This window comes from Podarcis vaucheri (genome assembly GCF_965113315.1).
Source record: "Podarcis vaucheri genome assembly, chromosome: 16".
Classification (NCBI taxonomy): Eukaryota; Metazoa; Chordata; class Lepidosauria; order Squamata; family Lacertidae; genus Podarcis; species Podarcis vaucheri.
The window spans coordinates 3,390,496-3,461,227 of record NC_138754.1 but is presented as its reverse complement, the minus strand read 5'-3'; the positions used below and the strand labels follow the sequence as shown (position 1 = coordinate 3,461,227).

General features: G+C 47.3%; 2 protein-coding genes and 1 long non-coding RNA gene across 3 annotated transcripts; 2 read left to right on the top strand and 1 right to left on the bottom strand.

The window, feature by feature from the left end:
• The first annotated feature begins 22,944 nt into the window (after nucleotides 1-22,944).
• ENSA (endosulfine alpha) lies at nucleotides 22,945-39,209 on the top strand. Its single transcript, XM_082202593.1, has 3 exons — nucleotides 22,945-23,196; nucleotides 32,661-32,789; nucleotides 34,217-39,209. The coding sequence occupies exons 1-3, from the start codon at nucleotides 22,960-22,962 to the stop codon at nucleotides 34,385-34,387; spliced, it is 537 nt and encodes a 178-aa protein (XP_082058719.1). The 5' UTR covers nucleotides 22,945-22,959; the 3' UTR covers nucleotides 34,388-39,209.
• On the bottom strand, nucleotides 39,008-44,483 carry LOC309520748. The gene is made up of 2 exons (XR_014214371.1): nucleotides 42,637-44,483; nucleotides 39,008-42,367 (listed from the first exon to the last, which is right to left on the bottom strand). It is a non-coding gene; the product is annotated as an uncharacterized lncRNA (long non-coding RNA).
• Nucleotides 44,484-55,283: 10,800 nt separating this feature from the next.
• On the top strand, nucleotides 55,284-62,202 carry MCL1 (MCL1 apoptosis regulator, BCL2 family member). The gene is made up of 3 exons (XM_082202425.1): nucleotides 55,284-56,097; nucleotides 59,960-60,207; nucleotides 60,643-62,202. The coding sequence occupies exons 1-3, from the start codon at nucleotides 55,353-55,355 to the stop codon at nucleotides 60,757-60,759; spliced, it is 1,110 nt and encodes a 369-aa protein (XP_082058551.1). The 5' UTR covers nucleotides 55,284-55,352; the 3' UTR covers nucleotides 60,760-62,202.
• The last annotated feature ends 8,530 nt before the right edge of the window (nucleotides 62,203-70,732 follow it).

The window sequence follows — 70,732 nt, the reverse complement described above, 5'->3', positions numbered from 1 at the left end:
TCTCGTCCGCTTCCTGAAGGCATCTGGTTGGGCACTTTTGGGGGGTGGCGTGTGGGCTGTAGGGAAGGCTCCAGGATGCGATAGACCTTGCTCCTGAACCAACAGGGCTCTTTTTAGAGTAGGAGAATGAGTCACTGCTAGGAGCAATCTGAGATGGTCAGTATTTAGAGAACTGTTTTGGTCACAGTGGTTCTTTAAAAGCTTAATGGATATTAATGGGAAGGGATCTGCATCACCAGCAAAATTTGGGCTTTTTTTAAGTTAGTGGGAGGTGAGGGGGATGACTCCCCACCTAAGATCCTCATAACGCCCCCCCCTGCCCATTCTGTGATTAATCTCAGGGAGAAAGCTGTGGGTTACAATGGGAATTTTCAAAAAGGTAATTGCCAGATTTTGGGGGTGGGATTTTCATGGGGGTCACAGTCAAGGGGGGTGGAGTTTAAACTCCCCACCCCCATTGCACTTAAGGGGACGGGACTTGCACATATTTATGTCTTTATTTTAACACTGTCAGCCTTGCACACATTCCTCATAATGCGCACTTAGGCCCTGAGCATCTCCCGTTATTAGGAATCAACAGTAATCCGTGACAACTGTACTCATACTTAAAAATGCCACAACTTGAGATTGCAGCCAGTTAAAGAAATCTCAGCCTATCAACCGCATGTGGCTCAGTCTGCAGAACTGCACAGGGGGGTGAAAGGCGAGGCTTTGAAGGAAAGAGATTGGTTTTGTTGCTCTTTTATCATGCATGCATCTGTTGCAAAAAAAAAAAAAAAGGAGAATCAACCCACCATCATTGTGGAAGAGGCATTGTCCTCTGTGTGAGAGAGGAGGCAGGGAAGGAAATACCTCTTGTTTTAAAACAAAAGGTATTCTACCTGTGTGGCAGAGTAGAGGCGTATACCTTTTCTCAAATGGTATTGGAAGAGGCATTCTCATGTCTGCGGGAAGAGGGGATCTTTTCTCTTTTTTTTGTTTTGTTTCTGTTTACCGCTTCCTTTTTTAAAACAATATCGATTCGTTGACCACATAAAAAATTGCAAACATAGCAAAAGGAAAGAAAACAAAGAATAAAAAATGTAAAGCGTCACGGCCAGGAAGGACAAAAGTACAAAGACATGGGATGCAACTCTACAGGGATAATCAAGTATTAACTTGTGGAAATATTCCCTTTACAAATAATAAGGAGATATATAGATAGATAGATAGATAGATAGATAGATAGATAGATAGATAGATAGATAGATAGATAGATGATAGATAGATAGATAGATAGTATTCATCACCTGTGAGTTCCACCGTGATTGAGAACAAAGGTTCTATAAAGTCTTAAGAGAGCCAGACGTTTGCATATCCTTCCATAAATATAAGATGGCATCAGAAGAGGCCTTCCTACTGGTCACGGGGGAAGGTGCGATGCCTCTTCCAAGGTGGTGTTATAAAAGGCATACCTGGGTCGCAGGGAGTACCTGTTCCCATACATTGCTTAAAAAAATACAGTTTAAAAAGAAAAATGTGTACTTTGTTTTTTAAGACCCACCACCTACTTAATCTCAAGCAGCTTTCAAGTTTGTTGAAAGAGTTTTAACTTTTTGCTATTTATTCGCGAATCACCTCTGTATCACACTTCACACCCTGAAGCAGGTGTGTGTGTGTGTGTACACACACATATTTATTTTCCTACATTTATATTCCACCTTTTTTCTCAACTCAAGGCGACGGACAAAGTCCTCCCCCTCCCTATTTTATCCTTACAGCAACCCTGCGAGGCAACATACACACATACCTAATATATCGTTTACTCTGACCGATTAAGAGCCGTAGCCTCGCATTGCAATAGGCCTTGAGCCTCTGTGATAATAATGCCATCGAAATTTCAAAATCAGACAACGTACTAGCGATCAACCCCAGTTGCTGGGTGCAGATACCCACCCGGACTACTCAGCACCCCTGAAAGTATGTATTCGAGGTGCTGTATCACATATAGGTTTCCCAATGTGTGTGCTGAGGAAATAAGTAGCTTTGCTCCCCAATAATATGTCCCCGCAAATATGTAGGAAAGACAGAGAGACGTATAAGTAAATATACCAGATACCATAGAAACTCCAGTCCTTTGCCTCAAGTTGCTACCATTTCCCCCCTCACCCTGCGCTTCAAATCTTTAAAATGGCCTGAAATTTCACATTTCCTTTCCCCATAGGCACAATGTCAAGGAAATAAGCAACTTTTTGACTTTTAGAAGACATCTGAAGGTAGCCTTGTTTAGGGAAGTTTTTAATGTTTGATGTTTTATTGTATTTTTAATATTTTGTTGGAAGCCGCCCAGCCAGAGGGGTGGGGTATAAATTTATTATTATTATTATTATTATTATTATTATTATTATTATTATTGGATTTCTGCAGATTGGGTGTCTCCCTCAGTCAACAACTTTCTATCCCAACCAGGCCTCGCAGGACAATTGTTTCTGGGCAACCTGGCTTGACGCAACCCCTGCAAAGTTTTTTGGGGGCTCTCGCTTGCAAATAAATCAGCGGCTCTTGCAGCAGGAAGAAGGATGCCCCCTGCTGACGCCCACAGGCAAAACCTCTCTCACCACAAGGCCTACCACAGCAGCACTTGTGAATGCGATCCAGGAGCCGTGAAGCCACACATACCAAGAGAAAATAAGAAGAAACGAGGGCGTGCACCATCTGAACCATGCAAGGATGCCGACAGGGCGCAGTTTAATTCACGTGGCTCAGCCAGCCCCCCTTCCCCTCCTGTCACCCCGTCAAAACCACACACCTACCTGGGCCTGGGATGAACCTGGAAGGAGACTCAGCAGTGTGGGACTGGCTGGCGGAAGACAATGCGCAGAGGATCCGGGTGGAGGAGAAGGCTACAAGGCCGAGGACCGACAGAATCCCTCTTATATACGGCAACGAAGCTAGGCTGCCGGTTCATCTCCACTCATAAAAAAACAAAAAAACCAACCCTCATGTTTAAACACACGCAGACACATGAACACACACTCACACACTTGGTCCTCCCGGCAAATTAAAACAGCTCCGGCGTGGGGCGTGCGTGCGAGCGAGTGAATCTTCGAGACCCAGAAACATATTGCAGGGTTGGTTATTGATTTTCATTCTGCCCCCCCTCCACCCCATCCCCTTCTAGCAGATCAATGCGGCCCCAATCAATAAGCCGAGCAGGAGATTCACCCATGTGGTACACACTGGAACATGCTCGCTCTCGTTCTTTCTCTCTCTCTCTCTCTCACACACACACTCCATATGCACGCCTAGAGAGAGAGAGAGAGAGAGAGCTCTGGAGCTCCAGAGGACAAGGGCACACTTTGGTTTTTGGAGACGTGCCGGTCCCACGCTGGGAAGAAATAATAATAATCCACGCTTCCACAATTCCCAGACAAACAGGAGTCTGCTTAATTGACAAATGTGAGCAGTGCAGGCCCTTCCATCCCAGCGAGGGCTGCATCCTCACACTGTACAGTGGATCTGGGGCACCATTAAAACAGCATATTATTTTATACCCTGGCTGTCCTCCCTACAGAGACCATCAAGGTGGCATTGTTCTCTCTGTGCCCGTCCCATTTTATTCCTAACAGCAACCCTGCAAAGTAGGTGAAACAGAGAGAAAGTAACTGAACTCACCCAGTAAGCTTCTTCTTTTTTTATTTTTATTTAAAGTTTTTTATTCATACAACAAGAAAAACAAACAAACAAAAAACACAAATACCAAATTATACACAAATTACAAAAATAACCATAAACACATAATATTCTTAGCAAACAATAAAACATCTATGGGTCTTAACACTAAAGACCCGACCTCCCGTCTATTCCATACTTCAAATTCATATTACTTATTGCCAATACACATTTTTTTTCATAATTAAACTTATTCTCATTCAATCTAATTTCTTATTTCTACCTTGCAACTATTACTGAAGTTCCTCGAATGCTGCAACAGAATTTAAACTACTATATTTATTTTTCAGATATTCTTTAAAAACCTCCCATTTAGAAACAAATTCCTGTTTTGATTTATTCTTTATTTTTTCTGATAAACCATCTAATTCAGCATATTCTGTCAGCTTTTGGATCCAATCTTGAATAGAGGGGATTTCATTACTCTTCCATTTTGCTGCGATCAAAACTCTTGCTGCCGCCGTCGCATATAAAAAGATACCCTTCCTCTTTTCACCCAGTAAGCTTCATTGGGGTTTGAACTTCGGTCTCCCCAGACTTTGCCCGATACTCGAGTGTCCAGCTTCGTGGCCCCCAGATATTGTTTGACACCAGTTTTTTCCTTCTTCAAGGCATACAGTGGCTGAATACATGATTTTTGAAGGTTTTAGGGAAATGGAATGGGGGGACAGTGTACAACCCACAGACCACCTTGCAAGTTGTTTTTAAATGTTGGTAATGTGTGCTTCTAGACAGACTTTTAAAAGGGGGGGTTCCCCTTTAAACACCCACTGGGAAAACAAAACGGACTTAGTTCCATCTCTTCTGAAAACTGAGATGGGTCAGACTATGGTGGCTCTGTCTGTTCCTACCAGAGAATTAGCCAATGTCCTCTGACCCGTCCATTGTGAAGTCAAGGTTTCTTTGAAGGCCTGTTTGAGGTTGCAGCATCACAGATGGCTCTAAGGACACTGCTTCCTCCCGTTTGCCCTGGAAAGTCAGTTGAGGCCTCCAGCACCTCTTCTGTAAGCACCACGGAGAGCTCCGAGAGAGAGACACTTTCTCCCTGGAGGGTCTGCCAGCCTGCCCTTTCCCAAGCTCCACCCTCATGGCCCCAAGACTGTGGACCTTAAGGAACCAAGCCCTTCTTTATAATAATAATAATCATCATCATCATTATTATTTATTATTTATACCCCGCCTATCTGGCTGGGCTTCCCCAGCCACTCTGGGCAGCTTCCAACAAAATATTAAAATATAAAAATGCATCAAACATTAAAAGCTTCCCTACAGGGCTGCCTTCAGATGTCTTCTAAAAGTCTGGTAGTTGTTGTTCTCTTTGACATCTGGTGCGAGGGCATTCCACATGGCGGGCGCCACCACCAAGAAGGCCCTCTGCCTGGTTCCCTGTAACCTCACTTCTCACAATGAGGGAACCGCCAGAAGGCCCTCAGAGCTGGACCTCAGTGTCCGGGCAGAACGATGGAGGTGGAGACGCTCCTTCAGGTCTACTGGACCGAGGCAGTTTAAGGCTTTCAAGGTCAGCACCAACACTTTGAATTGTGCTTGGAAACGTACCAGGAGCCAGTGTAGGTCTTTCAAGACCGGTGTTATGTGGTCTCAGCAGCTGCTCCCAGTCACTAGTCTAGCTGCCGCATTCTGGATTAGCTGTAATTTTTCAGTTTTGTCTTTCAGTTGGAGGAGAATGAGGAGCAGGGTAAGTATCACTCAGCTGGGAAGGAGTCTGAGACAGGAACCCTGAAAGATCCCACCTCCCCCAGCTTAAGCTTCTTGGATTCAAATACTGCCTGTGTTATGGCCACTTCTGCCCAACAGCGCAGGGAGCATGTTCAGCAGGAGACCCCGTAGAAATCTCTGGGATCCCCAAGTGGGAGAATAATGTGATCCAGTGCACATTTTCCCGCCACACTTAACCTAATTCACACTTTCGAAAACAAGAGTGTTTCTATGGACTTAACGGTGCTTAGTTTATCTTTTGGTTGCTATTTTGTTGATGCCACTAATATTGTTTTATATATTATAAATGCTGTCTTGATTTGTTAATCATATTATGTGACTTTTCCTTTAATTGTGATGTACAGCTTATGCTTTATTTATTGCTTTGTTTATAGTATTTTATAGGTTGCAATTGTTTTACTGGTGATTTGTTCATTATTCTGTATGATTTGTATTGTATTTGGGATGTTCTATGTATGTTCTACCATGTTATTTTTATTTGTTGTTTGTAAGCCGCTTTGGGATTCATTTGAGTGAAAAGCAACATGTAATAAACCAAATCAATACAGGAGCCAAAATACAGCCGTCCTTTGAAATTCACGCTTCTCCGAATTTTGCAATGCAAGTGCTCCAGAGAAGCAACGTGTACAAAAAGTACAAATACAGGGATGTGCATATAAATGTGTAGATTAAAAAAAATAAAATTACAGAAATGCATTGCATTGGGGAAACATCTTTCCAAAGGTATGTCTCTCAGGCTATATTGACAAGGGAGGAGGGAATGTACATCATGATAAATCTTCACTGAAATGCTGGTTTTGAGAATTAAAAAACAAATAAATTCCAAACTGATGTGGAAATGTGGAGAGCTGAACTTTAAAAGAGTGAAAAAGTGAGAGAAGCTAAAATTGACAGAAATTGACAGAAATTTGTCAGATATTGGAATCTCCCACAAAAAAATCAGAATGAATTATTATGCAATGGTTGGCATTGTCCGATCTCCCAGCAAACAAGCACTCAATAAAACAGGTCGTTTATTGTTCTTTGTGAAATGGGGCCCTTTGCCGTCCTGACCAACACAGCGATACATTTGGCTCACACATCTCACCTGCCTTGTGGGGTGTTGGGCGGAGGATTTCAGCAGAAACTCCTCCGAGGTGATAGATAGATTTCCCACCCACCTGAATTGAATTGATTTAAAGAGCCATTCCAAGCAAGTCTTCCAAACCATCTCACCCCCAAGGATCTTAAAACGCCTGCCAGTTTTTATTTGGGCCCTCAATCTCTTTTAAAATTTGTAGTCGTCCGCAGCGCTTGCGTGTTTGCAAAGCAGAGAAACAAACGACCGGATTAGATTCAGCCGAAGGTCTCCTGGTGAGTCTATCTCTCGGTCTCACTTTTCATCTGTTTCAAAACTCATGCTACGATTTCCGACATGGAAGGAAACACACTCCCATGTCGGAAACAACACACAAACTCCCACATATACAAGTAAGGATAGATAAATCGGTCATGTTCTGTTTACTAAGTTTTTCATTTCTCCAGTCTTAAATTCGGTTCTCCACATTCCTGCAGCAATTCTCAGTGGAAAAGAATTCTTCTGAAAATTTGCCACTGTTTTGGTGCAAATTTCTCCTAACAAACAAATTTTTGTATGCAGTTTTGACTGAGATACACATTATTGCAATTTCCCCAGTAGACTGGAGCCTTGTACATTATTACCATTAGCATATTCTTTTTCGTTCATGTTTCCCACTAATATATACATTTTGCACATAGTGTTTTGTTGGCTAAGTGCATTACAAAATTCAGAAAAGTTTGGATTTCAAAGGATAACTGTTCTGGGTTGAGAAGTGCAAATGAGGTAGTTTCTCATGATGCAAACAAATCAGATTTCACCTCCGTCACTATGTACAAACCTCATGCAAAACATTCTGTATGTGAGGGGGTACATCTTGGAACAGAGAACTTACTCTTTGCTCATAACACTAGAATTAGTGTTATGAACGCTGGAAGCTTCACGACAGATAAAAGAAAATCTTTTGTTTTGTTTTTCCAAGCTAGATTTTTATTAACATATAAAATACATACATATACATTTGCACAATACACATACACAACACACTACTTTATTTTCATAACATAAAACATACCTACATTACTCTATATAATACCTACCTATACTATACATATCAACATACCTACACACCTCCCATCACACAGACACCCACCAAGTGACTTGGCTTCCAGCCGTTCTTGTTACGCTACTTTATTTTTCCAACTAGCTTAAACACATTTCATTACTTCTTTAATCTCTTATTTTATCTTAACTTTACTCTCCTTTAATCATTTTCTGGATTCACTCAATATCTGTCAGAAATTCTACTTTTTCCACATAAGTTTTGATGTATTCCTTAAAGATAGCCCACTCCTTATTCACTTTTTGTACCATATTTCCTCTTATCCTCCCTCTTAGTTCAGCAATATGGAAGTAAAGTAAAGGTAAAGGGACCCCTGACCATTAGGTCCAGTTGCAGATGACTCTGGGGTTGCGGCGCTCATCTTGCTTTACTGGCCAAGGGAGCCGGTGTGCAGCTTCCGGGTCATGTGGCCAGCAGGACTAAGCCACTTCTGGCGAACCAGAGCAGTGCACGGAAACGCTGTTTACCTTCCCGCCGGAGCGGGACCTATTTATCTACTTGCACTTCGTGCTTTCGAACTGCTAGGTTGGCAGGAGCAGGGACCGAGCAACGGGAGCTCACCCCGTCGCGGGGATTCGAACCACCGACCTTCTGATCGGCAAGTCCTAGGCTCTGTGGTTTAACCCACAGCACCACCTGCGTCCCAATATGGAAGTATTCCATCATTTTAGATAACCATTCTGGTTTAGTTGGAACGCTGCTGCTTTTCCCATTACACACAGTAGGCAGTTAAACTATGGCACCCACTCCCATTGGAGACAGTGATGGCTACCAACCTAGACAGCTTTAAAAGAGGGTTGGACAAATTCATGGAGGAGGCGGACAAATTCATGGAGGGACGGCTAAGGGAGCTGGGCATGTTTAGCCTGGAGAAGAGGAGGTTAAGGGGTGATATGATAGCCATGTTCAAATATATAAAAGGATGTCACATAGAGGAGGGAGAAAGGTTGTTTTCTGCTGCTCCAGAGAAGCGGACACGGAGCAATGGATCCAAACTACAAGAAAGAAGATTCCACCTAAACATGAGGAAGAACTTCCTGACAGTAAGAGCTGTTTGACAGTGGGATTTGCTGCCAAGGAGTGTGGTGGAGTCTCCTACTTTGGAGGTCTTTAAGCAGAGGCTTGACAACCATATGTCAGGAGTGCTCTGATGGTGTTTCCTGCTTGGCAGGGGGTTGGACTCGATGGCCCTGGTGGTCTCTTCCAACTCTATCATTCTATGATTCTATTCTATGAGGCGGCTATTGATGGCTACAAGCCACGAAGGCAAGGCTCTGCTTCCATGTTCAGAGGCAGCAATGGTTCTGAGCCCTAGTTGCTGGGAAGAGTGTGCAGAAGGGGAGAGTGCTCTTCTGTTTGGGTCCTCCTTGCTCCTTTCGCACAGGCATCTGGTTGGCTATTGTGAAAACAAGATGCTGGACTGGATGAGACATTGGCTTGATCCAGCAGGGCTCTGTTCTTATGGAACCTCCAGGTCCAGAGTCAGTCTATCTAGATTCCTAGGCTCTATGGGGCACATGAGTGCTAGAACACTTGGGCAAAAAAAATGAGAGGCACAAATACAAGATGGGGGACACCTGGCTTGAGAGCAGTACATGTGAAAAGGATCTAGGAGTCTTGGTTGACCACAAACTTGACATGAGCCAACAGTGTGACGCGGCAGCTAAAAAAGCCAATGCAATTCTGGGCTGCATCAATAGGAGTATAGCATCTAGATCAAGGGAAGTAATAGTGCCACTGTATTCTGCTCTGGTCAGACCTCACCTGGAGTACTGTGTCCAGTTCTGGGCACCACAGTTCAAGAAGGACACTGACAAACTGGAACGTGTCCAGAGGAGGGCAACCAAAATGGTCAAAGGCCTGGAAACGATGCCTTATGAGGAACGGCTAAGGGAGCTGGGCATGTTTAGCCTGGAGAAGAGGAGGTTAAGGGGTGATATGATAGCCATGTTCAAATATATAAAAGGATGTCACATAGAGGAGGGAGAAAGGTTGTTTTCTGCTGCTCCAGAGAAGCGGACTCGGAGCAATAGATCCAAACTACAAGAAAGAAGATTCCACCTAAACATTAGGAAGAACTTCCTGACAGTAAGAGCTGTTCGACAGTGGAATTTGCTGCCAAGGAGTGTGGTGGAGTCTCCTACTTTGGAGGTCTTTAAGCAGAGGCTTGACAACCATATGTCAGGAGTGCTCTGATGGTGTTTCCTGCTTGGCAGGGGGTTGGACTCGATGGCCCTTGTGGTCTCTTCCAACTCTATGATTCTATGATTCTATGATTCTATGATTCTAACAACAGGGAGCTGGAATAGATGGACTCCCATTGCCCTGATCCAGCAGACTTATGTTGTTGTTGTTTAGTCGTGTCCGCCTCTTCGTGACCCCATGGACCAGAGCAGACCAGGCACTCCTGTCTTCCACTGCCTCCTGCAGTTTGGTCAAACTCATGCTGGTAGCTTCAAGAACACTGTCCCACCATCTCGTCCTCCGTCGTCCCCTTCTCCTTGAGCCCTCCATCTTTCCCAACATCAGGGTCTTTCTCAGGGAGTCTTCTCTTCTCATGAAGTGGCCAAAGTCTTGGAGCCTCAGCTTCAGGATCTGTCCTTCCAGTGAGTACTCAGGGCTGATTTCCTTCAGAATGGAGAGGTTGGATCTTCTTGCAGTCCATGGGACTCCCAAGAGTCTCCTCCAGCGCCAGAATTCAAAAGCATCCATTCTTCGGCGATCAGCCTTCTTCATGGTCCAGCTCTCACTTCCATACATCACTACTGGGAAAACCAGAGCTTTAACTATATGGACCTTTGTTGGCAAGGTGATGTCTCTGCTTTTTAAGATGCTGTCTAGGTTTGTCATTGCTTTTCTCCCAAGAAGCAGGCGTCTTTGAATTTCGTGACTGCTGTCACCAAAGATTTATGCCATTTCTGATGTTAGAAATGGCATAAATCTTAGCGGTGGTATAGAATGGTTCTATTAAGTCAGGGGTGGGGGAGCCTTTCTCAGACTGGGGGGCCCCCACATTCCTTTCTGGGCAAGCTTTTCGGGGCCACATACCTATGGGGACAGAGCCAGAGGCAAAAGTGGGCGGAGCAATGAAGATATATTTTACCTTTGCACAGGAGACCACACCTGCACACCGCAGTCTCTGCCCTCCACCCAGGCAAGCAAGAGGCATTCAGAGAGTTCAAGGACACATCTCTGCCCTGCAAAAACAAGGAAGGGGCGGAGCAGGATCCATAAGGGGTGTGGCCTGAGAAGAGGCGGGGCTTGGTCCAGTATACCTGAAGGAGCATCTCCACCCCCATCGTTCTGCCCGGACACTGAGGTCCAGCTCTGAGGGCCTTCTGGCAGTTCCCTCCCTGCGAGAAGCCAACTTACAGGGAACCAGGCAGAGGGCCTTCTCGGTGGTGGCACCCGCCCTGTGGAACGCCCTCCCACCAGACGTCAAAGAGAACAACAACTACCAAACTTTTAGAAGACATCTGAAGGCAGCCCTGTTTAGGGAAGCTTTTAATGTTTGATGTATCATAGTATTTTAATATTCTTTTGGAAGCCGCCCAGAGTGGCTGGGCAAACCCAGCCAGATGGGCAGGGTATAAATAATAAATTATTATTATTATTATTATTGGGGACAATTTCAAAGGCCGAACAGAGAGACTTGGAGGGTCGTATTGTGGGGCTGATCTGCGTGGGGTTGTTGCCATCGGACTCACTCTTTACTCCTATGTGGGGTGGGGAGCTGCTCATTGGTGTGGAAAAAATACTCTGGACATGCTCAGAGGGCTTGTAAGTGAGTAGAACCACAGATGAGAGAGGGTGGTTCTACACCTGCAAGATGAATTTTCTACAATGCGGAAACATCAGGCAGCGGCGGCGGACACTTCTGTGGCGGACACACAACTGTGCAGAGAAATTTCGCCCCTTATGACCACCCCATCTTAACAGCGTCCTTAATTTTGGCTTAGAAGCGCTGAAACTCCCTGCAGGAAAAGGAATGGGTTCTCTTTGAGACATAGGAAGGTTAGAAAAACAAAAGGCACCCTATTAAATCTGGGGAGATCTCTCTTGTCTTTTTCTGTGTCTTCTACCTTGCTGGATTTTTTTCTTCCAAAGGAAAAAAATTACACACACACATTTATATATATATTGAGCGCTCCCCAGCAGCCAAGAACTTTGGAGCCATCTAGCAAAGAGCCCTAATTCTTGTCTTTCCCGTTGCCATAGCTGCAGAGCAATTCCGGGTGTATTGATGTCCCCCCATTGATCTGTGCGATGGTGCGGTGTCTGGACGTGCAGCACAGCCATTGTGCCCGGCAAGCTGACAGACACCAATCAATACCGCCCGATCTCTCTCCTGCCCCCCCTCCCCGCCATTACCATCCCACCCCCAGAATCCTCTCTTGTGTTGCTAGCACCTTAGGTAACGAAGTGAGGCAGATCCCACACCTGTGATTTGAGCCTGGCGGTAGAGAAACTTTGGATTTGGGGAGCCGGGTGTGTGTGTGTGTCATTTTAGAAACGTTCCGTGGAAGGGGTGTGTGGTTCTGTAGTGGGACGCCTGCTGTGCCTGCAGAACGCCCTGGGTTCAAGTGCAGGAAGAGCTGGGAGAGACCCACGTGTCAGAATCGTGTTTTCAGGGTCATGAGGACTGGAATCTTGCTTTGTTTTCTAGGGGTGGGTTGCACTGGTGGAGCACAGGCTCTGCATGCAGAATAATAATAATAATAATAACAATAATAATAATAATTTATTATTTATACCCCGCCCATCTAACTGGGCTTCCCCAGCCACTCTGGGAGGCTTCCAAAAAAATATTAAAATACTGTATTACATCAAACATTAAAAGCTTCCCTAAAGAGGGCTGCCGTCAGATGTCTTCTAAAAGTCTGGTCGTTGTTTTTCTCTTTGACATCTGGTGGGGGGGGGGGCGTTCCACAGGGCGGGCGCCACCACTGAAAAGGCCCTCTGCCTGGTTCCCTGTAACTTGGCTTCTCGCAGGGAGGGAACCTCCAGAAGGCCCTCAGAGCTGGACCTCCGTGTCCGGGCAGAACGATGGGGCCAGGTTTGATTCTCAGCATCTCCAGGAGAAACCCTGGAGAGCCACTGCCAATCAGTGAAGACAATCTGACTCCTCTGTGGGAGGAGATTCCTCTGTTTCTGTTTAAATCAGTCCTTTCTTCAGAACCTCATGAGGACTGGAACCTTAAGGGAAGGGCCACAGCTCTATGGTGGAGCCCCAGCTTAGGTAGGGGGCTTAAAAGAAGTAGCACCTTAAATCAGAGGTGGTTAAGCACTCCACCTAGGGGACGCCTCAAAATACGTCGGGCCTTTCCCTGTCCTTTGCCTGCTGATTTCCCTGCAAAGGTTTTCTCTTTTCTGTCGCTGCCTCTGCCAAAAACCCTGCACTTTGCCTCCACCGCCTTCACCTACGCAGCTGCTAACGATGTTGCTAATAATAACGAGCTGCACATTAAAAGCCCATCCTCGGCTTTGGAGTGGCTGGAAGCAGCAGCCAGAGAAAGCCTCCTCCCCCGCCGCACTTTCCCAAGAGCCATCCAGAGAGGGGCCTTCAACGTCAGCCGGGATGCGAGGCGGCGGAGAAGCTGGAGGTGTTCAAAGGATGAGCTTAGGCCAATTATGCAAGGCTTTCGCCCACACAGAGAGATCAGATTCTGCGCCGATTAATCCCGAATAAATGCCTCTCCCCGTTCCCGTTGCTTAGAGCAGCTGCTTTGAATGCAGAAGGTCCCGGGTTCAATCCCCGGAAACTCCAGGTGAGCCTGGAAGGACCCGTGCCTGAAACCCTGGAGAGCTTCTGCCAGTCATGGAATCGTAGCGTTGGAAGGAGCCTTGAGGGTCATCCAGTCCAACCCCAAATCTCTTGCCCAACATTGGGCTCGAACCCACAACCCTGTGACTTATTATGCTCTAAGTTAGATTATCCTCCACCAGGGCCAGGGCCTTTTCAGTGGTGGCTCCGACCTGGTGGAATGCTCTGTCCCAGGAGACCAGGGCCCTGCAGGATTTAACCTCCTTCCGCAGGGCCTGTAAGACAGAGCTATTCCGCCTGGCTTTTAATTTGAGCTTAGCCTGATCTTTTATTCCCCTTCCTTCCCTCCACCTCCCCTTTTTATGAAGATTACCCGCTCTGGGATCCCACAGCTAGTTCTCCCCTGGTCTCCTCGCTGGCCCAAATAGGACTCATTTAGCCAGCTAGCCCTGGTGATCATCTAATGTTTATTGGATGGATTTCCCCCCTAAATTGATTTTTGATTTGTTATTCATGTTTTATACCACATTTTATGCTGTTTTTTTTTTTTTGTAGCATCAATTAAGTGTTTTAAATTTGTTGTTAGCCGTCCTGAGCCCAGTTTTCTGAACCGGGAAGGGCGGGGTATAAATAAAAAAATATTCTTATTATTATTATTAAGCTCTACCAACTGAGCCATCCCGACTGGTCAGTGTATAAATTGGACAAATAGTCTGAGGGCAGATGCACACGGTGCGTTCAAAGAGCGTCCAATGTGTGCTTTGAACCTTAGGAACTGTGCTTTGTGAAGGGAGCTGGGAATTGTTGCCAGAGGCGTATCTAGGCTCATTTGCACCCGTGGCAAGGAGATTAATTGGCTCCCTAAAATTGGGAAAGGGGTTCAACAAGGCTGTATGTTGTCTCCCTGCTTATTTAACTTATATGCAGAATTCATCATGCGAAAGGCTGGGCTGGATGAATCCCAAGCCGGAATTGAGATTGCCGGAAGAAATATCAACAACCTCAGACATGCAGATGACACAACCTGGATGGCAGAAAGTGAGGAGGAATTAAAGAACCTTTTAATGAAGGTGAAAGAGGAGAGCGCAAAATATGGTCTGAAGCTCAACATCAAAAAAGCGAAGATCATGGCCACTGGGCCCATCACCTCCTGGCAAATAGAAGGGGAAGAAATGGAGTCAGTGAGAGATTTTACTTTCTTGGGCTCCATGATCACTGCAGATGGTGACAGCAGTCACAAAATTAAAAGACGCCTGCTTCTTGGGAGAAAAGCGATGACAAACCTAGACAGCATCTTAAAAAAGAAGAGACATCACCTTGCCAACAAAGGTCCGCAGCAACAGAGAACAGCCATTGTGACCAGTAGCCGCCATAGCAGTCCGTATAGTTCAAGCTCTGGTTTTCCCAGTTGTGATGTATGGAAGAATGGAGGAGACTCTTGAGAGTCCCATGGACTGCAAGAAGATCCAACCTCTCCATTCTGAAGGAAATCAGCCCTGAGTGCTCCCTGGAAGGACAGATCCTGAAGCTGAGGCTCCAAGACTTTGGCCACCTCATGAGAAGAGAGGACTCCCTGGAAAAGACCCTGATGCTGGGAAAGATGGAGGGCGCAAGGAGGAAGGGACGACAGAGGACGAGATGGTGGGACAGTGTTCTCCAAGCGACCAGCATGAGTTTGACCAAACTGCGGGAGGCAGTGGAGGGCCTGCTGTGCTCTGGTCCAGGGGATCACAAAGAGGCGGACACGACTAAACAACAACAAAGCTGTCATCTAAAGCCTGGTGAGGGGGCCCAGAGAGTTGCTTCAATAGCCTGTGCTGGTGACTGGATGCCTCCACCGAGGGAGTGCGCAGGCAGCGTTGGCCGACTCCTAGCCACTCCAAGCAAGAATGGAGAGACGTGCTTGTTCTGCCCCTCCCTTGGCCTACACCCTTGGCGGGGGCCAACCTAGGTACGCCCCAGATTTTCACTTTGCAAGGAGGTGAGCACAGTTGCCAGGATTCTTTTTTTTGGGGGGGGGGGTATCATGTGCTTTCAATGTGTGGCGACAATAACGGATCGGCATAACAAGCTGGAAGAATTTGCTGAAATGGCACAGTTGACAAATAGCCTGAGAGACAATTCGAAACAAAAAATTATGGGAAAGTGTGATAGGTATAAGATATATGCTCAAAAATACAGTAAAGGTTCGCTATCTACGCTAGCGTTCAATTCACGTTGGAGAGAGACTGAGTTGAGAAAGAAGACCAAGGGTACATATTTATATAGGAATGTATTAGATAAAATGTAAAGAAATATACAATAATGAGAGTACATTCATTTGTAAAAAAGGAATATACAACAGGATAGACAGGAAGTCCAAAGTGTTGGTATATACAGTGGTACCGCGGGTTAAGTACTTAATTCGTTCTGGAGGTCCGTTCTTAACCTGAATCTGTTCTTAACCTGAAGCACCACTTTAGCTAATGGGGCCTCCCACTGCCACCGCAATTTCTGTTCTCATCCTGAAGCAAAGTTCTTAACCCGAGGTAATATTTCTGGGTTCGTGGAGTCTGTAACCTGAAGAGTATGTAACCTGAAGCGTATGTAACCCGAGGTACCACTGTATATGATTTTGGAATAGTATTTTGCCCTTGTTTTTTCCCCTTTTTTCTTTTAGTATATAAAATTTGTATACATGTTGAAAATTATAGTATAATAAGCCTTGTGATACAATAATGTTTACCGATGTAACATAAGAACTTCAATAAATAAATACAATTCTAAAATAATAATAATAATAATGTGTGGTGAGGATCTGAAAGAGAGCGATAGGCACGTCTAGTTCAGCGTTCCAGTTTCCCCAAATATTTCCCTCGGTCTGGACCTCCCCCCCCCCACAGCTGCGCATGGAGGCAAGCCCCCTTCCTCCTCTTAACCCCCTACCACATAGTGGTCCCCTGCTTCGCAACCAGAAACTTTGCCTGGCCTGAATGCCCTCCAAATTCAGCTCCGATGACTTGCTTCCCTGGAGGGGGGATACAGAGGGGTGTATCTAGAAACCAGAGGTGCTCAGAGGTAATATTTACAACCATTTCTCTGACCCTATTTGCCCTGGGTCCCGGCCACCCCTGAGATGTGGCCCCCAGCAGGTTCCTTGGGAGGCAATGCGGCCCTCAGGCTGGAAAAGATTCCCTGCCCCTGAGACAGAGGGAGGCGGACCTCACGCTTGGGGAGCGAAGGACTCCCTTTCGATCTCTCTGTCTCTCTCTCTCTCCACTTACAGATTGAGCTAAAGCGAAAAGCCCAGGCAGAGATCCCTGCCTGCTTCAAATTATTGAAGGAGTCTAAATTTAGGAGCTCGGCAGAGCCGCTGTTTAGCCGCTTGACTCAACGTTGCCCTGAATTATTAACTCCACTTTCTATCTGCCTGGTTGGGCTTGCCTGGTAGCCCACTAATAGATGCCTTTTAATTTGTGTCTGTCTCAACTCCGGGAGGATGAAGTTTCTCATTTTGGACAACGGGAAACCCCGGCTTTCCAAAAGGATGCTGGCCCCCTCTTGTGGAGCATCCTCCAGCTGCAGCCCTGAAGAGGAAAAGGGCTGCCGCGGCAGACATTGGAAGCGGCCTCCTAACACAACTCAGGTGGTAGCTCAGTATTGTCTACACGGACTGGCAGCAGCTCTGCAGGGTTTCAGGCAGGGGTTTCTCCCAGCCTAGTGTTGGGATGCCAGGGACCGGGCTTAGGATGTTCTGTGTGCAAAGCAGATGTTATTGTTTAGTCGTTTAGTCGTGTCCGACTCTTTGTGACCCCCTGGACCAGAGCATGCCAGGCCCTCCTGTCTTCCACTGCGTCCCGCAGTTTGGTCAAACTCATGCTGGCAGCTTTGAGAACACTGTCCCACCATCTCGTCCTCCGTCGTCCCCTTCTCCTTGTGCCCTCCATCTTTCCCAACATCAGGGTCTTTTCCAGGGAGTCTTCTCTTCTCATGAGGTGGCCAAAGTCTTGGAGCCTCAGCTTCAGGATCTGTCCTTCCAGTGAGCACTCAGGGCTGATTTCCTTCAGAATGGAGAGGTTGGATCTTCTTGCAGTCCATGGGACTCTCAAGAGTCTCCTCCAGCACCAGAATTCAAAAGCATCCATTCTTTGGTGATCAGCCTTCTTTATGGTCCAGCTCTCACTTCCATACATCACTACTGGGAAAACCATAGCTTGAACTATATGGCTTTTTGTTGGCAAGGTGATGCCAAGATGCTCTGTCGGTAAGTGGTGGGCCTTCCCCCTAAAACAACGCAAGCTTCCAGTCCTCATGGTTCCAGAGAAAGGGCTGGTTTACAGAAGTTGCCTTCCACTGAGTCAGGGCATTGGTGCATCGATCTCAGAATTGCCTACACTCACTACCAGTTGTTCCCCGGGGTTTCAGGCAGCTCTCCCTAGAGATGGCAGGGATTGAACATGGGACCAACAGCTATGGCTGTTCCTTTGATGAAACTTCATTGAACCTTTTAAATTAAAAAATAAAATAAAATTGGGAGCACGCTTCCTGGTTACATAAGGCAAAATCAGGAAACATCAGGCAAATTTTGCTAGGTGCATGTTTAACTACACATGCCTGCTGTATTGTGTTTGTATGTGTGCAAGTTGACCTTGTTATACTGGGCGAACCTCCCACAAATAGCAAACTCAACTGTTCAGCACCAACAGAACTGGAGGCAAAATGGGGCCAGTGGGGAACTAGAGGAAAGTACAGTGGTACCTCGGGTTACACACGCTTCAGGTTACATACGCTTCAGGTTACAGACTCCACTAACCCAGAAATAGTGCTTCAGGTTAAGAACTTTGCTTCAGGATGAGAAAGTGATCTGTGCAGGAGGCACGTTCGCAACCCGCAGCGTTCGCAACCCACAACGCTGCATCTGCGCATGCATGGGTTGCGATTTAGTGCTTCTGCGCATGCACAACCACCGAAACTCTGAAGTAACCCGTTCCGGTACTTCCAGGTTTCGGTGCATCCGTAACCCGAAAAAACGCAACCTGAAGCGTCTGTAACCCGAGGTATGACTGTATTCTGAAAGAGGGAGGAAAACTTCTCTCTGCCCACTGTCACCATACCATGTACAGTGGTACCTCGGGTTACATATGCTTCAGGTTACAGACTCCGCTAACCCAGAAATAGTGCTTCAGGTTAAGAACTTTGCTTCAGGATGAGAACAGAAATCGTGCTCCAGCGGCGCGGCAACAGCAGGAGGCCCCATTAGCTAAAGTGGTACTTCAGGTTAAGAACAGTTTCAGGCTAAAAATGGACCTCCGGAATGAATTAAGTACTTAACCCAAGGTATCACTGTACTGGTGGTTGGAGCACTGACCCACCAACTTCAGTTTGTCCTCAGCCCCTGTGTGCCTGCCTGCTTAGACCCAGCCCAGGGGGTGGCCTTGCCTGCCACCTTTCTCACCCGAGTCTCATTGTTGTCCTTGTAGAACTCAGCAGGGAGAACAGGCACAAAAGTAGAATTAGTTGGCTCTGCCTGTCGTTGGCTGTGGCGCCCCCTGCTGTTGGTCTCCTGGCCATCTCCCCTACCAGTTGCAACAAACACAACCCAATACTTATGCATTGTCGTCTCATCTCCGTGGCCACGTTTCCAAATGCACAGGCATCTCACTACTTGTAACATTTCCCCAGCCTCTAGAGAATAGTGACTCGTGCTGAGAGGCAACCGATACCCTCCTCTGAGGGCCACTAAACACAGCATCTCTGAATCAGAACTGACATAACCAGGCGGACGTACCCAGTCTGGGAGGGACCAAGGCTAGAATGAGGAAATCACACAGAGTCCCAGCGAGCAGCCTCCTCTCTCTCTCAGAAGCTGCTTTGAACCTGAACTGCTTTTCGGTGGGGTTCTGTACTAATAATTTATTTCAGGGTTCTTGAATCACCACAAATCAAGATCCGCGATGTAAAGATGCTTGAACGGTTTCTTTTGGGGCGTTCTTTGGGGGTGTATATTAATGGATTATGCCAGGGGTCAGCAACCTTTTTCAGCCGTCGTCCCTCAGACCATGTGGTGGGCCAGACTATATTTTTTTGGGGGGGATGAACGAATTCCTATGCCCCACAGATAACCTAGAGATGCATTTTAAATAAAAGCACACATTCTACTCATGTAAAAACACGCTGATTCCCGGACTGTCCACGGGCCGAATTGAGAAGGCAATTGGGCCGGATCCGGCCCCCTGGCCCTAAGTTTGCCTACTCATGGGTTATGCTTTATGTACATATTATTATATTTCACTCTTCCCTGGGTGGTAAATAACTAAATGCAAAACAGAAGGCCTGAGAAATCTTGAGTTTGGCTGTGGATAGTGGCGTAATTTCTGGTCTCCCTTTTGCCCTGAACAATAATACATAAGTGTTGCATCGAGGATAGATCATTAAGCTTAGAGTGATGTCTTTTTCATTCCCCACCTGGCTGAAATGCTTCAACAGGGTAGCAAATCAGACCCTGTGCCTTTGTTTTACTTTGAAGAGTAAAATGCAGCCAGTTTCCAAAGCCACTTCTTCACGGGGTTGTGGGTCTGAAGGTATTTATTAAATCTTCTTTCTTTTCTCAGACAAATCAAAGGCAGCAGAACCAGCGATTAAATGCAGAAATATGTGGGAGGTAAAGATGGGAAAGTGGGTGTCTCTCTGAGGAGGGAGTTATGCTCAGAGGATAAGCACTCTGCATACATGTTCAGAGGCATTTTGGCCTGAGATTGGGGGGTGTGGAGACTAGTCTGCTGGGCACTCTGCACATGCATCAGAGGCATCTTGACATCAGATAATAATAATAATAATAATAATAATAATAATAATAATAATAATAATAATAATAATTTATTTATACCCCGCCCATCTGGCTGGGTTTCCCCAACCACTCTGGGCGGCTTCCAAACGAATATTAAAAACAATACAGCGTCAGAGGTTAAAAACTTTCCTAAACAGGGCCACCTTCAGTTTTCTTCTAAAAGTCATATAGTTGTTTATTGCCTTGACATCTGGAGGGAGGGCGTTCCACAGGGCAGGTGCCACCACCGAGAAGGCCCTCTGCCTGGTTCCCTCTAACTTCGCTTCTCACAGGGAGGGAACCGCCAGAAGGGCCTCAGAGCTGGACCCCAGCGTCCGGGCTGAACGATGGGGGTGGAGACGCTCCTTCAGGCATACTGGACCAAGGCCGTTTAGGGCTTTCAAGGTCAGCACCAACACTTTGAATTGTGCTCAGAAACGTGCTGGGAGCCAGTATAGGTCTTTCAAGACTGGTTTTATGTGGTCTCGGCGGCCACACCCAGTCACCAGTCTAGCTGCCACATCTTGGATTAATTGCAGTTTCTGGGTCACCTTCAAAGGTAGCCCCACGTAGAGCGCATTGCAGTAGTCCAAGCTACTAGATAACTAGAGCATCCACCACTCTGGCCAGACAGTGTGCGGGCAGAGAGGGTCTCATCCTGCGTACCAGATGGAGCTGGTAAACAGCTGCCCTGGACACCTTTACTTTTAACACATTTGGTCTGTGCATTTAGCCTGAGGTCATGGTTAAATCTCCTTTTCCTGGTGGGAACATGATCTCTAGACCAGTGTTTTGAAACCACTGTTCCGCGGCACACTAGTGTGCCGCGAGATGTTGCCTGGTGTGCCGTGAGGAAAATTGAAAAATTCGAAAGATTTTTTTAATAAAAAAATTCAAATTTTCGCCCACTAGGCGGGCGCCGGACTGTGTCCACCCTATTTTCCATCAATCCTGGGTGGGGATCAGATTGGATGGGATCGGATGAGAGCGGACAGGCGGTCCGCTCTCATCCGATTCCCCATAGAGAGCAGCGGGGCTCTGACATCTCCCTCTCCGCACACAGTGCGGAGACGGAGCTGTCATCCGCCGGCTCAGCGGGGATCAGCGGATCGATCCCCGCTGAGCAGAGAACAGTCCGCAACGTTCGATTCCAGCCAGAATATCAGCTTTGTGTTCAGCCAAACAGGCCCAGGTTGCGCGCTGAATAAAGTATTTTATAATTTTTCATATTTCTGTTTACTTACTATTTCATAATAAAGTAATTATAAAATACTTTCTTTGTGTTTATTTGATTCCTATTCAAGAGAATTACTTTATATATAGTCAATATAGGCACAGAGTTAAACTTTTTAACATTTTCTAATGGTGGTGTGCCTCGTGATTTTTTTCATGAAACAAGTGTGCCTTTGCCCAAAAAAGGTTGAAAAACACTGCTCTAGACCAGTGTTTCCCAACCTTTTTTGGGCAAAGGCACACTTGTTTCATGAAAAAAATCTCGAGGCACACCACCATGCCAGATGGGGAAAGGTCACTTTTTACTTATGTAAAAAAAAAAAAAATAGTAACAGCATAGAAGGTAATGGTTAGGCTAGCATCCCTCTTCCAAATAGGCTAGGTTTTTATTTGCAGGGACTGTTCTACCTGGGAAAGCATTCAGCACTGTCCTTCTCCCATCTGCCATCTGAATTGGTACTATTCTGGGTCAATTTACTCTGCTGCATGTGTAGATGAAAATGGCACCAAGTGTGGGGGAGGGGGCAGAACAGGTTTCAGATACAGGATATTAAGCATACACGTACTTCGGATTGAACTGGTTGCTTGCTTTGCAAGTTTTCATTTCCCAAAGGACTGCCTTGGCAAGCGCAATACCTACCAGGCTCAACGCCGGTCTCGCGCTGCCGCTTCCCGCGCTCTCAAGGACCCGGGAGGAGGAAGGCGTGAAGGGAATCCCGAAGGCGCGAAAACCTCGCGCATGCGCAGGCCTTCCGCCTGCGACAGCCCAGTAGGCCGGCCGAAGCGAGCGGCGATGGGATGTGGGAGGGAGCTCGCTCGCCGCCCCACGTGTGCCTATGTGGGGCAACGTTACACGGTTGGGAAACACTGCTCTAGACGCTCACAGAGGCCCCTGGACCTGAGGTTATTCCAATGAACTTGACCTGCTCAGAGGACAAGCCCTCTCTCTGTCCACGCTCAGATCCACTTTAGCCTCTGAGCTCTTTTTAGTTTTTAAACCACTAATTCTGCTGCCTGGAAACGAACACTCTGCACGGGCTCAGAGGCACCTTGACCCGACGTAAGGCACTCTGTAATCCCTAAGTAGCATTTGGCCAAGAAGTATTTTTTTAACTAGCACTCTGCACATGCACAGAGAGATTTTGTCAGGGAGAATGTCGTCCTTGGGGGCAGGCGAATAAACACTCTGCGCATGCTCAGGCACCTCTTTCCTCAGGCGCCCGTTGGTTTTCCAATCCACTCTTACGATTTGATTGGCTCCCTTGCCAATTGATCCCTCCCGAGGTCATAACCGGCCGCTCCCTCATTGGCCCAACGAGCCCCTTCGCTTATTTCTATTGGCTACAGAAGATGCCCGTCTAATTCGAACGTCTCGCCTCCCGCTCGTTTCCCCCCCCTCCCTTTTCTTTCGGCTGTCCTGTCACTCGTCGGGCAAAGCCGCACCGGATTGGTCGGCTGAGACGCCGCCCGCCACCGGGGACTCGGCTCCTGATTGGGCCCGAGGTCCGCCGCTCACGTCAGAGCGGGGGATGGGGCGGGGCCAAGCTTTAGAAAGGGGGCGGTGGAGGCGGCGGCCATTTTGGCTCTGCTGTGGAAGAGACGGGAGAGAGCGGGGAAGAGGGCGCCGGAGCAGGAGCGCCGGCCTCGCCTGGCCCCAGCGCCTCACCGTCTCGCCCGCCTGCCTCGAAGCCCAAGGCCCCGTCATGTCTGACACGCTTGGCGGCGGCGGCGACGCCCGTTCTGACGAGACGGGCGAAGAGAAACAGGTGAGGTCGGGGAGGGGGAGCGAGGGAGAGCTCTGTCGCTGGTGTGTGGGTCTGTGTCCTGATTGGTCCGCCGGCTCTCGAAGCTGCTTCCGATTGGTCGCTCCCGAGCAATGCTCGGCGCTCATTGGTTGGCGCCTTCCAAGCAGGTGCCCTTTCCGGTATTGGAGGCCGTTGGAACCATAGAGATTCATTCTGAACTTCCGGCTTTTTTCAGCAAGACCCCCCAGCACCTGGATTCTCTCCCATTTTGGCATCTCTGGGGTTAAAAAGCCACTGTTTTTAATTATGAATTTAAAAAATGCCTCGTTGACATTGGAAAGGGAAGAGGGGATTTGTCCGTTGCTGGGAGCGCGTCCCCGTTAAGTCGACCAAAATGTCACAAAACTGTGCAAGCTTTTGGGTTTCCCAGAGCTCTTCGTGAGCGTGCAAGCTTTTGTGAAATGCAGGACTCTTCCTATGGCTCTCCCGCTGAGGAGATTTGAGGGGCTTCGCTTGCATGCTATTTTGTAACATTTTGGCTGGCCTTGTTGTTTAGTCGTGTCCGCCTCTTCGTGACCCCCTGGACCAGAGCACGCCAGGCCCTCCTGTCTTCCACTGCCTCCCGCAGTTTGATCAAACTCATGCTGGTAGCTTCGAGAACACTGTCCCACCATCTCGTCCTCTGTCGCCCCCTTCTCCTTGCGCCCTCCATCTTTCCCAACATCAGGGTCTTTTCCAGGTAGTCTTCTCTTCTTGGCTGGCCTACTAAAAGTAAATGGAGACAGAGGCGGCGCTGTGGGTTAAACCACAGAGCCTAGGACTTGCCAATTGGAAGGTTGGTGGTTCGAATCCCCACAATGGGGTGAGCTCCCGTTGCTCGGTCCCTGCTCCTGCCAACCTAGCAGTTTGAAAGCACGAAGTGCGAGTAGATAAATAGGTACCACTCTGACGGGAAGGTAAACGGTGTTTCCGTGCGCTGCTCTGGTTCGCCAGAAGCGGCTTAGTCATGCTGGCCACATGACCCAGAAAAACTGTCTGCGGACAAATGCCGGCTCCCTCAGCCAGTAAAGTGAGATGAGCGCCGTAACCCCAGAGTCAGCCACGACTGTACACAATGGTCAGGGGTCCCTTTACCTTTACTAAAATAATGTTCACATGTGAGTAAGGAGCTCAGGAAAACTTTTGATGCCCTGGTTAACTTGGCATTGCCCTAAATATGCATTTTGACTGATTTTACATCTGAGTGGAAATCTAGTTCCATTTGAAACTGGAAGAACATAAGAGGAGCTTTGCTGGAACAGGCTGAGGACCCATCTAGTCCAGCATCCCCTTCCTACATTGGTTAACCAAATGCCTGTTGCGGGATACCCACCAGCAGGGCTTGAGCACAATAGCAACTCTCCCCTCCCATGGTTCCCAGCAACTCGTCTTCAGAAGCATTGCTGCATCTGAGTGTGAAGGCAGAGCCTAGCCATCGTGGCCAGTAGCCATTAATATAGCCTTATCTTCCATAAGTTCCATTAAGGACTGGGATGGTGAGTGACTAGCGTTTTAAAAGAAATCCTTAGCTCTGCATCTTGAAAAACGGGAATTGCTTCAGCTCTTAAAGCAGAGAATCATGGGGTACAGATTCCATGCTCTTGAACTTGGATTATTGAGGGGGGACATATTTGAGCTAGGAACTGAAGAAGGGGAACAACTATAAAGTCGGTTTTCAACCTTAGATGCTAGGAAACTGTGCAATACCCATTGGCAGACATGCTTCCTGTGAATTTCTGCTACAACTGACCAGTCTTACTAGGGCTGTGTTGCACGGCTACTGCGCCAATGCTGGTGGGTGTTAAATAGAATGGCGAGGCTTGTGGGACCTGTCACTCATCATAGAACTGGAGTGGGAAACATCCAGATATTCTCAGAACACAACCCCATCATCCCTGCCAGTTGACCATGTTGGCTGCTGCGAGTTGGAGTTCAAAACATCTGGAAGATGACAGGTTGAGAGAGGCTGCCCTACATGGGTTTAAGACTAGGGCCTGGACAATTCAAATTCCCACTCAGCCTTGACGCTCACTGAGTGACCTTGGACCAGTCGCTGTCTCTCAGTTGTTGTGAGGATAAAATGGGGAGAGGAGAACCCCGTGTACTCCTTGGAGGAAAAAGGGTGGCATAGAAGTACAGTCAATATATAAATAGCGGATGGAGCTCAGATAAAATCAGCCTTTTATATTTCCAGACAAGATTTCTCTCCTGCCCTTGCTCAAAATAATGTGGTTTCGGAATTAGCAAAGAGAACATAAAGTTATGGGTACGTCAAGAAGTAGGGCCACTACACATCTGGATTTCCCCTGACATTACCGGGATTTCAAAGGGGGAATTGACGTCTGCGGGGAATTTCCTATCGAGAAGGATAATGAGATCAAATCCTTTGTGGTTCTAAGACAGTACATTTTCTGATATTTTACAGAGGATATTTACAAGCAGGAACATGTCAGGAGAAGGGTAGCAAAGTTGGCATGGGACTTGGAGATCAAAATCCTATGAGGAAATGTAGAGGTGGAGTGGTTTGCCACGTTTAGCCTGGAGAATGCACCATTGAGAAAAGTTACGGTAGCCATTTTCAAGCATTTAAAGGGACAAGTCCGAGAAGATGCAGCAAATTCATTTTCTGTTGCTCCAGGAAGGTAGTATCCCAGCAGGTTCAGAAAGGGGTTTTGACTGAACAAAGTACTTCCTGGTGGAATGAGCTGTTCGATGGCAGATCAGTTTGCTTCGGACTTTGGTAGGCTCTTACTCATTGGTGACTTATTTAGATGCTGGGTGACCATCTATTAGGGCTATTACTGAGGGCTCCTTCCAATACAGCTGCATCATTTAGAGTCTGAGACCATTGATCTGGGATGGCCTGCAATGTCTAATGTGCCTGGCCGTCACCCACCAAGGTCTGTGGCAGAAATCTTTAACTCCCAGCCCTGTGAGCTGGAGATTCAACCTGGGGGCTTTTGTGAGTCAATCAAGCACTCTACCCCTAAGCTCTAGGTCCCTCTTTCTGCTTGTCACAGTTGGAGGCAGGATGCTGGGGCTCAGACAAGCAGCTTGTCTGAGAGTATGCAAAGGAGTCTCTTGGCAAAGGTGGAACAAGTCGCCCATTTGAACCTGGCCCCTCTCATTTTCAGCCGAGGACCCCTTTTCATCCTTATGCGGTTAATTGGGATTTCTGCCTACAAAGCCAGCCAGGCAGAGCTGAAGGGTGTGTGTGATCTCCCACCTGATGGGGCACATCAAGCTTGGGTTACTGGTTGCCCCAAATAAACGGCTCAGGACCGATGTCTCTGCCAAGCTCAGATTGGCATGGGGGAAAGCTTTAGCAGAGCGACAGAATTTTAGGAAGCAAGAATCACCGGAGGGGCATCCAGTTTGGCATCGCCCAGATAAGTGATGTCTGTTGATCTCTGTTGACATGACTTTGCAGGGCTCTGCAAACATACTTGGGTGAGATCTAGGTTGTGTCACACTTGGTTTGTGTGTTGCTGCTTTTTGAAGAAGAACAATATTTATCAAGCTGAGGGTCTTGATTCTGTAAAGGTAAAGGACCCCCGACAGTTAAGTCCAGTCGTGAACGACTCTGGGGTTGTGGCACTCATCTCACTTTACTGGCCGAGGGAGCCGACCTTTGTCCACAGACAGTTTTTCCAGGTCGTGTGGCCAGCATGACTACGCCGCTTCTGGCAAAACCAGAGCAGCACATGGAAACGCCATTTGCCTTCCCGCCGGAGCGGTACCTATTTATCTACTTGCACTTTGACGTGCTTTCGAACTGCTAGGTGGGCAGGAGCAGGGACCGAGCAACGGGAGCTCCCCTTGTTGCAGGGATTTGAACCGCCGACCTTCCGTTCGGCAAGCCCTAGGCTCAGTGGTTTAGACCACAGCGCCACCCTTGTCCCCTTGATCCTGTACCTTCCTCTTAATGGTGATGGGGTTTTTGAGTTCGTGGAGAAGCTTGAAAAAGTCCCAAGTTCTTCTCCTGAAGACATCCTGCAAAGCAGTGGAGGTTTAGGATCAGAGTTTTCCTTCTAGATGGACTCCCTCCCCAGGCTGATGAGCCGCACCTGCCCCTCACTTCCCTCTACAGCGCAAGCAGAAACCGGCTTCTTGGCATTCGGACCCACTATTGGTCTTGCTGGCTAAGTCTTTCAGAGCCTGTATTCACATGTAGGGGAAGTCCCTAACTCACAGAGGGTTTGAGACCCATCGGTTACCCTCACCTCACCTGGTTTAGCTGGGCGGTTGAAGTTGCTTCCTGGGGTGTGGCCCCTGTCACATGCCGACAGCTTCTTGGAGCAATAGGTGAGCTGAGTGCAGGGTGGGGACCGCCAAAGGTGAACAACCTACCCCAAAAGGAACATGTGTCCCCCAGCCAGATGTACTGCCCCTCCCCTAGCACAACTGTTCTTGTACTGTCTTTTACATTATTATTATTATTATTATTATTATTATTATTATTATTATTACAGTGGACGCTCAGGTTGCGAACGTGATCTGTGTGGGATGCGCGTTCTCAACCTGCAGCGTTCGCAACGCGTGGCTTGCAATTCGGCACTTCTGCGCATGTGCAAAGCTCAGTTTAGCGCTTCTGCGCATGTGCGACTGCCGAAACCCGGAAGTAACCCGTTCCGGTACTTCCGGGTTTTGGCAGTCTGCAACCCGAAAAAACGCAACCTGAAGCGGATGCAACATGAGGTATGACTGTACTACTGTATTAATTTATTTTTCTGTTTACACAACAACATCATTACCAACTCTCCCTGCAGTACACAGACAGCATTAAAGAAAAGTGCATTGGAAACAGGACTTGGAATGACGCTGTGTTCTTATGTTTTGTAAAAAAGAGAATCTTTTGTCAGCTTGAATCTGAGTCACAGAAGCTGCAATCCAAAGAGCAGAATTAGCTGCAGATTTATTTATAATGCATCTATACTAGCTGCTACACCCAGTTCAAAAGTGTGAGAGGCAGCAGCCCTGCCCTCGAGGCTTAGTACTGAATGCTACGCTGACGCACATCGCCCCCCCCCCACCCTGAGCGGAGGATCGCTTGCTGCGCTGACATAACAGTACCAAAAACCATTCTCCCTCATCCCACATAATTCCTCCACACAAGTATTATTTTCGCCCCTTGTTTTGCGTTTCCTGAGTCATCCACTTATTGTGAATGCTGCCCACAGAATCTGCTCTTAGCTACCGCCTGGCAATTTAACCATTCAAGCGTTCTGTCTTTCCCAGAGACGGAGTGTTTGTTTCCTCCTAATGCACAAGATAAAGAGGCTTTTTTTAAAAAAACAAAAACAAAACAGAGCATTCATAGAATCATAAAACTGTAGAGTTGGAAGCAGCCCCCATGTGGAGAAATTATAGTTAATAATCCCTGATGGATGGTCATCTAGCCTCTGCTTAAAAACCTCCAATGAAGGTAAGTTTTTCATCTCCCCAGGCAGTCCGCTCTGCTGTCAAGCAGCTCTGTCAGAAAATTATTCCTGCAGAGAGATAATTCACATATTTCATGATGGGCTTTAAAAAAACCCCAAATAGCTGTGAAGGCCCGTCACCATTGGCTGAAATGCTGTGATGTCATGGAGTGCATCTGTCAGGCACAGGATATTGACATGCCATGAGGAGAGCAAAATGTCATTTTGCTGCGGCCGGGTGGGCGCAGTGGAGAAATTTTAAGGAAAATGTGGTTTTCCTTAAAAGCTGGGAGGAACAAAGTAAATAAAAGAAAGGTGTGCAGCTGTTGACTTGAGAGAAGGAAGGTTAAGTAAGGCAGGTGCCTGAGGAAGAGTGAGAGCAAGGCATGTAAAGGTGGAGTGGAGGAAGAACCAAACAGGCCCCAGACCCAGGAGGACCTGTTGATGGAAAGCTGTATAAACAGGGAAAGGGGTGTGTTGAACCTACATATGGATTAGTCTTGAGGGATAGACCTCTTGGCTGTGAGTTCTCTTGTTCGGACATTAAAATGATGAACTAAAACCTTGCCAACAAAGGTCCGTATAGTTAAAGCTCTGGTTTTCCCAGTAGTGATGTATGGAAGTGAGAGCTGGACCATGAAGAAGGCTGATCACCGAAGAATTGATGCTTTTGAATTCTGGTGCTGGAGGAGACTCTTGAGAGTCCCATGGACTGCAAGAAGATCAAACCGATCCATTCTGAAGGAAATCAGCCCTGAGTGCTCACTGGAAGGACAAATCCTGAAGCTGAGGCTCCAATACCTTGGCCACCTCATGAGAAGAGAAGACTCCCTGGAAAAGACCCTGATGTTGGGAAAGATGGAGGGCACAAGGAGAAGGGGACAACAGAGGATGAGATGGTGGGACAGTGTTCTCAAAGCTGCCAGCATGAGTTTGACCAAACTGCGGGAGGCAGTGGAAGACAGGAGTGCCTGGCGTGCTCTGGTCCAGGGGGTCACGAAGAGTCGGACACGACTAAACAACAACAAAGCACCACAAAAGCAGGACTTCTGACGCTGCCTGCTGGGTGAGGGTTTAATGGCCGGTGATGGGATCTGAACTCTGATCCAGTGCTCCTTCCAGTGATCTCTGCTAGGAAGTGTGTGTCAGGAGAGCCTGAGGTGGCCTTCCAAAGTTTTGCTGAGCTCCGACATTCAAGTGTGGTTTTCCAACTTGGCGGCAGAGGCCCTTGAGCTGAGCTCAGCAGCTTCCAGCGCCGGGTGTGGAGGCTCCCAGCAAAGAGAAGGGAACTCTGCCTGCAGACTTCTTCCCATGAGGATGAGCAAGAGAATGACTGGGATGAAAGCATGGGACCTCTCAGAAATGCTTCTTAAGCAGTAAAGAACAAGTGAGCACCTTGAGGACTAGAAACTTGGGTTGATTTGTTTTTTTAACAGGTTCTTCTTCCTTCAAAAAGCCACACACCTGGCCTTGTTGTGTTGCAGCAATATAACATCCGTTGCCAAGGTTTGTGGATCCCACCTCCCTTGCATCAGTCGTTCGGGAGGTCGGTCTAGAATCATAGAATCGTAGAGTTGGGAGGGACCCAAAGGTCATCCAGTCCAACCCCCTGCAATGCAGGGATCTCAGCTAAAGCATCCATGACAGGTGGCCATTCAACCTCTGCTTAAAAACATCCAAGGAAGATCTAGATGTAGATCTAGATAGAGGAGGGAGAAAGGTTGTTTTCTGCTGCTCCAGAGAAGCGGACACGGAGCAATGGATCCAAACTACAAGAAAGAAGATTCCACCTAAACACTAGGAAGAAGTTCCTGGCAGTAAGAGCTGTTTGACAGTGGAATTTGCTGCCAAGGAGTGTGGTGGAGTCTCCTACTTTGGAGGTCTTTAAGCAGAGGCTTGACAACCATATGTCAGGAGTGCTCTGATGGTGTTTCCTGCTTGGCAGGGGGTTGGACTCGATGGCCCTGGTGGTCTCTTCCAACTCTATGATTCTATGTGTCTCTCCCAGTTCTGTGTTTCAATGGTCGTGGAAGGCGTGGGGAGCCCTCATCTCACACCTTCCAGCCCAAATCTTTGGGAGAATTGATATTTAGCCGCACTACAATTGCCGGCTTGCCTCACACATCTCTAGCTTAGCAGTTATAACTGGCTTCTTTCCAAGCGGAACGGCTTCTAGCCTGCTGGCAAAGAAACCTGGGTCTCCCCGACCCCTCCTTGGTTTACAGACCTGGCTTGTACCGTCTCCTATTTGGGTCAATAAGAGAGTTGGGGTGTAACTTCTCTTTTTTCCTTTTAGACCGTGCAGTCATGATTTATTTCCATCCCAAAGCCTCCTGACAGGTAGCAGCAGATTTCCCAAAAGTGTTCCCTCCCTCCCTTCCCGCCCCCCCACTCCCAATTAAAACTGAGGCTCAGTGGCGTGTATTTTCCTAAAGATGTTAGAACGAGCTGGGTTTACGGGACAAGGGCAGTGCATTCGGGAGCATGGCTGCCCTCTGGCACATGCTGGTCTGAAAATAGTCGGATGTTCCAGATGGTGCTCGTGACTCAACAAAGGGCATCCTGGCCTGGAGGTTCATAATGGAACAGGGACTCAGCAGAAGTCAATAAAGGCTGAACCTGCCTCTCTCCCCATCTCTCTTTCGTGCTTGCTCATACACACACACACACACACACACACAGTCTCTCTCTCTCTCTCTCTCTCTTCCTTTAATGGAGCAAAGCAAAAACTAGCATTACCCCAATGTTACTCCATTATATCCTGGCATTATTACTGTCAATCAGATTTCTTACCTGCATGAGGTCCCAGGTCGAGTTGTAACCGTTTAAAAATATATTAAAACAATTTAAATTAATGTATGCCCCACTTTTCTTGAAAGGAGCTCAGGGTTACACAACATCTTTATTTTGACAATTTAGATACCACTTGGATTAAAACAAAACTCTTAAGGGGTTCGCATCACAAATTAAAACGCCTTAGCTAAACTACAAATACTGTTACAGATAGGTAGCCGTGTTGGTCTGCCATAGTCAAAATAAAAAAATTCCTTCCAGTAGCACCTTAAAGACCAACAAGGTTAGTTCTTGGTATGAGCTTACGTGTGCATGTGCATGCACACGTAAGCTCATACCAAGAACTAACTTAGTTGGTCTTTAAGGTCTTTAAGGTGCTACTGGAAGGAATTTTTTTATTACAAATACTGTTGTTACTGTTGTTGTAGTAATAATAGTAAGGATGTTCTATATATACTGTTGTGTTGTTTTGTTATGTTATTGTGAAATCATTTTTGCACGGTTTGGTTTTTAAAATGCATTCGTTTTCTTGTGGTAAGCCACTTTGAACATGATTTTTTGTTTCTACGAGAAATAAAATGAATGAATGAAGGAGGTGAGGGTTAATTTAACTTAACTCAAAGGAAGAAAATCTCAGCAACTTAGAAGAGTCACCTTTTTCCTCGCAATGACCCTGTTAGCTAGGTTAGGCTGAAAGGGCATGACTGGCACCAAGGTGAACTTCAAGGCAGGGCAAGGATTTGGAACAAGCTCTATATAAGCCCTGGGGCCCTGCTCTCCTGCTGCAACTGGCCCCAGGATGATTCCTATCCTTGGCAAGCCTTGGGGGGGGGGCACCCATCTTTTGGACCAGCTGGACTCCCAAATCAAATGTAACTGCTCTGAGAAATGAATCGGCATTGAGACGAGGGGAGTTGTGCATCTTTATGTCAACAGTCAGCAGGAGAATGATGCGTTCTCTTCCCCGTCTGCAAGAGAATCTGGTTTGCCAACTGGGAACGTCTGCTCTTCCCAGCGCTCACCTCTTCTTGCCCAAGCAAATAGCCCCCTTCTCCTTGTTCACATTTCACGGGCACAGGTGTGAACTGTGGTTCGCCCCAACCTGGAGTCCCCACTTCAAAAGCACACTTTTTGCTTTCCAGGGAAGCGCTGCTCACTCTCAGAGCAGAGCCAAATCATTCTGTTTTCTCAAACGGCTGGGTTTCATTTCTTGCGGGATTTTCTTTCTTTCAGGATTCGCAGGAGAAGGAAGCGGTCATCCCCGAGAGAGCGGAGGAGGCAAAACTCAAAGCCAAATACCCCAGTTTAGGACTCCAGAAACCCGGCGGCTCCGACTTCCTAATGAAAAGACTCCAGAAGGGGGTATGTGTGCCTAGAGGGAGAGAATTCAATTCTGAAAGCTTACAGCGGGGCTGCAAAGGGCCAGAGCAGGGACTGTGGGCTTTTGTGGGAAGCCTCATGATAAAGTCCTCCACATATTTAAACTGTGGAACTCTCTCCCACAGGAGACAGCCATGGCCACCAGCTTGGGTGCCTTTAAAAGGAAATTGAACAGGTGCTTGGAGGATAAGGCTATCAATGGCTATTAGCCACAGTGGCTCTGCTTCCACTCTTTGAAGGCCCATAGCACTTTTGAACGCCAGTTGCTGGAAACCGCAGGAAGGGGAGAGGGCTCTTGTGGTCGGGTCCTGGAGGCTTCCCGTGGGGCAATGCTGTCCAGGGTTGTAAAGACTGCGGAGAGAATAATTGGGTGCGCTCTTCCCACCTTGGGTCAAATCTATGCTTCCAGGTGCCATGAGAAAGCGGCAGAGATAGTGCAGGATAGTGCGCACCCCAGAAATGATCTCTTTCAGCTTCTGCCTTCTAGAAGAAGGTACAGGGTTATAATGACTAGGCCTAGCCGCCTGAGAAACACGTTCTATCCAAATGCACTTTATGTGGGTATATTGTATTCAGTTATGGGGTATCAGAGTTTTTAGGGGCTGACCATGCTGGGCTAGTGGGTTTTTGTATGTCTGGTGCAGATTTTTTCAATTTCGTTGTTCTTTATGGGACAATGACAATAAAAATTCTCATATCGTCACGTATCTGGTTGGCTGCTTGGAGAAGAGAATGCTCAACTGGCCAGGTCCAGCAGAACCTCTTCTTAGGTTTGGCTCAGCGGCGTCCTGAACTCTCGGCACGTTGCTGACTTCTCCTCTCAATAATAATAATAATGATAAATTATTTATACCCCGCCTATCTGTCTGGGTTTCCCCAGCCACTCTGGGCGGCTCCCAAGGGAATATTAATAATAACAATAGCGATAAAAGATCAAACATTATAAACTTCCCTAAACAGGGCTGCCTTCAGAGATGTCTTCTAAAAGTCAGATAGTTTTTTATTTCCTTAACATCTGATGGGAGGGCGTTCCACAGGGCAGGCGCCACCACTGAGAAGGCCCTCTGCCTGGTTCCCTGTAATTTTGCTTCTCTCAATGAGGCAACCACCAAAAGGCCCTCGGAGCTGGACCTCTGTGTCTGGGCTGAACGATGGGGGTGGAGACGCTCCTTCAGATATACTGGGCCGAGGCCGTTTAGGGCTTTAAAGGTCAGCACCAACACTTTGAATTGTGCTCGGAAACGTACTGGGAGCCAATGGAGGTCTTTCAGGACAGTGTTATGTGGTCTCAGCGGCCGCTCCCAGTCACCAGTCTAGCTGCCGCATTCTGGATTAGTTGTATTTTCCAGGTCACCTTCAAAGGTAGCCCCACGATCTAAACATACACATTTGTCTCTCCCGCTTTTCAGCAAAAGTACTTCGACTCCGGGGATTACAACATGGCGAAGGCCAAGATCAAGAACAAGCAGCTGCCAACTGCAGGGACCGACAAGAACTTGGTGACGGGAGACCACATCCCGACGCCGCAAGATCTCCCGCAGAGGAAATCCTCCCTCGTGACCAGCAAGTTGGCAGGGTAACCTGCTCTCCTCCGCCTCCCGATGAGTTTTCTTCTTTATTTTTTCCTTTTGGGGTTTTTTTGATTTATTTTTATTATGTAAATTTTTTTTTTTTTGGTCAGATGGATTGAACTTTGCTGTATCATAAGGCTGGGATAATGCAGGACTCGTTTTAGCCGTCGGAAATATTTATACAAATCCCAAACCAGGAGCCTGGCACGTGGACGTGGTTTATTCTTTGCAGTTCTGATCTGATGTCCTTTCCCGCCCCCGCCCTCCGTTCTCTTGATGAGCACTGAAAACAGGTTGTTAAATTTCGCTCCCCCGCCAGGATGAGTTAAGAACCTCACTTCCAAGTGGGGTGGGGGGGGGTGTCCTGCCGGGCCAAAGCCAGATTTTTCTATGCTGCTGTTGCTTGTTCCTGCGACGCTGCGGAAGGCCAGTGGAATAGCACCAGCCCCACCTGTGAGTTTCCCCCCGCTGTGAACTCTGAAAGCGAGATCCGGAACTGCCAGTGGCATTGGAGAAAGCCTAAGAGCAGGATCATAATTAAGAATAACACTAAGCGTTTTTATATAACATGCCCGGGTTCACACAGCCATTGTGGCAACAGCCCTGTGAAGGTAGTCCAGGATGCTTGTCCCCACACGGCAGGTGGTGAGCCAGGGCCTTGCGGCCGAGAGAGACAAGCTTGCTTTCGGTCACTTTGGGAGCTCTTTACAGGGGTGAGATTAGAACTGGGGGCTGCTTGAGACAGGGCCCAGGTTCTTTAACCTCATCGCTATGCCAGCTCTCGTAAGAAAAGCCCTGCTGGTTTTTAGACCAAGGATTCAGCTAGTTCTGCATGTTGTTTCCCTCTGGGGTCTAAAGCGTCATGGTTCCGGTATTCGGAGCCCAACACCTGGCACATACAAGGGTGCCATCCCTCCTAGCAGGGGCTGATGGGAATTGTAGTCCAAGACATCTAGAGAGAGCCCCAGGTTGGGGAAAGGCTGGTTCGAACAGGATTTTTTGTTTCAACGTTTTCTAAGCTAAGATAGCAAAAGCTTGATGGGCTTTGGTCCGTGACATTGTGGGTGAGCTCGGCTGCTCAAAGTGTCCACACAGCAGGTTTTGGTGGACACTGTGTCTCTTTGGCAAACTGAGGAAGGGCAGGAGGCACGGAGCGCCGCCTCCCACCCCAAAGGCCGCCTGAGCCGACTTTTGGCCCAGTGTGGCTCTTAAGAGGTAGACAGTCCGTTATCAACTTACAGAGGATCCTGGGTGCTGTGTTCGTTTCAAAGCAGGGTTTTGAAAAGCGTTTTTGTCAGATCAACTTTAGGCAGGTGTAAAGAACGTGGAGAGTTTTAAGTTTCACACGGCTCTTCAGCAAACAGAAAGGCCGCCACTGTCGCACCAGTCAGCATCTAGCTTTTCCTCGAGGGCCCTTTGACAGAGTGGCGGCGGGTGGTTCAAAGTCCCAGCACCCCACTCCCCAAATGGCTGTGTTTCCCCTGTGGATTGTTAAAAACCACAACATGAAATTCTGTGCCAATGGAAGCAGAGGGTCGGTTATCTGGATCAGTTGAGGAAATTGTAGGGGCCGCAGAGATGTTTGCTGCTTCTCAGTCCTGATTATTGGGAAGGAGAGATCTCAACCGATACGGCAGCGCTCAGCTTCTGACATTGCAGCAAAATATATTGCCCTTGTGCTTTTGAGGCTTAAGGACTAGGACCTTGGCTTAGTTTGTAAACGGGTGCTGAAATCCTTGACCTACAGAGCTTCCCTCTCCATCGCTGCCCTCTACCAAACTGCAAGGTATTCTGTTCACAGGGTGTGATGTTGCCTTGTTTGGAAGTGACCTTGATTCCAATGTCATTCTTGACAACTTTTAACTCTTCCCCCCCCCCCCCAAAAAAAGGATTTAGAAAATGGACACAAATTCATCCCCAATGCAGTCGGTGAGCATAAATAAAATAACTTTTATGCCTAAGGAAAGCAGGTTGGATTTCTATTTGAGAAAAGAGAATTGGTAAGAGAATCATGATCACTATAATGGAAATCTTTTAGCTTTGAATTCAAGCATCTGGGTATTGGGTGACAAATTTGAGGGTTTTATTTGGCAGTGGCCATTTGGTTCCACAGACATCCATATACCTTAATGCTCAGCTCTGTTTGAACCTCCCAGGGTCTCGTTGTGTGAAAAACCTTTTCCTTAAAAAATACTGAGCTGAGTTCTGCCACTCAGCACCTCCAATCCCTTGAGTCTCCCCCCCCCAAACAAAAACTAATTAGATTTTCAAATCAACAAAATTCAGTGCCTTAAGTGGGATGAGCTACGGCCAAGTTAGCTTGACCTTAAGGGTTGGTTCAGCTTCTGGCGGACTTCGAAATGAAATCTCTCATCCCTTAGTTGATTTCCCACTGTCGCCCACTCTAAATCTCTGGTTCCCCACCCCCTCAAAAAATTAGGATTTTATTGGCTCTTTGTGTTCAGGACATCCTTTGCCAAATCGGCCTTCCAGATGCGTCAAGACTACAAAGCCCATCAGCCCCAGCCAGCGCAGCCTCATGGGAGTTGTAGTCCAAAACAGCCAGAGGGCAACAGGTTGAGGACAGCTGGGTCAGGGAAACCAATCCTGTAGCAAGGAGCAAGTTCTTCCCAATGGCTATCCTTGAGGCTTCTGGAATAATACTGCACACAGCAACTGGCAGAGCTGAACTTATCCTCTAAAAGAAAAAAAAAAGCACAAAAGATTAATTTGCTGCTGCTGGAAAGATTTAAAAACAAAATCTAGCATATTGCCTCTCCCCCACCCATCCGTGTGGGTCCTCACAGCCTACAACAGAGTTTGTAATAATTAATTTGGCTCCATTTGTTGCAGGGCTGTGAGGGCGAATGAGAAAGTAAAAAATGGCAGCAGGGGGAACCTGTGTCCTAGCTACTGTCCTGGGCTTTGCCTTTTGATGACACCCGAGAAAGTTCTCTGCAGTTTCCATAGAACGAGACCCCCACCTGTTAAATGTTCTGCCTTCTTGAGTTGACAGCTCTTTGGTGGGGCAGTGCTGCAAGAAAAATGCAGCAGAGTGTTTTTGTGAAGCCTCTTCCCCCTGTGACCTCTGGCAATCTCGTCCTGCCTCATCTCCTGGCTTGAGGGATTTCACCAAGCATTCCTTGCTAGTAATGCTGATCCTGTGGTCTTAGAAGGCTAGAAACTTCAGGAAAGCTGGAAGACCCCGGAGGCCCTGCTCTGCTGCCAACGCCTGAAATCCTCGCTGCTCTGCATGTTTGAGCTGCCTGGTCCTCTGCTTCACCGCTGAACTGGCGACGAGATCCCAGAACCTCTGCAAGCCTGCATTTAAAAACATTTTTTTACCATGGTGCATCTCCTGGAGAAAACACATCCCACTACCCTTTCTCTGCTCCCAGGAGTTTTCTCCCGGCACTTCTGACACAGGAATGTGCCACTCCCATCTTTTGTCGCCCTCTGCCTCTGTCATTCTGGGCCGAGAAGAGAATTTGGGGCCGTCAGATGGGTTGGAGTAAAGACAATAGGAGCAAAGGGTAATGTAAAAATTAAGATGGATGGCTTCACGTATTATTATTTTTAAAAATTGAGCGGTGGCCATCCGAGTGTCTCTCTGTCTTGTGTCTTTCCAAGAGGAGCTGGCAGGCCGAGGTGGCAGAGACTGGGCAAACTATCTGACGAATGATCTGACCGGTTGGACCTCCGACTTCCACTCACTGTCCCGCCAGTTGATGCTTCGGGGTTACAGGCCCAGCGGGGGGAAGCAAAGCCCACCTTGATTTGAGGGCAGTCGGCACCAGCTCAAAATTGTCACAGTTGTCAGATGAGTGCAGAAAAAGGTGCCATCGCCAAGACTTCGCTGGCTAGAAAGCCTGTGGGGTGTGCTTACCTTGGCACAAGCTGGTCAACGAGGACAGAGGACTCTCAGGAGTGAGTTAGGCTCGTTTCTGTGCCCACTCCCTGGGTGGTGGGACTGAAACCGCGGGGCTTTTTAGAGCGGCTTGTGTTTGGCGGTGGGCTGTATTTGGAGGCAGACTCTGTTTCCTTCCCTTCTGCCCTTTCAAAAGACTTCTCCCCTCAAAGTTTGCTTCCGTTTCTCCCAGATGAACTACCGTACAGCAGGGGTGACTTAACACCCTCTTTTGGGGCTCGAGGGCCATTTGAGAGCCGTCGGGGGGCTGCAGGCCAGTGGCGATGGAAGGGCGTGTGGCCAGTACACACTCCAGAGCATCCTTGCAAACGGGCAGCGGTGGTAAATTTTGCTGGGGGCTGGCTGTCCAAATCTGGCTCTTGGGCCATCTCTGGCCTGCAGGCTGACAGCTCACAACATGGATATATTTCTAGCCTCCTAGTTCCTATACTTCCCCCCCCCCCCGCCATACTGTAAATAGATGTGAATCATATATATATAAATATATATATATATACATACATATATATATATAATTTTTTTACATCATCTTCATCTATCTTCTGGTGTTTGCTTTTTTTCTAAAAAAATAAAAATAAAAATAGTCAAAAAGACGCGTTCTAAAAAACACGCAAAAAGCGCACCACCCCACACCTGTCGCACATCACTGGCCCGCCTGTCAGCCGTTCCCCTGAGGCCTCGGGTGCAGCCGAGATTTTGGAGTTTTGAAGCTGCGGCTTCTTGTAGCGGTGGGGGAGGTGATGGGGAGGGGGGGTTGGCACCCTCCTTTCATCCGGGTCCTGTTGGGCAATTGCAGATGACTGTGTTGTTGTTGTTGATGATGTAGAAAGAGGAAGGAAGGGAAAGTTGGGTGCAAAAGAATTAAAGAGAAAATGTGTGGAAATAAAGTAACCCTTGTCTCGACCCGCAGGTTTGAAGTTTGTGCTCTCTTAAAAGTACCTAAAAAGGACTTTGAAATGCCGTCCGGCTCGTGTCGACGTGGACTTTTTGATTCCTGGTTCTCTCCTGCGATGGCTGCAGCATTCGCTTCCATGGCATCCCCAACTTCGTTCTGTTAAGTTACTTAGGTTTCCCTGCTCACAGTTTTAGGCAGCTACGTTTCCGACAGGGAGTCTCTCTGGTCCCTACCTGGAGATTGAACTGGGACCTTCTGCTTTGTCCCTGAGCCACAGCTCTTCCTTTAAAGGGGGAGTATTTCTTTATTTGGGACGTGGGTGGCGCTGTGGGTTAAACCACTGAGCCACTTGGGCTTGCCGAACAGAAGGTCGGCGGTTCGAATCCCCAAGACGGGGTGACCTCCTGTTGCTCAGTCCCTGGTCTTGCCAACCTGGCAGTTCGAAAGCCGTCAAAGTACAAGTAGATAAATAGGTACCACTCCGGCAGGAAGGTAAATGGTGTTTCCGTGCACTGCTCTGGTTCGCCAGAAGCGGCTTAGTCATGCTGGCCACATGACCCGGAAGCTGTACGCCGGCTCCCTCGGCCAGTAAAGCGAGATGAGCACGCAACCCCAGAGTCGGTCACGACTGGACCTAATGGTCAGGGGTCCCTTTACCTTTACCTTTTTATTTCCTTTTTAAATTTCTGCACCACCCTTTCTTCGAAGATCACAGGGCAGTTAAAAATTAAAAACGCTAGTCCTCATGTTCTGAAAAAAGCTGTTGACTTAAGATAGGAACATAGGAAGCAGTTGCGGATTGCAGCTGCAATGGATTAGTTATCAGCTCCCTCCTACTGAGTTGGGGGCATTGGTCCATCTAGCTGGTCTACACTGACTGGCAGCAGTGGCCTTCCAGGGTTTTGGCTGGCGGTCTCTCCCAGCCCTATTGGGAGGACATAAGAAGGATCTAAGAAACCTTGGTGGATCAGGCCAAAGGGGACTTGCCCTGTTCTCACCAAGGCCAAATTCCTTTAAGAACCTAGAGATTTAGGTAGACTGCCTCTGGACCTGGAGGTTCCATATGTACAGCAGAAGAGACCCATAGCTGGATCAGGGAAAAGCGAAGGACCCCCCCCCCCAGCCACTCTAAAGTATGGATTATATTCTAAACCTACCGAATCTTTTTTAAAAATATCCTAAACGACCACAAATGCAGTCCCCTGTGACATGCCAGTAACAATTGGGCCAACCGTCCGAAGGCCCCTTTCCCCACCAAAATACCGGTTTAAAAATAAGATCCAATAGAACATCAGATGGGAGGGCCGTTGCAGTTCTCCTTTCGGTCAGCAGAGGCTGAAAGAGACTTTCGGATGAAGCCGGATAAATGCGAATTGCTCCCAAATAAGGGAAGGGGAGGCCAGAGTTTTGCCTTGCATTTTCAAAGGTTTAGGTCATTCGCCTCCGGGAAGTGTGGGAAGAAATGATCAGCAACGGGTGGGGGGGGGTTAAGCCCAGCAAACCATGGGAACCAACTCCTTAGAATTTCCTGTTTATTTGCAATTTGAGGAGCAGCCCATGTTTGGAAGCATCTTCAGACTTCTTCAAGTCTGCCTTCTCCCCCTGCCGAAACAAATACACCCCATCAGGCTCTTCACCCTGAAATGAATAAATCAGGATCTCTTTCGTTGGCCTGTTTTGCTGATGGTGCAACGGAGAGTCATCAAAGACCAACTGTTGCTTCTAGAACTGAAGTGGGAAACCTCAGACTGAGTGTGGCTCTCCAAGCTCTTCTGTTTGGCCCCTGGGCACCCCCTCAATAGCCCTGCTTTGCACCCCCCTGGAGTGCCTTTGGCCTGGTCAGAATCCATCCCTGAACTCCAACCGTGTTTGGAAAAGGGGACATGTGAGTGGCTTTAGAAACCTGCCTACTCTACACAGTTTATGTTCACAGTTGTTGCTCCGCCCACTTTTCCCTCTGGCCCTGCCCACCTCGGGCATGCGGCCCCTGAAAAACTTCCCAGAGGGAAATGTGGCCCTCGGGATGAAAGAGGTTTCCAGTTCTGATCTGGAAGTTGGAGGAAACCTGTGCAGTTTTTGGCTTGACATTTGTTCCTATTTCCAACGGTCTGGACTCCTAGCAGTCAGCGTGACTGGGCCGGGCGAGCAACCCTCCTTCACCTGTGTTTAAAAATAAACCTCTCCTGTTTGCTTTCAAAGATATAATCGCTGTTTTCTTTTCCCCCAGGTGCATACCTGCACCCTGTGATTAACTTGGGAGTGTGTCATGCAAGGGATAACATCACTTGACTGGTGCAAAAGGGGGAGACTGCAGTGGGGAGGGAGGGAAGGTTTGCTGGTAAAGTTTTGGATCTGAACCACAGGAGACCCCTTCAAAAAGGATCGGTCTTCAGCCAACAGGCCAGAGCTTACTACAGGACCACTGGTCTGATTTCAGGACAGCACTATCAACTCTGCAAAAATAGAGTAGACGCAACGCTGGGTGGGTTGGGAAAAATTGTACCACCCGACATTCCGATTTATTTATTTTTCATTTCAGTGTTTATAAACTCTGCTTTCATATAAATATATTGCCAAACGAGAAGCACAGTTAAAAATGACAAGCCTCAAAAAGAGCTGGCTGGCAAAGCGATCTCTGTGATAATAATCCTTGCACTCTGGCCTGCTATCTAAAAGACGTAGCACAAAAGGAAAAAGTGATGGGGAAATAGGAGGGGAGAGCAAAGCAAAATTGGGCGCCAGTTCTTCACTGCAAGGTTCTCGTGACAACGGGCTGGAGTGGAACAAGCTGAAGGAGAGGAAAAAGCTGGAACTTGCTGATCTCTCAGCTGAGCTGATAAGGAAGCCCCACGGTCCCTTTTCTCTCCTCCTGTCGCCTGACGGAATGGCTGCTTCTAGGCCGGCCGGCGAAAGCGGAGCCTGATGGAATCAATCGAAAGTAAATTACATTTTTGTTGAGCCCCGGATGCAGAGACACGCTTGAATTTGGCTTGGGGTAGCAAAGCGTGTCCGCAAAATTCCCAAGCTGCCACTTGTAGTTTCCATTCAGTATCTTAATGCTGTGAAACGAAACAACAACCAAAGTCCCGTGTGATTTCTCAAGCAGAAACTAGTCCAGGGAAACAGACGAAAGCGCTCTTCTTCGATGCAACATTCTTCTTTGGTTCTTCTGGCATGATGCAGTTATGAATGAGTAGGGGCTGCCAACCTTTCCTCCTCTTTTGCCCTTCGCCCACATCTGACCAGCTCCCATCTCCTTTACACCTCACCTATCCATCACCAGGCCACCCACAGCTTACCCAAGCCCCTCCCACCATCCCTAAGCTCCACCCCTTTTAAAGAGGGAGGAGCTTCACAGCAGCTTGCTAAATCGCTGTGTATAGTGCCTCCGCCCTGCGTTCAACAGCTTGCCTGCAGAGGGTGACAACAACTTACAGTTTTATGAATACAGGAAGGAATTTCTGTCTGTGCTGGTAAAACAATGCATTTAAAAAATAAAAGTTTAAAACATTAACGCCATCAAAAAAAATATATTAAAAAACTGTCACCTTTGCAGCTAATAATTCCAAGGTTGCCATCAAAAGCCCTGAAGTGAGCAGGAATGTTTTTATGTTATTCCTGAAAGTCAGTAAAGAGGGAGGGTGTTCCGCAAGGAGGGAGCAGCCACCGAAAAGGTCCTGCCACGTGGCTTTCTTCGGGCTGCCCCAAGATGCAGAGGAATTCCACTCGGTGCTTGAAAAATTCACCGTAAAAACGGCATATGTCAACTTCCGTCTGTGAGGGTTAAATCTGTGGTGAAAGTGTTTATTTGAATGATGTTGCTCTTCCGCCACAGAACCCTCACAAAGCTGCCTACAGAAAAATTAGTTGCTGGGTGTTTTTATAGCCATTGCGTCATGAAAACAATAATTTAAAAATGGTTTGGTTAATCCTAATATAGCTCTGCCAAAAACAAGCAGCACAGTCAAAATGTACCCAAATTGACCTGGAAAGCCCCGTGGGTCAGGTTTCGTCAGATTTTGAATAATTCCAGTGCAGTCTCCGAAGGAGAAAACTCAGAAGCTGTCTACCATAGGTGAGGGGAAACGAGAATAGAGGCAGAACATGGCCAGTCAGATGGGTGGATGATGATGATGATGATGATTATTATTATTATTAGCAGCTCCTAGCCTTTGATAGCCACCTCCTCCATGATTCTGTCTAATCTGCTCCATGCTGAGAATCATGAGGCCCAGAGTATTTTTAAGGGACAGCGCTCTCCACACAGAAGCTCCCACCTTCAATCTCTGGCCTCTCCAGCTAGGGCAGAGGGAGACTGCAATGCGAAACCTTGGCAAGATGCTGCCAGCCAGTGTACGCAGCACTGAGTCAGTTGCACCAAGGGTCTGGCTCACTACAAAGCGGCTTCCTGATATAAAGCAGCCCTTTATATCAGAGCCATGGGGATGTGGTCATTTGCTTTTGTTTTATTGGAAGGGCCCTAACTTGGGGCAAAGCATTGGCTCTGCCTGCAGAAAGTCCCTGTTTCAGTCCCCACTGGCATTTCCTGGTAGGGCTGGGAGAGGCTCCCTGCTTGAAACCCCCAGAGAGCTGCTGCCAGCCAGTGCAGACAGTACTAAGCTAGATGGAGCAATGGTAAAAACCAGCTTCCTCTGTTCTGTGAATCGCGCCGTCTGTTTCTACCACAAGATCAGGTCTCGGGAGTCTTCGAATTCTGCAAGATTCCGCTTTTGGCATTGGGAGGCAGCCAGGGGACAGGAAAGGCGCTGGTTGCAAGTTCTCTCTTTATTGTCCCAGGAAAAGGAAACTGATTTCTCTGATCTGCTGACTCCTAATCCCAAAATAACTTGATTGCGATGCATTGTCCAAAGTCAGGCGCTTTTGGCTCCAGGCTCTTGTCCGTAAATCACAGCGCAAAAAGCAACACTTGAGTCAACTCTCAGATTAAGCAGAAAAATAACTTAATATTATTAAGGTTTTCATTAGATTTTCGTAACTTCCTATAGTCATCCCTTTTATATACTGCATACTATCACACTTATCACCGAATTCATATTCCTCGATTACGTCATGCATTTCATCTAACGTATATTCCTCTATTTCATATACCGTATTTTTTGCTCTATAGGACGCACTTTTCCCCCTCCAAAAATTAAGGGGAAATGTGTGTGCGTCCTATGGAGCGAATGCAGGCTCCCTGGCTTCAGAGATAGCAACGCGAAGCCTATGCTCCGGAGGCTTCGCGTTGCTTTCGCTGAAGCCAGGAGAGTCTGGTCTTTGAGGCTGGCAGTGGGGGGGAAAGCCCGCAGGAGCTGCTCCTGTGGGCTTTTGCGGGAGATGGGGGAATTCCCCCACCTCCTGCAAAAGCCGCACGCTCTTTAAAGGCTGCGCGACTTCTGCGGGCTTTTCTACAAGGTGGGGGAATTCTTGGGGGCTTTTCCCCAAGGAGGGAGAAGAGACTGATGATTTCCCAGAGTTTCATTACCAGGTCACAGGTTCTTTTTCTTTTTCCCAAAACAGCGTGTTATGTCACTCAAATTTTGGATTAAAATAATATATTTTTAAAAAACCTTAACTTAAAAGGTGTCCTTGACCTGTGATTGTGCCTCTTGCTTGTCCTTACAAAGGTAAGACTCACCTGCTTGGCCCCGCCTACTTTTGCCTCTGGCCCCGCCTATACCATAGGAGGTTACCCAGGGCATTCAGAAAACCCTTCAAGGTAGCAAAGTGCAGCCACTCCTGTTTCTGCCCACTCAGCCTGAGTCAGGAGATTCTTGGGCTGTGCTCTGGATATGATGATGATGATTACATTTATTACCACCCAAAGATCACAAGTAAAAAATGTTACAGTCACAGGAATAGGGAGGGTTCTGGAACAACACAGCTCAGGTGTCAAAGGTGTGTCTCTTCAGCATGTGTCTTCAGCATAGGTAGGCAAACTAAGGCCTGGGGGCAGGATCCAGCCCAATCGCCTTCTCAATCCAGCCCGCGGAATCCAGTCTGGGAATCAGCGTGTTTTTACATGAGTAGAATGTGTCCTTTTATTTAAAATGCACCTCTGGGTTATTTGTGGGGCATAGGAATTCATTCATTCCCCCCCCCTCAAAATATAGTCTGGCCCCCCACAAGGTCTGAGGGACAGTGGACCGGCCCCCTGCTGAAAACGTTTGCTGACCCCTGGTCTTCAGCATTCGCCCAAAGCCATATAGTGAAGCTGCACGCCAGAGACCAAGAGTTTAAAGATTTTAAAAGTCACAGCTGTTCCCCGAAGAGATTTGCAGCGGTGAATCTCAGGTTCCACAGTTCTTGAGATTTCCCCCCCCAAAAAATATTCGAAGGATCTTTGAATCGCTCCGTTGTTTTTGAGTTAAGGGATAGGGAAAAGTAGCTCAGTCTTCACCCGATCTTCAGCCAGCTCTGTGTCCTCTTCCCTGCTTTCAGTTTTGCATTGTAAGCCCCACAGGACAAGAAGGGAAAATACCATGTGCAACAGGCAAAGTGGGCATGCCAGATGCCACAACTGGCAGGGAGTTTCTTAAAACTGGGCCCACAAAACAGACGACTTTCGGGATAGCTCAGTCGGTAGAGCATGAGACTTTTAGTTGGGTGAAAGATTCCTGCATTGCAAGGGGTTGGGCTATAGCTGTCAACTTTCAGATTTGATGGCAGAAATGACTGACAGAATCCGAGACCAGGGAGAAGAGTTGGTGAAAGAAGACTGGAAGAAATTTAAAGACTATTTACAGAAATATTGCAAAATTAATGAATGTTAGAAGGATGTTGGATAGGAACTAAGGGGTTTCCAGCTGTAATGCTCTAGGAGATACGAAAAAAAAGGTTTACAAATGGGTAAAAGCTTAATGGTAAGGATTTGCTGAACTAACAAATTGAAGTGGAATACAAAGAAGGGAGGTATGAGGAGGTCTGGGGAAATAAGCGTAAGGAAGATATGTTATGGAAAATTATCTGTTTTTTAACTGTTTTTATGTTGTATTTTGTTTCTTTTTATTTTTTATTTTTGTTATATTTAAAAAAAAAACTTTAATAAATATCTTTGGGGGAAAAAACAGATTTGAAAATAAGGGATCAGCAAACTCGAAAATAAGGGATCAGCAGTTTCACCTGTCCCGGGGACAGTCTACGGGATATCTAACAATCTGAGATAGCAGCGGGAAGCAGCAGGAAATGGCGCTGGAATAAGGGAATTTCCTGCAAAAAAAAGGGAAGGTTGGATTAGTTTGCCCTCGACGTCCCTTCCAGTTCTACAATCTATGGGTGATCAGAACCGTGCGCCTGAGTGATAACATTACCTCCCAAAAAACCTCAGTGATGGGGCAGGGATTTAAGGGTTCAGGCAGTCCTTGGGGTATCCTGAACTCAGGCTGTTAAGGACCTTGTAAATCACAACAAGGACTTGAACCCGGCTCAGTTACGTAGGGGCAACCAGTGGGGGCTTCTGAACACTGGAGTTATGTGCTGGAGATACTCCAGTCTAGCCACAGAGCTTTGTACCAGCTGGAGACTTTGGTCCAGGGTCTAGGGTAGCCCCACATATGAGTTTTGGTCCAAAATGTCTCGTGGGCACCAGGTTGGGCAAGGTTGAGCTAGGTTTATCCTGACTTCCTGCATATTTCAATCTGCTCCATCGCAGTGTGGTTTCTGTGTGGAGTTTGGGGTCCCTCCCCACCCAAGGCAGGGTGCAGATTCCCCCAGGATATCTCCGCGGTCGAAGGTCTACTCTTATCTCCTGGAAACGTTATTGCTAGAGACTTTGCCCTCTTTTTTATGTGTAGGACTTTGAGGCTGGTCTGATGATTAAGTTTATGGGGAGTCAAACATGAGAATTCTGTTATCTCAGGGCCAAAGTCTTAGGCGGATGTCATTCGTCCAATAAGATCCGGGATGTCCCAGGGGCCTCTTCAGTGCGTGACTCAGCCAGGCTGTCAAGAAATGAGCAGGGAGACTTTTGCAGGCTGAGGGCCGCATTCTTTTCTGAGCAACCTCCCAGGGGCCAGAGGCAAAAGTTTGTGGAATGACACACTTTGTGAATTTTGTACATGTTGCCCTTGTACCATAGCTGTCAAGCGTCCCTTATTTGGCGAGACAGTGCCTTATCCCAGCGCCATGTCCCGCTGCTGTCCCTTATTGATGATGTCCCTTAAATAAACTCCTGAAAGTAATGGGGCCCTTTCTATGTCCAGCTGTCCTTTGTCAACAACAAATTGTTGCTGTTTTTTTGTGTTGAATATATGCTATATTGTAATTTATGGACCTAATAGGCATCTAAAGCCATTTACACGCAACAAAATATGTATTTTATCAAAATAATTGTTGATCCCTTATTTTGGCTGCTGGTCCCTTATTTTCGAGGCTGCTGGTCCCTTATTTTCAAATCTGTAAGTTGACAGCTATGCCTTTCTACAGATACTCATGCACGTCCCTCACTATATTCCACCCTTTGGCCATGCTTGCTGAGGCTTTTGGGAGTTGTACCTGCCCTTCATTGGTGTCAAGCGTTTTCCTGCCGCAATGAGGGCTAGAAACTTGCTCCCCACCCTGTATTGATGAAGATCAGATCCATGAGCAATTGTTGCTGTTTAATAGAGAGGTGAGTTTTTCTGGTTTTCCCAGGAGGCGGAGGAAGACTCTGTGTTTTGCTAATCTAGTTGCACCTTTCTCAAAATAGAAAGGGGAAAAAATGATGATTGGCAGTCCCTAAGCGCAACTCAGGACAGGTTTGAGCTTGTCATACGTCATTTTTGTGACATCTGAATACGGCATGTACTTTTTAAAAATAGCTGTGTGCTGGTGTTTATTTTATTTCCCCAGGTATGTTCCCACAAAAGGGTTGCGGTGATGCAATCTCCAGCGACCTGTTAAATCTGCTTACATAAGAGCGGGCATGTCTTTCAAAGACAGTCCTCAGAGCCCGCGGAGCAAATGGTTTCGTCTCTGTGTCACCTCTGCCGGTTTCAGTTGCAACTGAAATTGAGGGTGGGCTGCCCAGGGCCGGCTCTGCCATGGGGCAAAGTGAGGTAGACGATGGTTCTCACCTTTGGTGAGGTTTTGTTCCAATTGGCAGCAAATATTGTTCCTTTGAGAGATGGGAAGCTGAACGCCAGCCCTAGGTTCCAGAAAAGTCCCAGGGTCATAATATTCACACATTTCCCCCTGGCCTTTGGTCTGACAACTGCCTGATCCCTTGTATCCCTACCTGATCACTGAGATCTTGGGAGGAGTCTCTGCTGATGGTCACCCATGGCTGAGATGCATGGCTTGTAACTACTAGAAGATCTGCAGTTGGTCTCATTGGCCCAAGCCTGTGGAACTCCCTCTCACATGACAGTACATTCCATGCTGAACTTCAGCTGCACAACAAATACGTCCTTATTCTAGCAGGTGTCTCTTGGGCATTTATGATTATTATTTTTTTAGTTCATTCTCTGTATGGCTCATTTTTAGACACAGCGCTTAGAAATACTAGACAACTGAGTGGTATATAAATGCCTTAAAATAAATACTAAATGTATTTTTGTTTCTAATGGCTCATCTAAGCTCAGTATTGTTGATACTTACTGGTAGCGGCTGTCCATGGTTTCAGTCTTTCCCTTAAAAATATTATACTCCTCGTGATTCTGAATAAAGAGCTGGTTTAAATATGAACATAGGAAACTTGTACCAAGTTAGGCCATGATTTTGGGCATCGGATGGCAGGACAGTCCCAAACAAAGATGTGCTCTCCCAAGCCTACATTCTGAGCATGATCACGCTTCTGTCTCGGCGACGTCTGCGCTGGCTTGGCCATGTGCACAGATTGGAAGATGGCAGGAACCCCAAGAACGTGCTCTGCGAGGAGCTGGCTTCAGGCACCAGATCTGTTGACAGTCCAGCTCTGTGTCACAAAGATGTCTGCAAATGTGACGCAAAGGCTGGCAGTATCAACACTGCCATGTGGGAATCCCTTGCAGATGACCACAGTGCCTAGAGACAGACAGGTCGGACATTCATAGCAGTGACCAGGGGAGGAATGACCGCTGGGAGCAGTGCAGAGAGAAGAAACGTTGTGGTGCATCTGCAGCAGCAGAACCGGGCACCTTCATCTGCCCCGGCTGCAACAAAACTTGTCTCTCCCGTATCGGTCTCTACAGCCACAGCAGGCGCTGTAAGTCTCCAACAGTTTGACTTGACCTCCAAAGGCGCACTCCTCCGTTCTCTCCCAAGACAGACAGGTGCCAACCATCTAGTTCAATATTGTCAGCAATGACTAGCAGCTGCTCTCCTGGGGCCTTCTGCATGCAGAGCAGCCGCTCTGCCCTTTTGCAAGCCCTGACGATCAGCTGAACGGCGACATCTTTGCTGGTTCCAATGACCACTTCGGAAAACCCTATGCCCTCCACGAGACACAGACGTCATCTGGGACAAACAGGCTTGTCTGGGGTTCCTCTACCTCCTGACCTATATTTCTGCAAAATCAGCTGGTGCTTTTTTTGCAGAAGTCGGCAGCAGGGGATTGAACATCCGGTGGAAAAAAAAGCATCACTTTCCAGCGCAGACGTGACATCCTGTTATGCTCGGTGCACAATCGGGAAAGAGGGCAGAGCGAGCTGGACTTTGGGTGGGTGGGGGGAATGGACATATGCTAAAATCTGGGGGGTGGGTTCCGTCAAACCCTTTTCACTGAAGCCCGCTCACATCCACCTCAGTCATAAATAAAACATTGACAAATCCCCAGAAAACTCTTTGCACCTCTGTTGTTTATGGGGATGAGGTGCCCGTGGCAATGAGAAGTGGGCAAGCTCCCTTTTGATCTGCTGCTGCTTTCTTTCCTTATACCAAGGCAGAATTATTAATAATAATAATAATAATAATAATAATAATAATAATAATAATAATAATAATAATAATATATTTATACCCCGCCCATCTGGCTGGGTTTCCCCAGCCACTCTGGGTGGCTTCCAACAAAATATTGAAATGCAATAATCTGTTAAAACATTAAAAGCTTCCCTAAACAGAGCTGCGTTCAGATCCACAGAGTTCAGGGCTGTCCACACTGAATGGCAGCGACTGGGCTTTCAGATGGGGGATATTCCAAGCCCTGCCTAGAGATACTGAGGACTGAACCCGCGTGCTCCCGGCTTGCTCTAATCTGCTCTACCAAGCGAGCTGCAGCCCTTGGCCTAAAGATAAGGTTCTAGTCCTCATGGTTCTAGAGATAGAGAGAGCCGGTTTAAACAGGGGGAAAGGAAGGGGCCTGCCACTGCCAAAGTGCAAGTCAGACCATGGGTCCATCTGCCTCAGTAACGCCTGCACAGGCTGGCAGCTGCTCTCCATGGTTTCAGGTAAGGGAGATGTCGGCACACCTGTTCAAGTAGAATTCAAAGATCCCAAGCGCAAAGGACAGGATGCTGGAATATAAGGGACTGCGGGATGTGCTCTTCTGATGCCCTCATAGTCTTAGAGGATCTTGCATCCACCAAGGCCCTATGGCACACACATTAAAGTGCGCTTTTCTTTAAAATGCATCATTTCCTTTTATTGGGTGCTGAAAATAAACCTTTCGGGAAGCTGCTGGAAGTTTCCAATGTTTGTTCTCCTCGGTCTCTAGGGGAAGTTCCCCCCCTTCCTCTTTTTGAGACTTGTTTCCCTTCTCCTCTCTGCCCCCCCTTGAGAAAGCGTTACATAACAAAGCATTCTGCATTCTCCACGGGTGAGTCACACACACAGATACTTCCTATTCTCCTTCAAGATCTCTCTTTGCTTTTCCATTGATGGGAGAGGGAAAAACCCAAATCCTTCACCCATTGAGCTTCTCCCCCCCCCCAAAACAGATACTCCTCCCTTTCCAGCTTGGCTCCACCTTCCTCCATTAAGTTCCATGGAGCTGTTGATCCTTCCCACCTCTCCTGTAGCCTCGCTGCTTCAGTGTTCAACACAGATATGTTAAATTGTAGACTGAACCATTTCTTTCTTTCTGGGGGGGGGGGCGGAGGGAGAAGTGAGTGCTACCCATCAAACTCAACCTGTGGGGGAGGGACTCCAACATTTTATTTCGTTTCCTTAATTTTATTTATTCTTACATTTCTAACCTACCTTTCCTCCAAAGAGCCCAAGGTGTTTGATATAAGTAAAAAAAAACTGCTCCTTTTCCCATAATTATGGGGTACACAAAAGCCCATATAGAGTCCTTTTGTAGGTTCTCTATCGGTAGGAGAAAATAACAGAGACCAACCAGAGAATATTGAGAAGCAAAGCAGCTAATAAGCCTGATCTTTATTAACTGTTGCAACAGGGTCCTCACTCCCCACACGCAGGAGAGAGGACCCAGAACAAAGGTGTGCCTGCCCTTATATAGACATTTTAAATTACCCGCCCTGGAGTCCAAGACCACCCCCAGAAACATCATACCTACATCACAGAAAAGGCGGTCTACAACAGAAATCTGAGTGCGTTGTTGTTACCCTGTATGCCAGGTTACCTGTTAATGGTCATTTGACTGGATTACCTGTGGAGCCTGGCCATTCTTTTGTAAAAATAATACTTAATTCCTGAGCCAGGTCACAGGCTCACCCTATTCACACCTTAAATGTGCCCTTAAGGCAGGATTTGTGAGGACAGAGACAATGGGGAGGTTTCTGCGTTTCCTTTGACCTTGCAGAGAAATATTTGAGGTGACTGAAAGAGTCAAAATGGCTTTAGGACTTTTCCTATGGGTTTCGGACATGCGGTTTATATATTTATATATGTGTTTGCTTGGTACATTTATGAACATTTATTCGAGATATATAAGACCTTAAAATTCTTATAACAGTGACTGTTCTCCCACTCTGCATTTTACCCTCACAACAGTCCTTTGAGGTAGGTCAGGCTGAGAGGTGGTGGCGGCCATAAGGTCACCCACAGGGAGCTCCATGGGCAAGTGAGGATTTGAACCCAGATTTCCCAGGTCTAGTCTGATGCTCTTAACAACTACACCACACTGGCTAATGGGCTATAATTGCTTTGGTAGGCCAATTTTGCTTAGTGTTGGGAGGACACCTACTGAAATCACTGGTGGCCATGAGTAACTTTTGAGTCCATGGATTTATAGGAGAGTACTGCGGGACGCCGGTGGCATTGTGGGTTAAACCACAGAGCCTAGGGCTTGCCAATCAGAAGGTCGGCAGTTCGAATCCCTGCCACGGGGTGTGCTCCTGTTGCTCGGTCCATGCTCCTGCCAACCTAGCAGTTTGAAAGCACGTCAAAGTGCAAGTAGATAAATAGGTTTTGCTCCTGCAGGAAGGTAAACAGCGTTTCCATGCGCTGCTCTGGTTTGCCATAAGTGGCTTAGTCCTGCTGGCCACATGACCCGGAAGCTGTACGCCGGCTTCCTCTGCCAATAAAGCGAGATGAGCGCCGCAACCCCAGAGTCGGTCACGACTGGACCTAATGGTCAGGGGTCCCTTTACCTTTACCTTACCCCATGTTAGAAAGAGCTCTTCCTCTTCCTAACCCAGGTCTTAAGTGTGGCATTTATAGCCCCATCCTGTACCTGTCTCCTCAAAATAAACAATTTCTGGACAATGGTGGTTTGATGCAGCAAAAACAACAGGATCTCGTGGAACCTTAAAGGCTGATACATTTTATGACTGCATCAGCTTTTGTGGATTGGAGAGCCCCGCAACAGGATCAGGCCAAAGGGGCCTGTCAAGTCTAGCATCCTGTCCTCGCAGTGGCCAAATGCCGCAGAGAACCTAGGAATCTAGATAGACTGCCTCTGGACCTGGGGGTTCCATAAGAAAGTCAGAAGAGCCTGGTTACTGGATCAGGCCAAAGGGGGCCCATCATAGTCCAGCGTCCTCACAGTAGCCAACCAGATGTCTATTATGCAAAACCCTCAACACACAACCTGAGTACAACAGCACTCTAAGGAAGGGGGGTCTGGTCCACGGAAGCTGATGCCATAATAAAAATTGGTTAAGTCCATTAAGATGCTGTAAGCCTCTTTCCTGTTCTTACTCAGAGGTGAACACTCTTCACCTCAATAAAACTCACTCCCACACAAATGTGTATAAGGGTTACAGCCTCAATGTTGAAAACCTGTTCATATCAGCAGGTCATTGCAACCTGTCAATTTCAAGGTGAGTCAACTAAGGGTGACGTTTCTGCATGAAATCAAGCGCTGGATTTGGCCCAGGGAGGAAGACACCCCGGGGTAGTTTGAGCAGAGAAAGACTTTGCTGCAAGCTGAGGGGGTGCTTTACATGGGTGGTCTTGTCCCATAACTCCATATCCAGACCCAGATGAGCCTTACAATTTTTAAGCACTAGACTGTATTGCAGGGCTGTTGTAAGCTGCTCTCTCAGTTGCAGCAGCACAGAAAGACCCCAATCTGCAATATGGGAGTCATAGCAATGGACAACATCGCAGGACTGTTGTAAGCTTTTCTCTCTTTCCAAGTTCTTGCAATGCTGGACTACACAGCAGGGGCGTTGTAAGCCCACCTGAAATATATGGGCAATAGGCTGCACATTTAAAAATTACACATTCCACACAAAACAAGACAGAGGTTTTTAAAGGGTAATTGCTTGGCTATTTCCATTTGTTTTCTCTTTGCTAATGGTTTGTGGGTAGGCTCCCTGGTATCCCAAATCACAGCTGCTCTGAAATCTGGCTTTTTTCTCTCTTGGTGCCCACAGCATGGCTGTGCAGATTTCATGCTCTGGAGATTTGTTTCCACCAGATTCCCAGAATCCAGAAACCGGAGCCAAGTGTTTGCACAGTGGCTGAAGGGGTCAGACGCACCCTTGGAATCGAAGGAGGGTAAAGAGTACATATGGGAGAGCAAACACGACTCAGCCCAGGAATCTTGTTTACAGTTCCAGTTTTCGGTTTCAGAACTCAACTTTCAGCCTCAGCTTTTTTGGCTCAGACATCCGCTCCTGGTTTCTGCCCTGCCTGATCTAGAACGGCAATCCACTAATCTGGAGTGGCAAACAGCCAATCTAGAATGGAAAATGCTAATCTAGAACTGCAAGCCCATAAACTAGGGCTATGAAACTCTATTCCAGAATTGCAATGCCCTAATGCAGGATTGAAATACCCTAATCTAAAATAGCAAACCTCTAATATATGTTGTTGTTGTTTAGTCGTTTAGTTGTGTCCGACTCTTCATGACCCCATGGACCAGAGCACGCCAGGCACCTCTAATACAGAAACGCAAAAAACCCCACCTGATCTAGTATGGCAAAACCCTAATCTCGAACTGCAAAATTTTGGCCACGGGTCTCAGATGCACTCCCTGCTCTTAGGGGACCTGTCTACTGTGAGAACAGGATGCTGGACTAGATTGGCAAGGGGACAGAAGAACAAAGCATCAGAAAGAAAGGGGCCAATCTCCTGGGAAACCACCCTGACGCCTGCTTTGCCTTTGGTTGGGACTCAGTCCGACCCTTATGTTTCCCTCCCCTTATGGTTTTGATCTATGGTCTACTTTTAAAATGAGGCTGCATTTTAAATTGCATTTTAACCTGTACTTTAAATTGGATCTCCCCCCCCTCTTTCCCCCCTATTATGTTTTGTACTGTGATTTTATTGGTGTTAGCCGCCCTGAGCCCGGCTCTGGCCGGGGAATAAATAAAATTATTATTATTATTATTATTATTATTATTATTATTATTATTATTATTATTATTTATCATCACTACTACTACTACGGGCTACTTTTAAAATGAGGCTGCATTTTAAATTGCAGTTTAACCTGTATTTTAAATTGGGTTTTCCCCCCTCTATTATGTTTTTACTGTAATTTTACTGGTGTTAGCTGCCCTGAGCATAAATAAAATTTATTATTATTATTAATTATTATTATCACTGCTACTACTCCTAACCGGCCCCCACCTGCCCGCCCCTGAACAATGGAGCAACCAAGAAGCGCCCTATACAAAAGCGGGCTCCTCCTTCTACCCTTTAAACGTCTATGGTGGCCTGTTTTAGCCACGCCCACCTCCCCTCCCCTCCGCGTCACTGCCTCAAGCCCACGTCGCATGCCACGTCCCTTCTGACGCCAGCGCGCCAGAGCCTTTATAAGACCCTCCCCGCCGCCGCCGCTCCCCTCTCACAGCTCTGCGCGACGAGCTTCGGAGTTCGCGGAAAGCTGCGAGGAGGCCGCCATGTTTAATAAGAAGTCGGTGGTGTTGTATTGTGGGGGCGCACCGAGCATGGCGCCCGCCACGCCGGTCTCCCCGGGGGCCGGCGGAGGCGGCAGCAGCAATGGAGCCCCAAGCGCCTCAGCCGCCGTCTTCACCGCCAACGGCCGCTCTGAGGGCGCCGGCCCGTTCTCGCCTCGGATTGGGCGCGGCTGGGGGGCCAGCGTCTTCCCTGAGGGGCCCTTGGCGCGGATTGGCTCAGGGGCACCCCTGGCGGGGCCCCTGGCGCGGATTGGGCCCTTCGAAGTAGCGCCCCGCGCGCTGATTGGCTCCCCCGCCGCGGCGGCCGTTGGCGGCGCCGCGCGGCCGTTGGCGCTGGCGCTCCCTGAGGGAGAGCTGGACGGCTGCGACGACGACGAGGCCGAGGCCGCCGCGGAGGCCGGAGACCTGCCTTCGCCCACCCCTTCGCTGGAGTCCATCCCGTCCTCGCAGGGGGACGACGGCGACGCGGCGGTGGCGGCGTCCGCCCCCCCGGACGACCTGCGCAAAGTGACGCTGGAGTTGGTGAGCCGGTACCTGCGCGAGGCCGCCTCGGGCGACGGCGACGCCAAAGGGCCGTCGGGAGGCGGCGGGAAGAAGATCCTGAAGGGCCTCCTGGGCCGCATGGGGACCACCCACGAGGAGGAGGAGGCCGCCGCCTCGCAGGCGCTGGAGACCCTCCGGCGGGTCGGGGACAACATCCTCGACAAGCACCAGCTGGCTTTCCAAGGTGGGTGATGGGAGCGGAGGGGGGAAGGGGGACCCCGAGGTCATCTAGCCCAACCCCCCCGCGGGGGCTGGAATTGCAGTTGGGCCAAGGCGGGAGGGAGGGGGTTGGAGGAAGTGGGGAAATGAGGGGCAAGAGGGTTGCCTCTTCGCCCTTTAATCCCGGTGTCGAGGTTATTGCAAGCCGCCCCGGAAAGGGGCCAGGGCGGCTCACAAGAGCAGCAGGAGGTGGGCGTGGTGCCAGTTTTTTAGGCCGCGCACTGCCCTCGACAGGACCAGGTTGGCACCTTTTTTTGCAGGGTCATAATTTTTTTGCGGGGGGGGGAGAGTAAATGGAAGGGGTGCCTAAAAGAGTTCTGGGGAAGAAATGATGAATCATTTCTTATTCTAGACAGCCATAATAATGAATAGTGGGGGAGGAGTCTGTTCTGGGGCCACGCCCCCTCTTTATCGCAGATTGGCACCCTTCATTGGGGATGGAAAAGGGTCAAGGGAAGAAGAAAGCCAGAGGGGATCTACAAATAAGGGCTGGGGGAGATTATAAGTTGCCCCCAAAGCAGCCCAAGCTAGCTTCTGTCCATAATGATGATGATGATGTAGGGTGGGGGGGTTGTGCCTTTTCTTGAGATCACACCCCCTTTTCCCAGGCTCTGACTTTTGCATGCTTAAGTGTTCTTCGCCTGGCTGGAATGTGTCCTTGAGCTATGATGATGCCTCATTAAATAAATGAAACAGAAGCTGTTTTCAATGAAGATGATAAACATATACAGAAAACAGGAAGTACATGCAAGAAAAGACCATAGGCCTAACAAACTGGTAAAGACTCATTTATCCTGTGAGGAAAGCCTGAAGCAGAAGGCCATGGGCCACATTTGGGCAGCCTTTTTGTGGGAACTATTTACAGATACAAAATACCAGAGACAGATGCAACAACATTTATGGAAGAGATAAAAAATACAGAATAGCCAAAACAGTGGCTGCTTCATTTTAAGAATATAAAAGGCTCTGCAGAGGCCCATTGGCATAAAACAGTTTTTCAAGAGGATGCCTGCCTAATCTTCTGAAAGTGTACCCCACTGCCTGGGACCTATTGACACCAAGTGCCTGTCTGCTAGTTGAAGCCAGTCAGGCAAGCTGACAGACTGGAACACTCCCCAGCAATATTTCCTGGGTGGCTGAAGAGAAAAGCAACATTTAAAATAAAATTATTCTAATTACATACACTGAAGTTGAGGTGTGGCTTTCTTAGAATGAGTGTGGGAAGGAAATGGGGGCGTTTGCTTGCTTGGGAGGAAACAGTGAGGAGTAATAACTGATGGGGGGCTTAAGTCATGGGGTGCGGAGAGGAGGAAACTATCAGCATCTCACATTTACTGACATTTTAGTATCTTGCCTTTCTCTTAAAGCAGCCAAGGTGGTTCACAAAAAACTAATACAAGATTTATTGTTATAAAAAAGCAAAAACAGGAAGTAGGAAGTGCAGCAGGGTACTGAAGTGGAAAGGGACTGGGGAAGGAGGAGGACGGAAAGCACTCACTAAGGTGTGTTTAGGGAAGAGCATGAAAGGAGCTTGTGTGGGGCAAAGAAAAGTTGGGGTGTCAGCTGTAAGGGGTGAATGGAAGTGGAGGTGAGCACCTGTAGGGCTGGTGAAGTGCTAGAGGTAGGGGTTGGGATGGGGGAGGGAGGAAAGCAGGTGGCCTGGGGGGGAGTGAAGGTGAGGAGCTAAACATAGTGGATCAGGGTGTCCTTGGGATGGGAATGTAGCAAAGGAAATCGATGGGTGGGAGGGGGAATGTGTTGGAGGGGCAAGTAAAGGGGAGAAATGGCGGGGCTCTTATGAAAAAGAATTGGAAGAGTGTCCAAAGTTTAAAAAGAGTAAACAGGGATGTTGAAGGGAAAGTTCCTGATGTGTGCGTGGACTGAAAGGTTGCACATTTTTTGAGTCTGGTTGGTTGACTTCAGTTCTGTGCAGTTTGGGCAAGATTCCTGATCTCCAGTAGAGTTCAAGCTTCTTGAGAGGCCACCCTGGCAGCCAGAGGTTTGTGGGTGGCCCAGCCTTCCTTCCCACCCTGTTTTTCTGCAAGGAGTCATTGTGAAAGCACCAAGCCCAGCAGAAACGAAACTGAATTTAGTTCGCTTGACAGTGGGGGTGGGGAGAAACTCTTGCAGGCAGAAGAAGATAATCTGGGTACAGATTAGCTCTTGCTGACATCCTGCTTCTGCCTAGCAAGTGAAATATAATTCATTGTAAACATGGTGATAAAAGATTAGCTGGTTCCTGCTGTGAACAACTAACTTCCTTCTGAGTTGCTTTGGAGCAGGTTTGCTATTTACCAGCACTTTGCCATTCTCATTTGCCTTTATTTTAGTATATTACATTAGCCAGGGCACTGACTATGTAGAGTTGGGAAGTAGCCTTAAAGTAACCTCCAGTAATTTGAACACTCCTAGAGAGCCTTTATGGTTTGCCACCTCTAAGTCAGTGTCCTCCAGTTGTCTATCCCCTCCCAGCTACCCTTGTGGCTGAGCTGCTCAGGTTTTTGTAATGTGGATGGGCAAGAAAAACTTTTGACAGTAGCTATTTGTGAGATGTCCTGTAGAACATTCCTTACATCCTGCATATACACAAGTCACAATGGCACAGACTTCCCACAGAGGTATTGTTTGTTTTCTGGGTTAGGAAGCGTTAGGACTTGGCTCACTCATCTAGTGTATAAGAACAAATTTCATTAGACTTATGGTTAATGGTTTGCTTTAAGCCTTCTGAATCATTGCCTCTCCACAGTACAATAAAGACTCTGCTTTGGGGCAACTCCTAAATGCGGATGCAAGCATCCCTGTTCCTGAATCATGAAAATGAACTAGCTATAGTCACTTCCTTGTTGACTTCTGGATTTCAGCTTCCTCATGTTTCTTTTAAGTATCAGTGGCTAATAGTTGAAGGCTGCTTAACCCTTAAGGACAGAATTGTACTGCCAGGATTCAAGTCTTGAACCACTAGCTCAAAGCATGACGACTGTTGGATACCTTGTTTTGTATTAAAAAATACTTAGACGCTAGAGCTGGGCTTTGGTCTAGGGCTGCAGATATCAGTGGCTGTAAGTAGGAGTTGTGTTACGTTTGTCTGAGAACTGGACTCTGAAACAGGCAGCTGCTGATCTGCAAGTCTAAAGCAGCTCTAGAACATTTTCATGTTCTTCTCAGGAAGCACTAGAACTTACTTTTATTCAGACAATCACTTTGGATTCAAATGAATTCATAAAGTGATAGTCAAAATAAAAAAAAAGTAGAACATCAAAATGGGAAGTGAAAACCATTTAAACGAATCTCAAAGCAATGTACAACATGGGAAGCAAATACAATGCAACAGAATTTTAAAACAGCACAAAATAGAAATCAAATGCAATACAGTATATTGATAATCAAATAAAAGCCTACAGTTACAAAATCCCAACCAATCACTTTGTACGACAAAGACAGCTGACCAGATAAAAACTCATATAGTTCCAGAATTAAAGTAAGTAATAATTGCCTCCCACCTAGGACAGCACATACACTCCCTGTCTCACTGGGGAGTGGGAAGCTCTTGCCAATAAGACTTCTGAGCAAGCTTATCCCATCAACATTCCATCTGTTCAGGCTCTGACCCTGTTTTAAACATCAGTGCCCACCCACCACCCATTGCTCATTCAGCCAAGTACTACAACCTCAATCCTTCCAAAAACAAAGAGCAAAGAGTGGGGGAGGGGGAGAAAACTAAACTGCTTTGTTAATGATTTTGATTGTTAAAACTTCTTGCACACTTAAATGTGGAATTTTCAGTATTTTCACCTGTGTTCCTTGCTTATTGCTCACCCCCTCTTCAGGAATGCTTAGGAAGATTGAAATAAAGAAAGAGGATGACCTGAAGACTGTGTCAGAAGTTGCAAAGCACCTTTTCAGTGACGGCATAACAAACTGGGGTCGAATTGTGACTCTCATCTCTTTTGGTGCCTTTGTTGCCAAACATCTGAAGTGCATCAATCAGGAGAGTGCCATCGGTCGTTTGGCAGAGCTCATCACCGAGGTTCTGGTTACAGACAAGCGGGAATGGATCCTCAACAATAATGCCTGGGTAAGTGAGTCATGGTGGGGCTGAGTGGTAGGTGTTGTGCTGCCCCTTTCCCTTGTAACTCTTCACAGTCAAAATCCAAACCTGGAGACCCCAATACCTTCCTGTAGCTGATCTTTCTGGAAGTGAATGCATGTTTCATCAGATTTTAGGGCTGCCTCCCTATGTTAACTCTCCATAAATAGAGTGAATATCTGTCATGAGATGTTTAAAAGAGCTACGCTAAAATTGGTTTCCCACAAAGGGAACATTGTTTGTGTGTGCGTGGTTGCAGTTGTTGAAAATGGGGAGTGGATTGGACTGAGAACTGCTGGATGTTGGACTTTGCTCAGTACGTGGTTTTACCTTCCATTCTTCCTGCGAATTCTCTTTGAAGCAGTCAGACACACATGGCTGCCAGTGCTTAAAAGCAATTAACAATGCAATTCTTTCTTCTAGGAGGGATTTGTTAATTTCTTCCATGTAGAGGACGTAGAAGGCAGCATCAGAAGCGTTCTGATGGCTTTTGCAGGCGTGGCTGGAATAGGAGCAGGTTTGGCTTACATGATCCGGTGAGTCAAGGAGTGCTCCCAGTGAGGAGCTAGCTTGGACTATCCTGTTCTACTGTGACTAGAAAACTGAGCCGTTCTTTGAAAGTTGACGGGAGAATTAAAACACCTCGAAATCCCATGGAAAGTTTGGTCTGAACTGTCAGTTTTAGAATGTCACCAACAAGGATGTCTTTACAAATTGGGAGTAGATCCTTCAAGCCAAGGAACACGCACTCCGCTTCCTCCAGTGGTGGAGCTAAGAGGACTGAAGCCCACCTGAGCACAGTCTTGGGCTTGGACTATGAACCCACAGCCACATTGGGCTTATAAGAACTGTTGGATGTGCTAGGTAGTGTTCTATTTGCACAGAACTGTGACCATATGCCCAAGCGGGGTATCTAAACTATCACCTACAGAGAAGAGAGTGGCGTGTTAGGGGTGACGTGCAAGATGCTTTGTGCGGTGAGCAAAATGAAGGACCTTCAGGTGAACACTGCAAATGCCTTATCTGTTCGCTGGCACAGGTGTGTGTTGTGTCTGCTGTGGAGAGAGAAAACTCCAAAATCTGAACCCATCTCATTGCATCAAGGGCTGATCCTGTTCTATGTACTCCCTTCAGTTTTTGTTTCCTGTTCTCCTGCCCTCCCCTTGGAAGCGTACACTGCCATAGCTCCCAAGTTATCACAAGACATGGAGCGCAATAGTGTAAATATGTATAAACCTTCACAGGGAAGTCAGCAGAAATGTATGTACATTTGTAGCTGAAACTGTACAAAGTGTATACTCTTAAAAGAGATTTATCTTTGGGAAAGGTTGTAAAAGAGGTTTTTTTAATGTAATTAGATTCAGGTTTTGCAGCTCTTTATTCTTTAGCCCTCTAAATGTCACATAATCTGGGCCAACCTTTCTATGTACTTCAATAACAACTTGGTTCTGCCAGGTGACTTTACTGAACAACCATCTAAGTACAGCTAAGCGGCTTTCTTTTTGTTCTTTAAAATGTTTTCTTTCTTCATGGTTGCCAGGGGAGGCATTTCCACAAATCTTAAGTTTTTTTACCTTCTTTATTTTGATTCTTGCTTTCTTTAAAGCCAATTATTTTAAGCTAAACTTACAAAAGAATGTCATACTTGTCTCTAAGAATAAAATTTCTCAAATGAGTTAGCAATGTAAGACATTATGGCCTATGCACGGAATAAATCTGAATCTTTGAGGGAGAATATGAGAGAGGCTTGTAGACTTGGGTTTCTTGAACCCTTTATTAGGCAGAAGGGTTCAGTATAGGAGCAAGAGGTTAAGTTGTTTTTGCAGTTTGACTAGATTGCGTTTAGTCTTCGCTGTACTGTTAGGTTTGTTTAGACCAGATTGTGGCAGATGTGAAAACCTAAAACAAAGCATAGACTCAACATGGTGCTATGGTCAGACTTTCTTGTTTACATAAACTGTCCAATAAAACAATTCACAGGTGGTTGCAGTGTGTGCCTTCTGTTAAGGCAGAAACATGAAACAATTGAAGCTATATTTGTATGCATCCTGCCTTCTCTGTGCCCAAACTCTACCAGAAGGCCTGGCCATTTGCTGCCTCTCTTCTTCCTTTTTTGTCACTCAATCTTGAAGCTGGCTCTGGAGGGGAGCACCCCTGGCTGGCTTGTGAAAAAGTAGCCAGTTACTGCTGGATCCTGGATTATGCCCCTGGGGTTGCCATGACTGGTATCTCTGTATCAGTGGGGGGTAATCTTATAACCCTAGGTGCAGTCAAACAGCATCAGGAGTGCTTCAGTTTCCCTATTGCACTGCCTTTATCCATAGCTCTCTTAGCATATCTATGCCTATATGCATTTTTCAACGGTAGTTAAAAAAAGGTGAGTGTTACCGTATTTTTTGCTCTATAAGACTCACTTTTTCCCTCCTAAAAAGTAAGGGGAAATGTGTGTGCGTCTTATGGAGCGAACGCAGGCTGCGCAGCTATCCCAGAAGCCAGAACAGCAAGAGGGATTGCTGCTTTCACTGCGCAGCGATCCCTCTTGCTGCTCTGGCTTCTGAGATTCAGAATATATTTTTTTCTTGTTTTCCTCCAAAAACTAGGTGCGTCTTGTGGTCTGGTGCGTTTTATAGAGCGAAAAATACGGTATATTAGTGCAATATTGCAGTAGTCTCTTTGAAATTAAGTGCTGTATTTTACACCACTATTACTGCCACTACCACCACCCGCCCTTAACTAGCAGATTTCAAGGCAGATTGCAACAATTTAAAATTCAGAATTGAAAAGAGATTACAGTCATAGGAATAGGGTGGGTCCTGAATTTATATAAGAAGCAGTCTTCCCCTTCTAAGTGCTGTGACTCTTAAGACAAGAGGCATGGAACCATTTCCACAATCCTCCACGCCAACTTTGTAATGCCTTTGAATGTGCTGGTGGTGCACTCTGGCCCTATGCAAAGCTTTGCCCTGGAAATATGCAAATCTGCACCTTCTGCAAAGTTCTGTTTCTAGTTAGTGGTGCTGTGTTTCTGTCAAAGGTGGATGCTTCCTGGTTAGGGTAGATCGGGCAATTTCTGAAGCAACTTATTTCACATAACAGGAAATCTCTCTGTCAAAAGTAGAGGGAGGGGTTTTTATAACCAGACCCTTCACTTAACTATTTAAACACAGTTCTAGATGTTTCATTGGACTCTGTTCTGCTAATTTGCACTTGGCAAAAGTTGACAAAAAGCCAATTCCCTGTGCTCCGTTTCAAGGGAATCCTGAGGAAAATCAAGCAGTTCATGCTGCTACTGCCAGAGAGGGAAACCTGTGCTGGAATACAACTCATCATATCCCTGGCCATTGGCTGTGCTAGCTGGGGCTGATGGTAATTGTTATCATTATTATTATTATGATGGTTTATATACCAGTTTATATCAAAAGATCCCATGGCCATGGACAACATTTTACAGAGCATAATAATAACAATACAAAGCATAATAATGCCATGATAAAATAATCTTAATAACAGATCCCTTTAACAGGCCATTGATTACTTAATGGCTGAAGACCTGGGTAAAGAGGAATGTTTTTGCCTGGTGCTTAAAGACATGTAATGATAGTGCCTCGTGAGCCTCTCTGAGGAGAGCATTGCACACATGGGGAGCCGCTACAGAAGAGGCCTGCTCTTGTGTTGCCCCCCTCTGAACCTTTAAGGAAGCAGGTACATAGAAGAGGGTCGTGGATGACAAGTGCGGTCTGTTCATATAGGGAGAGGCAGTCCCAAGGTATTGAGGTCCTGAACCATGTACGGCTTTATAGTTCAACACCAGCACTTTGAAGTGGGCTGGGAAACAAATTGGCAGCTAGTGCAGTTGGGCCAGGGTTGGCATTATATGCTGAAGCAGTCTTGTTCTGGTGAGCAATCTGGCCATTGAATTTTGTACTAGCTGAGGTTTCTGAGCCATCTTCAGAGGCCTACGTAGAACGCATTGCAGTAAATCAACCTGGTTCATCCCTGTCCAGATATGAGCATAGCTGGGCCACCAGCCAAAGCTGATAAAAGACCACCTGAGTTTCAAGCAACGCCAATAGATCCAGGAGCACCCCCAAGATACATCCCTTCTTAAAAGGGTGTGTGACCCCTTCAAGAGCAGGCAGACTCCCATCCATCCGGTCTAGGGGACTACCCATCAACAGTATCTTATCTGGCTTGAGCTTCAGTTTGTTGGCTCCCAACCAGTCCATTACCTAGGCAAGGCACCAGTCTAGTACACCAACTGCCTCCCCCTGCAGATGTAAAGGTGAAATAGAGCTGTGGGTCATCAGCATACTGCTGGCAACACATTCCAAAACTGGAAGACTCCACTCAGCGGCCTCATATAAATATTAAACAACATAGGGATAGAACTGCCCCGAGGGACCCCACATTGAAGACCCCATGATGTCGAAAAACACTCCCCAAGCATCAGCTGATGAAGACAACCATCCAAGTAGGACTGGGACCACTGTAAAGCAGTTTTGCCCACCCACAACTCATAAAGCCTTTCCAGGAGGATACAGTGGTTAATAATAATAATAATTATTATTATTATTATTATTATTATAAATAATAATAATAATACCCTGCCCATCTGGCTGGGCTTCCCCAGCCACTCTGGGCAGCTTCCAAAAAAATATTAAAATACTGTAATACATCAAACATTAAAAGCTTCCCTAAGCAGAGCTGCCTTCAGATGTATTCTAAAAGTCTGGTAGTTCTCTTTGACATCTGGTGGGAGGGCGTTCCACAGGGAGGGCGCCACTACCAAGAAAGCCCTCTGCCTGGTTCCCTGTAACTTGGCTTCTCACAGTGAGGGAACCGCCAGAAGGCCCTCAGAGCTGGACCTCAGTGTCTGGGCAGAACAATGTGAGTGGAGACGCTCCTTCAGGTATACTGGACCGAGGTCGTTTAGGGCTTTCAAGGTCAGCACCAACACTTTGAATTGTGCTCGGAAACGTACTGGGAGGCAATGTAGGTCTTTCAAGACCAGTGTTATATGGTCTCGGCGGCCGCTCCCAATAATGGTTATTGGTATTGAAAGTCGCCAAGAGGTCAATTAGGATTAACGGATACATTACCCCATCTCTCTCCTAACAGAGGTTATCATATATGGCGCTTTGGGCACTTTCCAGGCCAAAGCCCTGATTGAAATGGATCTAGAAAATAAAGAACAGTTAGAGGGCCAAAGTTTCCCCATCCCTCAGCACAGACCCCTCTACTTGTGATCTAGGTCAGTAATGGGGAATCTAGCTCTCCAAATGGTGGAACTCCCAGTTCTCCCATCATTCCTGACCATTGACTATGCTGACATGGGGTGATAGAAGTTGGGGAGTCCAAAAGCCCCTGTAGGGCCACAGTATTCTTCTCAAAGCCATGCATACCCCTAACCTGATCGTAAGAATGGGACAGGATCTAAAATGCCCCTATTCTCCGCAGAATTCTTCTTTGGAAGGATCTTTGTAGTTCAGCTAACCTTGCTATGCATCCTATAGCATCACAAACATTTTTGCTCCGGAACCGCCCACATTTTCTTCATATGTTTCAAGCATCTCCAACCAACCAGCAGTGAATTCTTGCTCATAAGCTTACTGCTGCTGCTGGGTAGTCCTGTTACCTAACAGGGTTTACCTTGGGGGTTTCTGCTAGCTTGGTATGTTCAGCCTGGAAATAATTTCCCTCTAGAAAGAGTGATTCACAATTGCTGTGTCTGCCAGAAGATCCCGCCCTGCCCCACCCCCCAGAAGATCCATTCCCTGCCATTTGGAAGGTTAATAATGTCAAGATCATTTGCTTTTAATAGGTGGGTGAACGTATTGTTTCCATGGTACTAGACTTGAAGCATAAATACACCACTGAAATGGTTACCTAATGCAGCCCGCTGGCCTATGCCCACCCACAGGAATAGTTACTGGAGAAACATTCTGCCCTGCTATGAAGGTGTTAAAGTGGGAAGGGATCCATGAATCTCCTGTGAAAAAATGCAGTGAAACTACATAACAATTGGGCCTAATGGAGTTCATTTTCCTCTTAAACTATAATAACTCCTAATAATAATTTATTATTTATATCGTGCTCATCTGGCTGGGTTTCCCCAGCCACTCTGGGCCGCTTCCAACCAAATATTAAAACAATACAGCATCAGACATTAAAAACTTCTAAACAGGGCTGCCTTCAGTTGTGTTTTAAAAGTAAAATAGTTGTTTATTGCCTTGACATCTGCTGGGAGGGCGTTCCACAGGGCAGGCACTACTACCGAGAAGGCCCTGGGGAGGGTTTATTCTTCGTAACATATAAAAACTAAAAAGTAGCTGTGGGTATTTTGCCAGGGAATTCCCAGTTATCAAAAAAAAATAAACCCCAACACGTTCTGCCCTTAAGCACATAGTCATAATTTCCCAGCCTTGATTGATCCAGACTAGTTAACAGGGGAGTTTTTTTTGCACCTTTCCCCAAAAGTAGGCCTTTGTAAGTTTGAGCAAATGTTTTTTTGTTCCCCCCCCCCCCAGTTTTGCAATACACACAGGTGGCTGTTTTGGAAATCAGGTTGGGTGTGGTGCTTAATTCAATGGCTGTTCTTCAAAGCAAAGGAGGAGGTCATGCTTTTTTTTAAAAAAAAAAAAAAACCCAAGGGAAGGACACACACACACACAATGATATTCCTGTGGAGGGAAACAAATCTGGGTCTCAACTAAACTGTGTGTCTTTCTTGCCAAAAACAAAAATCAGTTTTGCCTGTTAGAACTCACTTCAACATTGGCTGAATTGTTTAGGCAAATAATGGCAAGCAGCACTGAGTATCAGCCTTCTCTGTTTACATATCAACTTCACTGTGTGGCATTGATCCAGCCCGGGGTCTGTGTTGATATGAATGGGGGTCAGGGGAGAATCTGGATTAGGAATACAGTCTCCTCTTGTAGTTCCAGTTATTCTTACTTCCAGAGTTTACCGCCATAGCGATCATGTTTCAAAGTGCCCTCCTGTAGCCATGGGGACTAGATGCTTACTCCAAAGGTCGGGTTCTCAGAGGTCCATGGTGACCCAACTGCAGCTGCCTTTTGCAAATGGGTTTCTTAGGCTTTTTTGTGATTCATTTGCAAACAACATGAGTTGATGGCTGTCAAGGGCACCATCTGTTTCAAAGGGTGCTGGACTCCTTCAAAACAATTGACCGAAGTCTCAAGGAAAGACTCCAAAAGGGAGCAGCCCTTCGATTTGCTTGATTAGGGATTTCAGCAGAGTCTGTCGAGGATCCCTGCCTTGGGCTGTTCCTTCTCTTTTGCCTACCCTGTCTGGGATCTAGCTGATTCATAAAGCCATCCGGCCCTTTCCACGGAGCCTAACTTAATGCAGCTGCTTTTAGCTCTCGGTTGTGAAAGCAAAAAATAAAGCCATCCAAATGTTAACGCCATTCCTCCCCGGTGAAGTCATTGCTGTGGCTTTTCCTGTAATAAGAGGCCTTGCAAATAAATAAATGAAAGGGAAGCTTTTATCCAGGCAAGCAGACGGGCAGCGTTTCCTTCACAGGCCTGACAAGGTGGAAAGCACTCTTTGCTAGTCTGCCTTCCTCTCAGTTATTTGTACTTGTCAATGTTTGCACACAACACTTTCATTTTCTTTTTAATTGCAGTATTTGGGGAAGTGTGTTTGTCAGATACGCAGGCAGTTTCCCCCAAACTTTGGGTAGCTGAGGCACCATTGGTGAACAGATTTTCCACCAGAGGACTCCGTTGCTTTTGCACCAGAAAGGGCTTGCTTGTTGTATGCCAACTAGATCAGGCGAAATGTTCCTCTGTTCTGGGGCTTCCTGCCCTCCAGATGTTGTAATCCCTGACTGTTCGCCATGCACTGGCTGGGACAGATAGGAGTTGCAAGCTCAACAGTATCTAGAGAGCCACTAGTTAGCCTCTCCTAATCTCCTGCAAACCAGATACGTACATCTGAGAAGCCCAGTATAATGAAACAAAAGCAATAGCTTTCCTCTGTAATTCCTTCCCTCATCTTGATATTAAAGGTAAAAAGGTAAAGGGACCCCTGACCATTAGGTCCAGTCGCGAACGACTGGGGTTGCGGCGCTCATCTCGCTTTATTGGCCGATGGAGCCGGGTCAAGTGGCCAGCATGACTAAGCCGCTTCTGGCGAACCAGAGCAGCGCACGGAAACGCTGTTTACCTTCCCGCCGGAGCGGTATCTATTTATCTACTTGCACTTTGACGTGCTTTCGAACTGCTAGGTTGGCAGGAGCAGGGACCGAGCAACGGGAGCTCACCCCGTCGTGGGGATTTGAACCACCGACCTTCTGATCGGCAAGTCCTAGGCTCTGTGGTTTAACCCACAGCGCCACCTGATATTAAAGATATACTACCACTAAACATGGAAGTTCTGTTTCCTGCTATTGTAAAAATGGAGCAATAGTCCTGCTGGACGAGATACGAATAGCCTGCCGGGTCAGGGCAGTGGCCCATCGAGTCCACCATCCTGTTCCCACAGGGGCCAACCGGATGCCTGTGGGAAACCCACAAGCAAGATTCGAACACAAGAGCAACTCTCCCCTTCTGTGGTTTCCAGCAACTGGTTTCCAGAAACATTTACTGCCTCTGACTGTGGAGGCGGCAGAGCATAGCCATTGTGGCTATTAGCCATTGATAGCCTTATCTTGCATGAATTTTGTCGACCCTTAAAAGCCAAACAGGTTGGTGGGAATCGCTGCCTCTTGGGAGAGCAAGTTCCATAGTGTAACCCTGCGCTGCCTAGATTTAAGCGTCCATCTGGTCAGCCTTCCGTTTGCAAGTCCTTTCCCAGGGGCATCTTTCTGCTGTCCTCCCTCAGCAATTGCTCTTCAGAAGCATCTCATCTCTAACCACTAAACTGGTGTGGCTAACAGCACTTCCTTTTACAGACCCCCACACTCCAAATAACGTCTTGCTTTGAGTTCCATAAGCTCACTTGCGTGTTTAAAGCATCGAATGAAACACCCAGGGACCGCCGTTTAAATTCCAAACTGTGTTCCTGCAGTATCTGCTACCCTGATGAGAGCTGAAAGTGAGACTGAAAGCCCTTTTGCCTATGCGCCTCTCGTGAAACCAAGGAGGGAGCAAGAAAAGGTTTCAAATGGTCAGGCAGCTGTCATGGAAGACTCACTTGGCTGCCGTAGATGTATATATCTCAAAAGGGTCTGTTCTGTGTATGGTTCCCCCTTGGAGAACTCAGGGAGGAGGATGGGATTGACTGCCTGTTAGTGGCTCTGGAAGATCATGGCTTCTATAGGGCTTTTGCAAGAAGGTTGAGGGCTATGGGAAATTAAGCCTCATGTGACCGCAGGGCTAAAGGTTGCCTGCTTCTGTTGAGCCACTTCAGCACACTGGCATCCAAGCTGACCAGTCCAGTTTTGACTTCTGTTCCATAGGACACCAAAGCAACTACCTGCACTGGTATACATAACTTGCACCTGGCTTTCCAACCCCAGTCCTAGAAGGCAACCTTGTGTGGACATGCATTTATTATTTCTTCCCATATACATAAAAATGTACAGCTGTGATTGCGTAGCCCCTGTTGGAGGATATGCCGCGCTTCATTGCAGTCCTGGCTTTTATGAAGAAATGGGGTTGGGAAGGTGGAAGGTGAGTTTAGTAGTTGCATGGGGCGGGTAGGGGAAGTTCTAGCGCAGGCATCCCCAAACTCTGCCCTCCAGATGTTTTGGGACTACAGTTCCCACCATCCCTGACCACTGGTCCTGTTAGCTAGGGATGGTGGGAGTTGTAGTCCCAAAACATCTGGAGGGCCGAGTTTGGGGATGCCTGCTCTAGCGGGTTGGTAAGCAGAGCTAGCAGGGACAAAGCTCCATGTATTTCATAAATGACTATACAACTTGACTGTAAAAACAAACTACCGTATTTTTTGCACCATAACACTCACTTTTTTCCTCCTAGAAAGTAAGGGGAAATGTCTGTGCGTCTTATGGAGGGAATGCCTACGGGTGGCGGGGGGATCTGCTGCAGTCGTGAGCAGAGGATCGATGGTTCCCCTTCCTTTCCTCCTCTGTGGCTCGCTTTGAAACAGCAAAGCGGGAGAAGAGCGGCTGAGTGGGGAGGAGAGAGGGACAGAGAGCCTGCTTCATTAAAGGAGCAAAGTGGGAGAGGAGAGGAGCCGCTTACATGAGTGTAAGCGGCTCCTGTCCGGTTGGTTCCTTTAAAGCAAGCAGGCTCTCGGTCCCTCTCTCCTCCCCACTCAGCTCGCTAAATAGCAGCAAAGTTTTTCAGCTCGCTAAGCCGGGGATGAGCGGGGAGGAGGGAGAAAAGCAGAGCCTGCTTGCTTTAAAGGAGCAAAGCGGGAGAGGAGAGGAGCCTTCTCCCCTTATACCCCTCTTCTTCATTATTAGCAGCATCCTTCTCCACCCACCCCACACATGCTCCTTGTCCCTTGAGTGCTTTTCCTTCCCTCCCCACTTAAAACGTGGTTACAAAGCACGGATCCACATGGATCCTCAGGATTTTTG

Excerpts from the sequence above, each read along its gene's own strand:
- ENSA (XM_082202593.1), top strand. The coding sequence starts at position 22,960 with ATGGGGCGGGGCCAAGCTTTAGAAAGGGGGCGGTGGAGGCGGCGGCCA. Across the intron at positions 23,197-32,660 it reads AGACGGGCGAAGAGAAACAG|GATTCGCAGGAGAAGGAAGC; the intron begins GTGAGGTCGGGG and ends TCTTTCTTTCAG. Across the intron at positions 32,790-34,216 it reads TGAAAAGACTCCAGAAGGGG|CAAAAGTACTTCGACTCCGG; the intron begins GTATGTGTGCCT and ends CCCGCTTTTCAG.
- MCL1 (XM_082202425.1), top strand. The coding sequence starts at position 55,353 with ATGTTTAATAAGAAGTCGGTGGTGTTGTATTGTGGGGGCGCACCGAGC. Across the intron at positions 56,098-59,959 it reads GCACCAGCTGGCTTTCCAAG|GAATGCTTAGGAAGATTGAA; the intron begins GTGGGTGATGGG and ends CCCCCTCTTCAG. Across the intron at positions 60,208-60,642 it reads TCCTCAACAATAATGCCTGG|GAGGGATTTGTTAATTTCTT; the intron begins GTAAGTGAGTCA and ends TCTTTCTTCTAG.